This window comes from Macaca thibetana, chromosome 19, assembly GCF_024542745.1.
Source record: "Macaca thibetana thibetana isolate TM-01 chromosome 19, ASM2454274v1, whole genome shotgun sequence".
NCBI classification, from domain to species: Eukaryota; Metazoa; Chordata; class Mammalia; order Primates; family Cercopithecidae; genus Macaca; species Macaca thibetana.
In genome coordinates, this window is record NC_065596.1 from 38,923,891 (window position 1) to 38,994,876 (window position 70,986).

At 45.4% G+C, this 70,986-nt stretch overlaps 2 protein-coding genes across 2 annotated transcripts in view; both read left to right on the plus strand.

The window, feature by feature from the left end:
- The first annotated feature begins 7,445 nt into the window (after positions 1-7,445).
- UBA2 (ubiquitin like modifier activating enzyme 2) lies at positions 7,446-49,898 on the plus strand. The gene is made up of 17 exons (XM_050768742.1): positions 7,446-7,651; positions 9,639-9,722; positions 10,916-10,986; positions 12,412-12,476; positions 13,947-14,047; positions 18,496-18,617; positions 24,052-24,119; positions 25,181-25,302; positions 30,400-30,499; positions 32,111-32,277; positions 34,361-34,454; positions 34,543-34,655; positions 39,179-39,334; positions 40,896-40,992; positions 44,423-44,528; positions 46,879-47,015; positions 49,047-49,898. The coding sequence occupies exons 1-17, from the start codon at positions 7,514-7,516 to the stop codon at positions 49,226-49,228; spliced, it is 1,923 nt and encodes a 640-aa protein (XP_050624699.1). The 5' UTR covers positions 7,446-7,513; the 3' UTR covers positions 49,229-49,898.
- Positions 49,899-62,136: 12,238 nt separating this feature from the next.
- WTIP (WT1 interacting protein) overlaps positions 62,137-70,986 on the plus strand; it is a 20,044-nt gene continuing 11,194 nt past the window's right edge. The window contains exon 1 of the mRNA XM_050768786.1: positions 62,137-62,803. Coding sequence (XP_050624743.1) covers positions 62,137-62,803 — 667 coding nt within the window. The remainder of the gene's footprint in view (positions 62,804-70,986) is intronic.

Sequence of the window (70,986 nt, forward strand, 5' to 3'; positions counted from 1 at the left end):
TCCTAGGTATTCCTGGAGTGGAGAGCCACTCTTTCTGACCTGCCCTACATCAGAAGTCACCGAGCTTCCAGCCTGCAGCCAGTGTGGAGGCCGAAGGATATATGAGTTTCAGCTTATGCCAGCACTGGTCAGCATGCTCAAGAGTGCTAATTTAGGTGAGAAGCCTAAATTAATTTGAGTTTGTGGATTTCTGGCATTATTTTTAAATAAATGAAAAACCTTTTGTTTACTTATAAAATATCATAAGCAAATTATAGAAAATTTGGGAATTAAAAAATTATTTTAAGAAATTTAGGCCAGGTGTGGTGGCTCATGCCCGTAATCCCAGCACTTTGGGAGGCCCAGGTGGGCGGATCACGAGGTCAGGAGATCGGGGCCTTCTTGGCCAGTGTGGTGAAACCCTGTCTCTACTATAATATAAAAAATTAGCTGGGCATGGTGGCATGTGCCTGTAGTCCCAACTGCTTGGGAGGTTGAGGTGGGGAATCACTTGAACCCAGGAGGTGGAGGTTGCAGTGAGCCAAGATCATGCCAATGCACTCCAGCCTGGTGACAGAGCAAGACTCTGTCTCAAAAAACAGAAAAAGAAATTTGTAATCCAGCCAGTCTTTTTTATATATATATATATTTATTGATTTATTTATTTTTTGAGATGGAGTCTCTCTCCTGTTGCCTGGGCTGGAGGGCAGTGGTACGTTCTTGGCTCACTGCAGCCTCTAATTCCCCTCCCTCAGCCTCCCCAGTAGCTGGGATTACAGGTGTTCACCACCATGCCCGTCTAGTTTTTGTATTTTTAGTAGTCATGGGGTTTCACTGTGTTGGCCAGGCTGGAATTTGCATTTTTTGTAGAGACAAGGTTTCGCCATGTTGCCCAGGCTGGTCTCGAACTCCTAGACTCAAGCGATCCTCCTGCCTTGGCCTCCTAAAGTGATTACAAGCATGAACCATGCTTGGCCAGAAATTACAACTATTATCAATGTTAATAACCATTATTCCAATAATCATTTTTGACTTAAAGACAAACAGCAAGTTAGATGAATGTATGGATGGCTAGATGAAAATAATTTTCCTAAAATAGGGAAATTCACTAACATGGTAATTAAAAGTCTTAGAATAAATTTTTGTACAAATTAACAGAAGGAATGTTAAGTATAAGTGAAGCAGTTACTGGAATTTTTTTGAGACGGAGTCTCGCTCTGTTGCCCAGGCTAGAGTGCAGTGGCACGATCTCCACTCACCGCAAGCTCCGCCCACTGGGTTCACGCCATTCTCCTGCCTTAGCCTCCCTAGGAGCTGGGACTACAGGTGCCCACCACCACGTCCAGCTAATTTTTTTTTTTAATAGAGACAGGGTTTCACCATGTTAGCTAGGATGGTCTCGATCTCCTGATCTCGTGATTTGCCCGTCTTGGCCTCCCAAAGTGCTGGGATTACAGGCGTGAGCCACCGCGCCTGGCCTGGACTTTTGGTAATAGGTTCTTTACCCAAGAGGCCCAAGTTTCTGAAAGGTGCTTCTGTTGTTAACAGAAAATTCAGAAAATTACATTCTTCCTGTGTTTCAGTTTTAGATAGTATGCATCTGGCACCTTACCATAGTAGATAAGGAAATTCATACCCTATTCCTACCTTGAAATATTTCAGTATCTTTTTTTTTTTTTTTTTTTTTTTTTTGAGATGGAGTTTCGCCCAGGTTGGAGTGCAGTGGCGCAATCTCAGCTCACTGCAACCTCTGCCTCCCAGGTTCAAGTGATTCTCCTGCCTCAGCCTCATGAAGAGCTGGGATTAAAGGTGCCCACCACCACACCCAGCTAATTTTTTGTACTTTTAGTAGAAACAGGTTTCACTGTTGTTGACCAGGCTGGTCTCAAACTCCTGACCTGCCTCGGCATCCCAAAGTGCTTGGATTATAGGCATGAACCACACCACGCCCGGACCCAGTATCTTTTTTTTTCTTTTTGAGACGGAGCCTCAATCTGCAGCCAGGCTGGAGTGCAGTGGCACTGTCTCGACTCACTGCAACCTCTGCCTCCCAGGTTCAAGCGATTCTCCTGCCTCAGCCTCCCGAGTAGCTGGGATTATAGGCGCCCACCACCACACCCTGCTAATTTTGTATTTTTAATAGAGATGGGGTTTCGCCATCTTGGCTGGTCTCGAACTCCTGACCTCAAGTGATCTGTCCACCTTGACCTCCCAAAGTGCTGGGATTACAGGCATGAGCCACCGCGCCCAGCCAGTATCATAATTATCACAGCTGTTTGGATAGCCTTAATTCTATGTGTAAATGGATTCAGTGTTCATCACCACTCTTACAATGAGCTTTTTTATTCCTGTTTTATTTTGATTCTTTTTTCAGTAGCTGGATTTTCTCAAGTAATAGCTTTTAGGAGGGCTCAGAAGTGCCTTGCTTCAGATTGTGCACGGTAATGTGGCTTCATATTTGAGGGGCAACCCATGTATAACATTTTTAAATCCCACTTTCTCTTTTCAGAACCTTGTAGACCCCTGTGTTGTCTTCTGACAGTGAAAGCCCTGCCAGCCATTGCCCTGGTGCCTCCTGTCATCTGGTGGTTCAGTCTCACTGGGAAATATATTTTTCTGGAAGGGCTTATGGGCATTCTGATCTCTGAGATTTTTCACTTATATAGAAATGTCTTTTGCATGGAATGTAGCTTTGTAGAGGTATGAGGGTGGTCTGATTTTTCCCCCCTTTGTAACTAACATTTTTGCCACAATACTGTTAGCAGTGGCAAATCTGTAGGGGTCTGTAGCAACCTCAGTTCTTGCCTCCTTAGAAGAAAGAATTTGACTGAGGCACATAAGACAGAGGAGAGACGAAAGCAAATTTTAGAGCAGGAGTGAAAACTTATTAAAAAGTTTTAGAGCAGGAACGAAAGGAAGTAAATACGGTTGGAAGAGGGGGCCAAGCAGGCAACCTGAGAGATTGAAGTGTCCATTTTTGACCTTTGACTTGGGATTTTGTACTTCCCGGGTCTTGTGTTACTTCTCTTGTTTCTTCCCTTGGGATGGGCATAGTGGCCCGCCAGCACTTGGGAGAGGCCGCATGCGCAGTGTGTTTACTGGAGTTGTAGACATGCTCACTTGAGGCGATTTTCCCTTACCAGTCACATTCTCCTAGAAGAAGGTCATATACCAGTTAATAAACTCTGCCATTTTTTCATTTTTTTTTCTTTCGTTTTTTGAGACAGACTCTTGCTCCATTGCCCAGTGGCACCATCTCTCCTCTCTGCAACCTCCACCTCCCAGGTTCAAGCAATTCTCCTGCCTCAGCCTCCCAATGTGCTGGGATTATAGGCCTGAGCCAATATGCTGTGCCCAGCCAATGCATACATTTTTAAACAATGTATTTCTCCTTTGCTGCTGCAAATCATTGCCTACGTCATCCTTTTGACTCCTGCTTTTCTGTTCTAATATCATCGGGAGTTCTTATTGCTTATGTTTTCTTGGTATGCTTTTTTTATGGCTTTATTCATTGATAATTTTCTATAAACTCTTAGGGTTATTTTTTTTCTTTCTTTTTTTTTTTTTTTGCCTGAATCCTTATCCTTTTTTGGCAGTAGTGTGTTCTATGATATATATATTTCTCTTTTTTTTTTTTTTTTTTTTTTGAGACCGAGTCTAGCTCTGTTGCCCAGGCTGGAGTGCAGTGGCCGGATCTCAGCTCACTGCAAGCTCCGCCTCCCGGGTTCACGCCATTCTCCTGCCTCAGCCTCCCGAGTAGCTGGGACTATAGGCGCCCGCCACCTCGCCTGGCTAGTTTTTTGTATTTTTTTTTTTTTTTTTGAGATGGAGTCTGGCTCTGTCGCCCGGGCTGGAGTGCAGTGGCCGGATCTCAGCTCACTGCAAGCTCCGCCCCCCGGGTTTACGCCATTCTCCTGCCTCAGCCTCCCGAGTAGCTGGGACTACAGGCGCCCGCCGCCTCGCCCGGCTAGTTTTTTTGTATTTTTTTAGTAGAGACGGGGTTTCACCGTGTTCGCCAGGATGGTCTCGATCTCCTGACCTCGTGATCCGCCCGTCTCGGCCTCCCAAAGTGCTGGGATTACAGGCGTGAGCCACCGCGCCCGGCCATATATTTCTCTTTTATTTTTATTTTATTTTATTTATTAATTTTTAAAAGACAGGGTCTCCCTCTGTCACCCAGGCCAGAGTATGGTGGTACGATCATAGCTCATTGCAGCCTTTATCTCCTGGGCTCAAGTGATCCTCCTGCCTTAGTCTCCTAAGTAGCTGGGACTACAGGTGTGCACCATTACACCCAGTGAATTTTTTTTTTTTTAAGTAAAGTCTCACTATGTCAACCAGGCTATATGAGATATATATATATATATATATATATATATATTTTTTTTTTTTTTTTTTTTGTAGAGACAGGTGTCTCACTATGTTGCCTAGGCTGGGCTCCAGCTGTCCTTCCCCGTCGGCCTCCCAAAATGCAGGGAACTCAGGTGTGAGCCACCACACCTAGCCAAAGGCTCTGATATATTTTAATATAGATTTTCAACATCAGATAGCTAGACAGTTGTGATGAACACTTGTTGAAATTTTTGTTTATTTTTAAAGTACATTTTCCTTCCACTTTAAATTAATTCTGCTTTTTATCAATATTCACTTATTATAGGATAGACTGTGACTCTGTTATAGCTGAAAGCAGTAAGCACTGTTTTTGCTTTACCTAATTATTTTTTCAGCTTGTAAGGTAAAATCACTCCTTTTAGTAACATCAGTCTCATAACTCTCTTTGCTGGAAGCCTGAATACATTGTATTTTTCAGGTCTTTCTGTGGAATTTGGAACAATTCTAGTTTACACATGTGAGAAGAGTTGCTGGCCCCCAAATCATCAGATCCCCATGGAAGAATTTTGTATTATACAAGAAGACCCAGATGAATTATTGTTTAAGAGCACTTCCTTTTATTAATATAAATTAAAACAATTTTTATGTTCAAGTATGTGTGTATGTACCTTATTTTAACTTGCAAGTTATTAACCTCTGTTTTTCTGAGTTGCTTTTTGCCTTTGGGTGCTGGTGCCTGGGCTGGGGCTGGGCCAGGACCTCCTGACTGTGGGTTGGTCTGCCCTTCCAGGGTCCAGGGCCAGCTGTCACAGTGGCAGCTAGGAAGGTAGCTCCTCTCTAGTCCAGAGGGCTGGTGTTGCCGGCACAGCCATCCTGGTGGGCATTCTAGTGGGGAGGGAGAGCAGCAAAAGAGCCAAGAGCAGTGGTCTGCCTCTTGTTTACACCTCTGACACCTGCACTCCAGTGCGCCCTATGCTATTTTTGGCACCTGATCAAGCCGCTGAACCTGCTCTAGCTGCTGGAGGTTCTTGCTCTGTGACCCTGGCTGTTTAGACCTGCCCATGTTCATCAGCCCAGGTCCCCGCCCTCACCCACTCCCACCTTCTCCTCCTGTCACATCCCAGGAAGGGGTCTTTACTCCGTTCTGGAGACTGTCCCTTTATCCAGCTGCCTTCCAGTCTCCCTTTTCTTTATTTTTAACATGATCGACCCCTTCCCTTCTTCAGCCCTGTAACAGCAGTATAAAAACACTCCCAGCCATGTTCAGACATGCTCTGCCTGTGTAGATAAGGATAATGAGGCCCAGGTGATCATGGGGTGGGCTTGTCTCTTACATTTAACATATTTGGAGCATTTTCCCATTAATATTTTTCCCACAACATAATTTATAATTGCTGTATTTTAAAAATATACATCAAAAGCTTTACACAATTTTTAGTCACTTGTTTTTTCCAAATTTTATTCCCATGATGGCCATCCCTATAGCTTAATTTATTTATTTATTTATTAAATCAATGATAACTGCTACAGGACAGTTTTCTATAATTGGAATGAATGAGTCGAAAGTTGTGCACAATTTTAGGGTTTTTCTTTTTTTTTTTTTTGAGACAGGGTCTTGCTCTGTCTCTCAGGCTGAAGGGCAGTGGTAAAGTCATAGCTCACTGCAGCCTCAACCTCTCAGGCTTGAGTGATCCTCCTGCCTCAGCCTCCTGAGTAACCGGGATTACAAGTACAAGCCACCATACCTTCTAGAGAAGCTTTGCTTTGGAATCCTTACCTGGAGTGTGTGAGAGTGCTTGTTTCCCAATACCTTGTTAAGTGTTACTTGTTTTTTCTTTCTACCAGTTTAGTAGGTGAAAAACTTTTTTTTTTTTTTTTTAAGACAGAGTCTTGCTCTATCGCCCAGGCTGGAGTGCAGTAGTGCAACCTCCGCCTCCTGGGTTCAAGCAATTCTCCTGCCTCAGCCTCCTGAGTAACAGGCTTGTGCCACCACGCGCAGCTGGGTTTTTTTTTTTTTTTAAGACAGAGTCTGTTGCCCAGGCTGGAGTGCAGTGGCATGATCTCAGCTCACTGCAACCTCCGCCTCCTGGGTTCAAACAATTCACCTGCCTCTGCCTCAGCCTCCCCCTCCCGAGTAACTGGGATTACAGGCCCACGCCACCACGCCTGGCTAATTTTTGTATTTTTAATAGAGACTAGCTGGTTTTGAACTCCTGACCTCGTGATCCGCCCGCCTCAGCCTCCCAAAGTGCTGGGATTACAGGCGTGAGCCACCGCGCCCGGCAGGTGAAAATCTTACCATTGTGCATGGTTTACATTTTGTTTTGTTTTGTTTTTTGAGACGGAGTCTTGCTCTGTTACCCAGGCTGGAGTGCAGTGGCACGATCTTGGTTCACTGCAACCTCCACCTCCAGGGTTCAAGCAATTCTTTTGTGGTTTACATTTTAATATGCTTATTGATCATATTGTCCAATTTTTTGTGAGTTTCCTGTTCACATCCTTTGCCTGTATTTTTTGGGGGGTGACCCTTGTTAATTTGTAAGAGCCCCTTACATATAGGGACATCACTTTTCTTTTTTTTTTTTTTTTTGAGACGGAGTCTCGCTGTGTCTCCCGGGCTGGAGTGCAGTGGCGTGATCTCGGCTCACTGCAAGCTCCGCCTCCCGGGTTCACGCCATTCTCCGGCCTCAGCCTCCCAAGTAGCTGAGACTACAGGCGCCCGCCACCACGCCCGGCTAGTTTTTTTTGTATTTTTAGTAGAGACGGGGTTTCACCGTGTTAGCCAGGATAGTCTCGATCTCCTGACCTCGTGATCCACCCGCCTCGGCCTCCCAAAGTGCTGGGATTACAGGCTTGAGCCACCGCGCCCGGCCGGGACATCACTTTTCTAACCTGTAAGGAAGTCTTGGCTGGGAGTTGAAACCCCAGGCTAGAAGGCGACCCCTGGACTTCTTAGGTCTCATGGCAGGCCTATGCTGGTGTGGGAATAACACCACCGGTCTCAGCGGGAGGTCGCCAGCCCTTAGCAAGTGCCGGCTCGCCCCCGCGGGCTGCCGCACATCCCCGCGCACTGGGCCCCGCCTGTCTGCTGGGAGGCCGTAGTGCGCAGGAGCGGAAACCGGGACACCCTTCCCCCACCCGCTTCCGGCCGCGGCTTGGTTCTCCCGCCTCCGCCTCCGCCGCGGCTCGTGGTTGTCCCGCCATGGCACTGTCGCGGGGGCTGCCCCGGGAGCTGGCTGAGGCGGTGGCCGGGGGCCGAGTGCTGGTGGTGGGGGCGGGCGGCATCGGCTGCGAGCTCCTCAAGAACCTCGTGCTCACCGGTTTCTCCCACATCGACCTGGTGAGGGCCGGGCACGCGCGGGTGAATGGCGGGCTGTGGTGCGGGGGCTGGAGTTCGGGGGTTCCGGGGCTCGAGGGGCTCAGAGGCTCAGGGCCAGGAGCCCAGGACCGGAGTTGCGGGGCGGGGGCAGGCTGAGAGGCCCGGGTGGTGGCCCCCCGCGGGAGGGGACTGTTCTTTGGGCACGGGGTGGGCCTCTGCTCCCTGGGCCGGCTCCGGACGCAGAGGAGGCCGCGGGCCCCCGCCTCCCCGGCATCGCCAATGTGTGGCGCTTCGAGGGCGTGAAGCCGCCTCGTATCCTCCCTTCAAAACAAATCCATGGGTGTTAGGAGATGCGGGAGAGGACTGAGTCCCTCGCGGATGTTGTGACTTTAATTTGGAGGTCCCCTTCCTAACTCCGAAGTAACGACCCGGGGCAGAGGATGGCGATGATAGCGACCAACGCGTCCCAAGCGCTGGTCACGAGAAGGTTTACACACGGAACGCGCTCCATCTTCACACCACCCGAGGAGTGCAAACGCTATTTCCACCCTGCTTTATTTTTAACAGATGAGGAAAGGGAGACGCAATGGGGTTGAGTAACTTACCCTGGGTCTCGGAGCGAGTGGCAGGGCTCCCGCGGGCTGTGTGACTGTCATTGCTCTCACAGTAGACGGTACACTGGCTTGTTTCATTAAAGACATTAGAATTGTGCCCTTTGCATTGGTGTACAGTGACAAGCCAGTGCTATTTTGAATCAAGTTATTTCTGCTAATGCAAACTTTTTAAGAGTTTGGAGATGTTACTGGCCCTTGGGTGTGTTAAAGTGTCTTAAGGGCTAGTAGAAACATGGAATGAACAAAAAAGTACAGATGCCGACTGAATCATTGTTTCTTTCCTTTATGTATTATGTATTTAACCAAAAATAAAACTTATGACACTTTTTTAACCATGTGGAAAAGTTTCCTTTCACATTTCTTAGGTTAATTAATAGTAAATGAAATTGTGTATGGAGGAAGGCTTGAATCAAGGGAGGGAGCAAAAATTCAATAAACGTTTGCCATGTGTCATTTAAGAGAAAGAACACAACCTGGGCAACATAGAGAAACGCTGTCTCTACAAGAAAAAATTAGCGGGGTGTGGTGGTGTGCGCCTGTGGTTCCAGCTCCCCAGGAGGCTGTGTCAGGAGGATCGCTTGAGCCTGGGAGATCGAGGCTGCAGTGAGCTGTGTTTGCACCACTGCACTCCAGCCTGGGCAACAGAGCGAGACCCTGTCTCAAAAAACAAAAAGAACAGGACACAGTTAAATTTAATATTTTGTATTTGAAAGAGTAATTCGATTGAAAGAAATACTTGAATGTTTTTTGTTTTTTGAGACACGGTCTTGCCCTGTCCCCCAGGCTGGAGTGCAGTGGCCTGATCTCGGCTTACTGCAACCTCCGCCTCCCAGGCTCCAGTGATCCTCCCACCTCAGCCTCCGAGTAGCTGTGACTATAGGCATGCCCAGCTAATTTTAATTCGTCTATTTCTTGTAGCCACCAGGGTCTTACTATTTTGCTTAGGCTGATCTTGAACGCCTGGGCTCAAGCGATTCTCTCACTTCATCCTACCAAAGTGTTGGGATTACAGGTGTGAGCCACCACTCCCGGCATAGAGAAATATTTTAATATATTTAGTGTTTACCTCGACAGCACATATAGTTTTAATAAATTCACATATTTTTATGGCATCCAAGGAATTTCCTGAAATATTTGCCAGGATGATTAAACAAACAAAATATGCCATTCTTTCAAAGTATTTTTGAAAGTTATCTCTGACATTAAATCTAGATTCTTACATGCATTAAATTATTCTTTATCAGTTTAACAGTTTTAGTATGGCGGATTCGTAAAACGTTTTCTCCACTGATGTAGCAAATATCAAAAGTTCTGGATTATAGGTGCAGAGAGTAGTGCTACAGCTCAAACATACCTAAACATTTGTCATTTATCTGAGGTTTATGCGTTTGTAGATTGATCTGGATACTATTGATGTCAGCAACCTCAACAGACAGTTTTTGTTTCAAAAGAAACATGTTGGAAGATCAAAGGCACAGGTAACTATATTTCGCATACCATTTCTATAATTATTTGATGGAACATCTATTTGTGATACCAGATTAATCCTGCCTGTCCTATAGAAGGGAAAAAATGGGTGAAGCTCTCATTTCAGCTGAGAGATTGTGAAGGATAAAGATATATCAAGTAAAGGACTAAAGATTAAGCCCTCCTTTTTTGTTCTAAAAAGGAAATAATCCTGTGAATGGTGTAACTTTCATGGCCTCTTTATATTTAAGTTTCTGATGGTTTACTTAGGATGCACCTTGTGTTCCTGCACCCCCTAGAGGTTGACTACTGCTATGTTTGGGGGCTAGAGTAACCTTACGCTGCTGTCCTAGTTGAAACAAGACAGTTCCCCCGACCTTTGTTTAGTTTTTTTTTTAAAATATTCCTTGGTGATTCAGAGTCTTAAAACATCTTTTCCCTTTGCCTGTCTCCCAACCTGTTTGGCAAACCCCCACTCGTTTCTCTTTTTCTTCTTTCATATTTTGGCTTCCTTCTTCAGGAGTACTTTCCTAAACCTTTTAGACTAAGTCGGGTTGGTTTTTCTCTCATAACAACCTTTACTTTTCCTATCATTTTCTTTTCTTTTTCTTTGAGATAGAGTCTCACTCTGTCGCCCCGAGCTGGAGTACAGTGATGCGGTCATGGCTCACTGCATCCTAGAATTCCTGGCTTCAAGGGATCCTCCCACATTGGCCTCCCAAGTGCTAGGATTACAGGCGTGAGCCACCATGCCTGGCCTTTTCCTATCATTTTCATGGCATTTATCAGAGTTTGTAGTTGAACTTAATCTGGATTACTATATGATTAATGTCTCTCTTGCTTAACATGTACTTTGTATAGTTCCTGGTACATGCAGGATGCTCAGTAAATACTTGTTAAGTGAATGAATGAATGACACTTGGGTACGTCATGTTGTATTTCCGCTGAAGCTTGTCATTCATGTAGAAATGTGTTTGGTGGTACATGGGTCGGCGGGGGGCTCTCCGGTTATTTTAGAAGTATAAAAGTATAATTTTATAAGTGTAGCTTAACCCTAATGCAATTTGCTCACAATTTTGGATTTCTTTGGTGTTTAATATAAGTAAGGTACTATGTAAGTAGAAAACAGCATTGTGGCTTCCAGAAGCAGATTTCAGATAGGAGCAGAAATATTGTAGTAATTCAGTGTTGTTTGTTTTTCCAGGTTGCCAAGGAAAGTGTACTACAGTTTTACCCGAAAGCTAATATCGTTGCCTACCATGACAGCATCATGAAGTATGCTTTAATGATTACATTGCAGAGTTGTGTAAAGAATAAGGGTTTTGTAAGCCAAATACATAGCTCAAAGTCATTCAACTTTTTTTAAAAAAATGATTTTTCTAGAATTATTAATCAGTGGTAGTTTCCGCTCACAAAGTGGCATTCTTTTTACCAGTTCATAAATACATGGTTTGAATGATGTAGATAAGTGGTGAGATATTTTAATACTTTTAATAAGTAAGTTACTTGGAAATTTATGAAGACCTTATATGCGTGCCTTAAGTAAGAAGATATTTTAAACTATGAAATATTCTTATTTATGGTGACTCAGACTTTTCTAAAGCATTTGCCTTTTTCTGTTTAAAAGGTTCCCTCCCAAAATCTGTTTATTATGACTGTGACTTCTGTAATATAACACTTGGAATTGTGGTAGGGCAGTAGTATTGACAGTACGTAAATATATTTATCTCAGTAAAGATAGAGTAAACATATAATTTTGGAGGTATTGGAGTAAAGGAACTGTGGGCTGAAATTGTCCTTTATCTGTGGTTGTTTAGCTCACAAGTAAATAGTATTAAAAATAGTCCTTGTTTAAGGTACTAGAATTGAGGTACTTAACACTTTCTCAGGGCAGTTGTATCTCCGGATTTTTTGTGTGTGTGTGGGACGGAGTTTTGCTCTTATTGCCCAGGCTGGAGTATACTGGCATGATTTCGGCTCACTGTAACGTCCGGCTCCCAGGTTCAAGCGATTCTCCTGTCTCAGTCTCCTGAGTAGTTGGGATTACAGGCGCACGCCACCACACTCAGCTAATTTTTTGTATTTTTAGTCAGCAGGGTTTCACCATGTTGGCCAGGCTGGTCTCGAACTCCCAACCTCAGGTGATCCACTGACCTTAACCTCCCAAAGTGCAGGGATTACAGGCATGAGCCACTGCACCCAGCCTGTATCTGGCTTGTTTTTTAGTTTTTTACTCTGTGAACCTGCCTATAGCCCTATAACCTCCTTACCCTGTGTTGCTTTCCCAGTGCTGCTAAAAGCAGAGACCCTGGGGGCCTGAACCCTGCCTGATCCTGACCATGTGAGGTGAAGTCAGAGGCCAGGCGGATCCTGGGAATGTGGTCTTTATGTGTTCCCAGGCACTTGCTGCCCAAAGAAGGCCTAGTGGGACTAGTGAAGTCATGCCATCTTTCTGCCAGTTTGAGATCCTTCTCTTGTGCCCTAGGTAGCTGGCCAAAATGGATAGGAATTTGAGGGAAATAATTTCTTTAAAATCTGCTTATGTTTGGGAAGAGTCAAACTTTACTATCTATATGGCATATAATCCTAATATCAGTTTTGTTTACACTTACTATGTTTTTTTCAGAACTGTTTATTATACTGCAAAGATGATGTGGAAGGCTAGTTATTTTGGTGACATTTTTTTATTTTGTTTTGTAGTCCTGACTATAATGTGGAATTTTTTCGACAGTTTATACTGGTTATGAATGCTTTAGATAACAGAGGTGAGATTATGTTTATATATACTTTTAATTTCTCGGTATTTTCTCTCTCACATATCCAATTTGTTTACAAATTTAATATTTATTAGACTATTTACTTGTGATTTAGACCTTAAAAGACGTAAGAGAAATGATGGAGTTTAAAGCTTGCCCATTGATTGCAGTTTTATATAGAAATGACTTATTCCAGGTGGGAATTTACCTTTCATATTCTTTGCATTTCTACCAAAGGTATAAATAGAAGTGAAGTGACAAGCTCTCAAAAAGTGTGACTGGGGCTCGGCACAGTGGCTAATGCCTGTAATCACAGCACTTTGAGAGATCAAGTCAGGAGGGTCACTTGAGGTCAGGAGTTTGAAACCAACCTGGCCAACATGGTGAAACCCCGTCTCTACCAAAAAACACAAAAATTGGTGTGGTGGCATGTGCCTGTAGTCCCAGCTTCTCCGGAGGCTGAGGTGGGAGAATCGCTTGAACCCAGGAGGCAGAGGTTGCAGTGAGCCTACATCACACCACTGCGCTCCAGCCTTGGTGACAGAGTACAACCCTGTCTTAAAAAAAAAAAAAAGAACAAGTATGACTAGAGGGTGGGGTGTGGAATGCTTCGGTGATATTCTTTGCCTGCAGTTACTTCCACATGTAAAAGTATATCTATCAAGTGAGTTTGCAACAAATTGGGCCAGAAATACCTAAATAAAAAACAAGGAAAAGTCAAAATTATGTTTATATATTATTTAAGGCTTGGGGGTCTCACTGTTGCCCAGGCTAGAGTGCAGTGGTGTAATCATAACTCACTGAAGCCTTCAAATGGGCTCAAGTGATACTCTTACCTCAGTCTCTGCAGTAGCTACTCTGCAGGCATGTGCCACCACACCAGGCTAATTTTTTTTCTGTTTGTTTTTGTAGAGGTGAAGTCTTGCTTTGTTGCCTGGGCTGGCCTCGAAGTCCTGGCTTCAAGCAGTCCTCCCACTTCAGCCTCTCAAAATGCTGAGATTCTGGGCATGAGCCACTGCTCCTGGCCTGAAATTACTCTTTTAACCTGACTCATCTTTTTTTCCTAGCCTTAAACTACTTTAATAGTTCCAAGTTGATATTCCACATTCTGCTTTCATTTCTATCATTTATTATCTGATAATTATATTAGAATAGTGGTGAGTTAAGGAACACCTTGAAACAGTGTTTTGTGTAAGGTATAGCGATAGAAGAGAAAGATGGCAGTTTGGATTTTTAAAATTATGTGTTTCTGTGGGTACTTCTGGAAAAGATTTGTGATACAAATTCTGTTTGATATTTTGTTAAGTGAATGTCTCTTAAATGTCTGTAATTAACAGTTGTATTTTTCTGGCCATAGCTATAAGAAAATTGTACAAAAAATGAAGCCAGTAAGATAGTTTTAGGTCTGTGTCATCCTAATTAAAGATAACTAATTTGTTTTTTTTTCCCCAAAAACTCATACTGTTTTTTTACTTCCAGCTGCCCGAAACCATGTTAATAGAATGTGCCTGGCAGCTGATGTTCCTCTTATTGAAAGTGGAACTGCTGGGTATCTTGGACAAGTAACTACTATCAAAAAGGTAAAGAAAAGTTTTGTTTTTTTTAACTTCACAAATGTTTACTTGAGACCTTGGAGCAGTAGAAAATAAACTTCGTATTTATATAAAATGAGCAGGCGAACATCCAAAATGTAAGGGCTTTTATGCCCATGTAAAACTTAAAATGCAACCGGGTGCAGTGGCTCACGCCTGTAATCCCAGCACTTTGGGAGGCCAAGGTGGGTGGATCACCTGAGGTCAGGAGTTTGAGACCAGCTTGGCAAACATGGTGAAACCCCATCTCTACTAAAAACACAAAAATTAACAGGGCATGGTGGCAGGCGCCTGTAATCCCAGCTACTTGGGAGGCTGAGCCAGGTGAATCACTTGAACCTGAGAGGCGGAGGTTGCAGTGAGCTGAGATTGCACCACTGCCCTCCAGCTTGGGCTACAGATCAAGACTCTGTCTCAGAAAACAAACTTAAAATGCTATAAAGGTGCCCAAAAGACTATGGGTGAGGAAATCTTTCAGCTCTGCCATTTTGCTTCATTTAACTTGTGTATTAAAATCCTTAAACTGATAAGCATGATATACCAGGCATCAAAAATTTCTTTTTGTCGACTGGGTGTGGTGTCTTACGCCTGTAATCTCCGCCCTTTGGGAGGCTGAGGCAGGCAGATCACTTGAGGTCAGGAGCTCAAGACCAGCCTGGCCAATGTAGTGAAACCACGTCTCTACAAAAAATACAAAAATCGGCTGGGCGTGGTGGCGTGCACCTGTAATCCCAGCTACTTGGGAGGCTGAGGCAGGAGAATCACTTGAACCGAGGAGGCAGAGATTGCAGTGAGCCGTGATCACGCCATTGCACTCCAGCCCGGGCAACAAGAGCGAAACTCCATCTCAAAAAAAAAAAAAATTCTATTGTCTAAAAGAGTCTGGGCTTATAGAGTGGAAGGGAACTTTGAAAAGTTTTTAGTGGTGTATTTGTGAAGTATTTCAAACATTTAACTACAACTAGAGAATAGTAGAACAAAATACCTGTGTGCTCATACCTCAGTTTTGGTTCATTTATTTATTTATGGGTTTTTTTTGTTTGTTTGTTTGTTTGTTTGTTTTTGAGATGGAGTTTCACTCTTGTCGCCTAGGCTGGAGTGCAGTGGCGCAATCTTGGCTCACCACAACCTCCGTCTCCCAGGTTCAAGCGATTCTTCTGCTTCAGTTTCCCGAGTAGCTGGGATTACAGGCATGCACCACCACGCCTGGCTAATTTTGTATTTTTAGTAGAGATGGGGTTTCTCTATGTTGTTGAGGCTGCTCTTGAACTCCCGACCTCAGGTGATCTGCCCACCTCGGCCTCCCAAAGTGCTGGGTTTACAGGTGTGAGCCACCGTGCCCAGTGCATACCTCAGTTTTTAAAACCTCAACACAGCTTCATTTGCTGTCCAGATATTTTTTCTTTCAGTTCTTTTAAGAAATCAAATACTGTAGATACATTTGAAGGGTTGTTTTCCACATTTTGAAACTATAGAAAGAGAGTTATATACTTAACATTTGCTGGTTGTGTCTAATATTTTTTTGGCAGCTTATTCATGTTAGAAATTGTCTTTATTTGTTTTAACTGTTAAATGTTATCCTTGGAACCTTATTCAATACCATTTTACAAAAGACTTGTGTATGTCAGTGTGTATTAAGTTGTTGAATAAGTGGAGGCCTTCAATATTTGTTGACAGATCAAGACGGAAGTTCTCTGCATTGCAATATGAATCTCATGACTGCTTGCCATTTGGCTACCCTCAAGAAAGCATGTTGGAAGGCTGAGGGCATCAGAAATGGTGTTACGGAGAAAACTCTAAATCTGCTGCAGTTTATTTATTTATTTAATTTTTTTTTTTTTTGAGACGGAGTCTCGCTCTGTCGCCCAGGCTGGAGTGCAGTGGCCGGATCTCAATTCACTGCAAGCTCCGCCTCCCAGGTTTACGCCATTCTCCTGCCTCAGCCTCCCGAGTAGCTGGGACTACAGGTGCCCGCCACCTCGCCCGGCTAGTTTTTTCTATTTTTTAGTGGAGACAGGGTTTCACCGTGTTAGCCAGGATGATCTTGATCTCCTGACCTTGTGATCCGCCCGTCTCAGCCTCCCAAAGTGCTGGGATTACAGGCGTGAGCCACCGCGCCCAGCCGCAATTTATATTAAAACAGTGTTTGAGAGTTTTGGTTCTTGAACAGTTAGTCTGGCTGATTTTTGCATTTTTGGTAGAGATGACGTTTTGCCATGTTAGCCAGGCTGGTCTCAAACTCCTGACCTCAGGTGATCCTCTTGCCTTGGCCTCCCAAAGTGCTGGGACTACAGGTATGAGCCACCATGCCCGGCCAGACGTTGGTTTTTATATCCTTGTTACTGTGATTCCGACACACCACTATGTATTAAGACTGAAGATGGCTGGGCACGGTGGCTCATACCTGTAATCCCAGCACTTTGGAAGACAGAGGCAGGCGGATAACCTAAGGTCGGGAGTTCGAGACCAGCCTGACCAACATAGAGAAACCCCATCTCTACTAAAAATAGAAAGTTAGCCAGGCGTGGTGGCTCACACCTGTAATCCCAGCACTTTGGGAGGCCAAGACAGGTGGATCACCTGAGGTAAGGAGTTGGAGCCATCCTGGCTAACATGGTGAAACCTCATCTCTGCTAAAAATACAAAATTAGCCGGGTGTGGTGGCAGGCGCCTGTAATTCCAGCTGCTCGGGAGGCTGAGGCACGAGAATCACTTGAACCCAGGAGGCGGAGGTTGTGGTGAGCCAAGATCACGCCATTGCACTCCAGCCTGGGCAACAAGAGCGAAATTCCATCTCAAACAAAAAGAAAAAAAGAAAAGACTGAAGTTAGGAATATCTGAGATGATGAAAGATGATTCATTTGATAGTTATCTCAGGTGTCATGTACTTCTTGCAAGGCATAAATTCCTTAAATTGTAATTTTTTTTTTTTTTTTTTTGAGACAGAGTCTCGCTCTGTCGCCCAGGCTGGAGTGCAGTGGCCAGATCTCAGCTCACTGCAAGCTCCGACTCCCGGGTTTACACCATTCTCCTGCCTCAGCCTCCCGAGTAGCTGGGACTACAGGCGCCCACCACCTCGCCTGGCTAGTTTTTTGTATTTTTTAGTAGAGACGGGGTTTCACCGGGTTAGCCAGGGTGGTGTCGATCTCCTGACCTCGTGATCCTCCTGTCTCAGCCTCCCAAAGTGCTGGGATTACAGGCTTGAGCCACTGGGCCCGGCCCTTAAATTGTAATTTTAAACTTGAATGTATATCAATAAAATGGGCTGGACTCAGTGGTTCACGCCTGTAATCCCAGCACTTTGGGAGACCGAGGCGGGCGAATCACATGAAGTCAGGAGTTCAAGACCAACCTGGCCAACATGGAAAAACCCCGTCTCTACTAAAAATATGAAAATTAGCTGGGAGTGATGATAGATGCCTGTAATCCCAGCTCTTTGGGAGCCTAAGGCAGGAGAATTGCTTGAACCTGGGAGCTGGAGGTTGCAGTGAGCCTAGATTACGCTGCTGTACTCCAGCCTGGGTGACAGTGAGACTCCGTCTCCTCCTTATGTATATCAATAAAATGAAGAGTATTTGGTTTAGTAATACCTAAGATTTTTCTGTGTAGGTAGATATATCTTGAAATTAATACTTTTGTTTACTTAATTTACAGGAAATGATAAGGACATGGCTGTATTCCCCAGTCCCACTTAGTTTTGCTCAAAAAAAAAAAAAAAAGAAAAATATAAGGAAAATGGGTGCCGGGCACGGTGGCTCACGCCTGTAATCCCAGCACTTTGGGATGCGGAGGCGGGTGGATCACACGAGATCAGGAGATCGAGACTATCCTGACTAACACAGTGAAACCCCATCTCTACTAACAATACGAAAAAAATTAGCCGAGTGTGGCAGCGTGCGCCTGCTGTCCCAGCTGCTGGGGAGGCTGAGGCAGGAGAATGGCGTGAACCCGGAAGGCAGAGCTTGCAGTGAGCCTAGATCATGCCACTGCACTGCAGCCTGGGTGACAGAGCAAGGCTCCATCTCAAAAAAAAAAGAAATGGCTGCGAATAATATTGAAATAACATTTACAACTTTAAGAAACAATTTGTTGGAAAGCTGCTGTTTGTCTTTCCAGTAGTTTTTCTGTTTAGTGCGATCAAGGTAAACTCATATTTGACACTCAGGTGTAGTAATTTTTATTTTGGCTTGTAAGTCATGTTCACTGAGCCAGGAGTTGGGAGTCCAAGCACAGCCTTAGCTGTGACTGATAGATTCAGTTAGCTTTTGTGTTAGTTTATCATAAAGTAAGGGTTTTGGAGTCACTAATATTTCAAAATTTCCTTGACAAGATAAAACCTAGTTGGAATATAGATGAATGAAGTATTTATATTACCTTATAATGTTGAGAAACTGCTATCATGGAATAAAGATTTTTCTCATATCCTGACTTTGTAGGGTGTGACCGAGTGTTATGAATGTCATCCTAAGCCAACCCAGAGAACCTTTCCTGGCTGTACAATTCGTAACACACCTTCAGAACCTATACATTGCATCGTTTGGGCAAAGTACTTGTTCAAGTAAGAGTGTTATCTATTTCTTGGCATGCTTTTCGGTACTGAGGATGGAAAATGGAGTCATTTTTATTTAATTACCTTGAAGAGATTGAACTTAAAATGTTTAAATATGGTGAAGGGATGCTTTAGTAGCTTTCTTGCGGTATTTCTTAGGTAAAATTCAGCTGGCCGGGTGCGGTGGCACACACCTGCAATCCCAACACTTTGGGAGGCCGAGGTGATCGGATCACCTGAGCTCAGGAGTTCGAGACCAGCGTGGCCAACATGGCGAAACCCCATCTCTACTGAAAATACAAAAATTAGTTGGGCGTGATGGCGGGTGCCTGTAATCCAGCTGCTCAGGAGGCTGAGGCAGGAACCTTGCTTGAACCCGGGAGGTAGAGGTTGGAATGAGCCAAGATCACGCCACTGCACTCCAGCTTGGCAACAGAGTGAGAATTGGTCTCAAAAAAATTAAATTTGGCCATGCCTGTTCAGGAAGCTTAGTCTTGTCTTGTATTGGAGATAGCCATGTAACTAAGTGATAAAAATCTATGTATTTGGAAATGTGAACACATACTTAAAAATAACTCATTGGTTATAAAGGAAATCACGGCCGGGCACGGTGGCTCAAGCCTGTAATCTCAGCACTTTGGGAGGCCGAGACGGGCGGATCACGAGGTCAGGAGATCGAGACCATCCTGGCTAACACGGTGAAACCCCGTCTCTAGTAAAAAAAAATACAAAAAACTAGCCGGGCGAGGTGGCGGTCACCTGTAGTCCCAGCTACTCGGGAGGCTGAGGCAGGAGAATGGCGTAAACCCAGGAGGCGGAGCTTGCAGTGAGCTGAGATCCGGCCACTGCACTCCAGCCTGGGCCACAGAGCGAGACTCCGTCTCTAAATAAATAAATAAATAAATAAATAAATAAATAAATAAATGAAATCACAATGGAAGTTAAAAATACCCTGGGCCACAGAGCGAGACTCCGTCTCTAAATAAATAAATAAATAAATAAATAAATGAAATCACAATGGAAGTTAAAAATACCCTGTACTGATAATGATGAAAATGCTATACCTGAAACTTGTAGAACGTATTGAATGTGGTGGTTGGCAAAAAGTTACAGATTTACATACATGAAGAAAGGCTGAACGTTAATTAATAAATCTTTACTAAGAATCTTAAGTTGGAAAGTGAACCACAGAATACACTTTAAGAAATGAGAAGGATGCGGGCATGGTGGCTCATGCCTCTAATCCCAGCACTGTGGGAGGCCGAGGTAGGAGGATCAGTTGAGCCTGGGAGGTTAGGCTGCAGTGAGCCGAGATTGTGCCACTGCACTGCAGCCCAGGTTATAGTGAGATGCTGTCTTAAAATGAAAGAAAGATGAATGAGAAGGAAGAATATTAATTGAAGTAAGAGCCCATTCTTGATTACAACATAGAAGAGCAGTGAGTGAGAACTAAACGGGGAACATAGCACAGATTAAGTAAGTTATAAGAAAAAAAAGGGATTATAAGACGATGCTAGTACATAAAAAATTTAAATGGTCTGGGTAAATATATTTTTAGAAACGTACTAAGTGTGCGGTGCGGTGGCTCAGGCCTGCAATCCTAGCACTTTGGGAGGCTGAAGGTGGGTGGGTCACTTGAGGCCAGGAGTTCGAGAACAGCCTGGCCAACATGGTGAAATCCCGTCTTTACTATAAATACAAACGTTAGCCAGGCATGGTGGTGGGCGCCTGTAGTCCCAGCTACTTGGGAGGCTGAACCATGAGAACCACTTGAACCCAGTGGGTGGAAATTGGGTCACTGCACCCCAGTGTGGGGGACAGCGTGAGGCGATGTTTCAAAGAAAACAACTGGAAAGAAAATAGAATGCCTGAATTTAGCACTATACCTTAGAGAAACATAAATAGTTTAAATTCTTCTAAATAATGCACCAAACCTATGTTATTTTTACAGATTCATTTCACCAAACTTGCAAGGAATGCATTACAATATTAGCTAAACTCTCCTTGAGAAATCTTTAAAAGGGAATACTACTTAGCTCGTGTTATGAGGCTGGCAATGTCTTTGATAGCAAAACCTGTCAAGGCTATTATGGCATAAGAAAAAAATGTTAGTCTCACACATAAATAATAGATACAAAAACCCTATGTAAAATATTAGCATATCCTGGGGACGGGCACAGTGGATTATGCCTGTAATCCCAGCACTTGGAAGCTGAAGTGGGTGGATCACCTGAGGTCAGGAGTTCAAGACCAGCTTGGCCAGCATGGCGAAATGCCATCTCTATTAAAAATAGAAAATTAGCCGGGCGTGGTGGCAGGCACCTGTAATCCCAGCTGCTTGGGAGGCTGAATCGCTTGAAGCTGGGAGGTGGAGACTGCAGTGAGCCGAGATCGCCCCACTGCACTCCAGCCTGGGCAACAGAGCAAGACTCCATCTCAAAAAAAAAAAAAAAAAAAAGCATATGGATCTAGAATCATATAAAATAAAATGTATATCTTGACCAAATGTGTTTATTCAGGAATACAAGCATGGTTTCAATTAGAAAATCTGTAAATGTCATTCACTCATTAGGAAATTAAAGAGAAACTATGTAGTTTTCATAGATGTAGAAAAAACATTTGGTAAAATTTAGCAAACAGCCTTTCATGAGGAAAGTTTCTACTAAAACAGAAGTAAAACCTTCTTACTAAAATGAGAATGTCCTCAACCTGATAAAGGGGTATGTTTTAGAAACTTTCAGCAAACATTGTCTTTAATTTTTGCACTCAGAATAGTATACGTAACAGTGTCAGCTTGATGTGTGTTCACAAAAACCACACTTGGAAACTTGATTTATTTGGCAAACATTTTTTTTTCTTTGGGAGGCTGAGGTGGGTGGATCACTTGAGGCCAGGAGTTCGAGAACCACCTGGGCAACATGGCGAAACCCTGTCTGAGGTACAATAGGCCAGGCAAGGTGGCTCATGCCAGTAGTCCCAGCATTTTGGGAGGCTGAATCAGGTGGTCAGGAGTTCAAGACTAGCCTGGCCAACATGGCAAAACCCCGTCTCTACAAAAAATACAAAAATTAGCCGGGTGTGATGGTGTGGAACCAACAGACCCACACATCTGTAGTCCCAGCTACTCGGGAGGCTGAGCCGTGAGAGCCACTTGAACCCGGGAGGCGGAGGTTGAAGTGAGTGGAGATCGTGCTACTGCACTCCAGCCTGGGGGACAGAGGGAGATTGTGTCTCAGAAAAAGACAAAAAAAAAAAAAAGTGGCTGTGTGCAGTGACACACACCTGTAATCCCAGCCCTTTAGGAGGCCAAGGCAGGAGGATTGCTTGAGCCCAGTGTGTGGGCAACATAGTGAGACCCCATCACTACAAAAAATTTAAAAATTAGCCGTGCATGGCGGCACATGCCTGTGGTCCCAGCTACTTGGGAGGCTGAGGTGAGAGGATCACTTGAGCCTAGGGAGGTTGAGGCTGCAGTGAGCTGTAATCACACTACTACACTCTAGCCTTAAGGGACAGTGAGACTGTCACACACAAAAAAAGATAATCTGGCAAAATTAACATGAGCAGCATTTTTCACTCAAAGGGAAACCTAAATAGGCAATAAGCAAATTAAGTTATGTTTTAATCATAAGACTGACTTGGAAAATTAAGTATAAGGCTACAGTGAGATACAGGTGCTTCTCAGTGTACTTCCTGATAAACTCATAAATAAAAAATATCGTTAAGTCAAAAATGCATTTTTTTTTTTTGAGGTGGAGTTTCGCTCTTGTTGTCCAGACTGGAATGCAGTGCAACTGCAACCTCTGCATCCTGGGTTCAGGTGATTCTCCTGCTCAGCCTCTCGAATGGCTGGGATTACAGGCGACTGCCACCACGCCCAGCTAATATTTGTATTTTAGTAGATAACAGGGTTTCACCATGTTGGCCAGGCTGGTCTCGAACTCCTGACTTTGGGTGATCCACCTGCCTCGGCCTCCCAAGGTGTCGGTCATGTGTGAGCCTCCACGCCCAGACCAAAATGCATTTTAATATAACCTCAATAAACCTGTTGCAAAGTTGAAAAATCATAGGTGGAACCATTTTAAGTTAGGGGCTGTCTACTATTTTGCACTCACTAGTTGGCAAAGCATTAATTTTAGGAAGTGTTAACATGCCATTGTTGGGAGTGACTGTCAGAGCTTTGAAATTATAGTTGGGTGGGCGGTTTGTACAAAGAATTTCTGTAAGATAACTTTCATTAGTCATATATTTGAGGAAATACTGGAAACTTTTTTTTTTTTTTTTTTTTTTTTTTGAGATGGAGTCTCGCTCTGTCACCCAGGCTGGAGTGCAGTGGCGCAATCTCAGCTCACTGCAATCTCCACCTCCTGGGTTCACGCCGTTCTTCTGCCTCAGCCTCCCGAGTAGCTGGGACCACAGGCACCTGCCACCACGCCTGGCTAATTTTTTGTATTTTTAGTAGAGACAGGGTTTCACTGTGTCAGCCAGGATGGTCTCGATCTCCTGACCTCGTGATTCACCCACCTCGGCCTCCCAAAGTGCTGGGATTACAGGCGTGAGCTACCGCACCCGGCCTCACTGAAAACTTTTATACCCATGAGTTATTAAACAATTTTTAGGATAACTTTATTAATAAAAGAGAATCTCAGCTTAATACCTTCAAATTGTTTGTTAAGACTGTTCAGCAGTAAAGAGCCATTCTACCATGAAAAAAAGTTAATCTTGTTCATTGCTGAATTTCTATCCCCTAGATCAGGAATCTGCACCTGAAGGTATATAATAATGTTCGTTGAACAGGTAGTTGCAAATGTACTTCACAAACATTATTCTGGTGTTAGAATGTTATCCAAGTTGTAAGTGAAAACCACTCACCTGTTTCTTGAGCAGAGGTTTTAACATTGAAATGCGCAGAGCCTTGCTGATAGGAATGGATGTACATCTGCTAAAATTTAACCTTGCTTGCATTGCTGTTGAAATTGGGATGCAAGGTGTCCAAGCACATTGTGTTAAACTTTTAAGTTTATAGTCATTTATCAGTTGTTCACTCTTTTTTTTTTTTTTTTTGAGATGGAGTCTCGCTGTGTCGCCCAGGCTGGAGTGCAGTTGCGGGATCTCGGCTCACTGCAGTCTTCGCCTCCTGGGTTCAAGCGATTCTCTTGCCTCAGCTTCCCGAGTAGCTGCAATTACAGGCATGCACTACCATGCGTGGCTAATTTTTGTATTTTTAGTAGAGACGAGATTTCACCATGTTGGTCAAGCTGGTCTTGAACTCCTGACTTTGTGATCTGTCTGCCTCAGCCTCCCAAAGTGTTGGGATTAAAGGTGTGAGCCACTGCGCCCAACCAGTTGTTCAGTCTTTATGTCTGCTAAATATTTGAAATATTATAATTACATGTTCAGAATGCTTTGTTGTACATAAGTATTTACTATTCTTAAATTATAGCCAGTTGTTTGGGGAAGAAGATGCTGATCAAGAAGTATCTCCTGACAGAGCTGACCCTGAAGCTGCCTGTGAGTAAATTATTTGGCATATGTTTTATTAGAGACTATTATCTTTATTTTGTTGATTTAATTTTGGTAGCTTAAGGGAAAAAAATAATTGCTATATGTGCTAGGTAATGTGTGTTTAACATGTGTTATTTAATTTTTTTTTTTTCCTCAGAGATGGAGTTTCACTCTTATTGCCCAGGCTGGAGTACAGTAGTGTGATCTCTGCTCACTGCAACCTCCGCCTCCTGGGTTCAAGTGATTCTCCTGCCTCAGGCTCCTGAGTAGCTGGGATTACAGGCACCTGCCACTGCGCCCAGCTAATTTTTGTATCTTTAGTAGAGACAGGGTTTCACCATGTTGGCCAGGTTGGTCTCGAACTCCTGACCTCAGGTGACCCACCCACCTCGGCCTCCCAAAGTGCTGGGATTACAGGCGTAAGTAAGCTGCCATACTTGGCCAAAACAATGTTTTACCAAAAAATGTGATTCCATTTTACTGATGAGAAAATCAAGGTTAAGAGAAATTTCACAAGTCTAGTAAATAGAGCTGCAAGTTATTCCTAGATCTGATGATTGGGCTGCTTTTAACTGATTTGTGTAGCTTTCAGAAACTGAGGTACAATAGGCCAGGCAAGGTGGCTCATGCCAGTAGTCCCAGCATTTTGGGAGGCTGAAGCAGGTGGTCAGGAGTTCAAGACCAGCCTGGCCAACATGGCAAAACCCCGTCTCTACAAAAAATACAAAAATTAGCCGGGTGTGATGGTGTGCACCTGTAGTCCCAACTATTCGTGAGGCTAAGACGGGAAGATGGCTTGAGTCCAAGAGGTAGAAGCTGCAGTGAGCCGAGATCTTAATACTGCACTCCAACCTGGGTGACAGAGCGAGGCTTTGTCTCCAAAAACAAGAAAGAAAATTGGGATACAAAAAGATGCTGATGAATGTGTTGTTTTTCTTTTTCCTTGAATTCAGAATGTGTTGCATTTGGGGATTTCCATGAGTGACTCTTTTTATTCCCAAAGGTGAGTGAAAGAGTTCAGTTCTACATTTATTACAGCTGAAAATAAAATAATGATTGTTTTATAGGGGAACCAACAGAAGCTGAAGCCAGAGCTAGAGCATCTAATGAAGATGGTGACATTAAACGTATTTCTACTAAGGAATGGGCTAAATCAACTGGATATGATCCGGTTAAACTTTTTACGAAGGTTAGATTTACTTTCTGTATAATCATGGATAGATGTATTGTTGTGCATAGATGTATTCTAGTTCTGCTTGTTTTAAAATAGTCCATAAAATTGAATTAAGCTTCTATGTATATGCCTTATGATGTCCTAATAAAATGGTTGATGCAGTCAGGATATGCAGGTTTTAAAATGTTACCATCTACACTAAATTTATCTGTATAACATCTAAATAGGAGGTATAATTAGAGGCGGCTTGTATACCTTCTTGGTTGTCTTTCCTTCCCTCACTTTTTATAGAACTTCTTGGTTTTTCTGCTGCTTCTCATTTTCAGTTTTTTTTTTGTTTTGAGACGGAGTCTCGCTCTTGTTGCCCAGGCTGGAGTGCAATGGCACGATTCCAGCTCACTGTAACCTCCGCCTCCTGGGTTCAAGCAGTTCTCCTGCCTTAGCCTCCTGATAGCTGGGATTACAGGTGTGCACCATCATGCCTGGCTAATTTTGTATTTTTAGTAGAAGCGGGTTTTCACCATGTTGGCCAGGCTGGTCATGAACTCCTGACCTCAAGTGATCTGCCCACCTTGGCCTCCCAAAGTGCTGGGATTATAGGTGTGAGCCACCCCTCCTGGCTTCATGTTCACCTTTATTTCCTGCTCATGTATTTTATTAGCAATTTGACTGACATGTGTCCTAAATTACCCTTGAACCCTGTAGGCCCCTTGTTCTTGGTGAAATCCTTCTTCATCAGCATATATTATTTGCCTGTTGAATATTTCTAGAGAAATCTATGAGATTGTTTTTATTGGGTCTACATAATTATTGTTCATCTAGACCCTCAGGTCCATGTTTGGAAAGTTTTTTGTTCTGTCTTGACTCCCTAACAAGTTGTACATGTGTGGATTTTTTTGACTCTTTTTTCCCTCTTCGTGGAGAATGGGGTCTCACCATGTTACCCAGGCAGATCTCAAACTCCTGGTTTCAAGTCTCAAACTCCTGGGTTCAAGCTGTCCTCCAGCCTCTGCCTCCCTAAGTGCTAGGATTACAGGCATGAACCACTGAGCCTAGCCCCTGGCAAAGCTTATCACAGAGCTTAAAACTTTCTCAGCTCTTATGAAACTGAGTCAGTATTCTTGCAACTCTCACTAAGCAGATGACCTTAAGGATATAATAACAGGTTTGAAGCCATTGTACATGATTTACCTGTTGAGAGAATGATCCGCATCGCCGAAAACTCAACCTTTTTCTTTCTACTGGAGAGAAACCACTTTCAGTAAAGGTTAACTCTTGCGTGTGGCTTTTTACTTTTCTTTTGTACCATTATTCAGACAGGATTTTCATCTCTCCCCTGTGTCTTGCATCTTTTTTTTCTTGGTTTCTTTTTTCTGCTTTCCAGCATGCACAGGTTCTGCTGTCTTAAATGACATACTGCTCTCCCCAGCTTGTATTTCATCTCATTTCCCCAGTGGTAACAGAGGAAGAAAAGTCACATGTTGACTTTTTTTTTTTTTTTTTTTTTTTTTTTTGAGAGAGAATCCTGCTCTGTCGCCCAGGCTGGAGTGCAGTGGCACGATCTCAGCTTGCTGCAACCTCTGCCTCCCAGGTCAAGCTATTTTCCTGCCTCAGCCTCCTGAGTAGCTGGGATTACAGGTGCCCGCCACCATGCCTGGCTAATTTTTGTATTTTTAGTAGATACGGGGTTTCGCCATAGTGGCCAGACTGGCCTTGAACTCCTGACCTCAGGTGATCTGCCCGCCTCGACCTCCCAAAGTGCTGGGATTACAGGCGTGAGCCACCGTGCCCAGCCTACAGATTGACTTTCTTATCCCTATTGCATTTATTTTCTCACTACAGCCCTTTCTAAAACATGGTTATATTAGTCAGAGTTCTCTAGAGGGACAGAGCTAATAGGATAGATATATATAAAGGGGAGTTGATTAAGTATTAATTCACACGATCACAAGGCCCCACAATAGGGCCGTCTGCAAGCTGAGGAGCAAGGAGAGCCAGTCTGAGTCTCAAAACTGAAGAATTTGGAGTCCGATGTTTGAGGTCAGGAAGCATCCAACATGGGAGAAAGATGTAGCCTGGGAGGCTAGGCCAGTCTAGTCTTTTCATGTTTTGCTGCCTTCTGTGTATTCTAGCCTCAGTGGCAGCTGATTAGATGGTGCCCACCCAGATTAAGAGTGGGTTTGCGTTTTCCAGTCCACTGACTCAAATGTTAATCTCTTTTGGCAACACCCTCACAGACACACCCAGGACCAGTACTTTGCATCCTTCAAACCAATCAAGTTGACACTCAGTATTAAGCATCATAGTAGTTTGTATTTTTATTATACTTAAGATGCAGTAAACTTTGATATGGGCATCAGCAGTATCTTCCAAACTGGTATACTTATTTCCATTCCAATCTGAGCAACACTTGAATGCCAGAAAAATCTGAAGTGCATCCCTAATCTGTTGTTTAGCAGATAATTTTAAACATCTGTGTGCCAGACACTTACTTTAAGTACAGGGGATTTAGTTGTGAACAAGACAGAAGACAGAGTGCTTGCTCTTTAGAGGGAGTTCATAGTCAAGATGAGAAGTCAAACATTGAACAATAAATTTCAGCTTCAAAGTCTTAATGACATTAAGTTCAGAGACTTTGCAGCCCTTTAATAGTAATTTTCATCTAATGGACTCATCCCCTGGCCTGCGAACCCATTTCAGATGTTGCTAGGGAGAGGCTTCAGAAGAAGCTTTCTAGAGGAGGTAACATTTAAGCCCAAGGCTTGAAAGAATAAGAGTTGGAATATGGTACATTATGTGCAAGGAAACTCTCAGTTGGAAAACTGACTTAAATTCCATTAAGGGGGAGAGTGGAAAAAGATGACTGGAGAGATAAGTTGACGTCAGATCAGGCAGACTTTCTAGGCCTTGTTAAGGATGTTACAGCAAGACAGTGGCAGTCCATTGAAAGGTAGTCTTACAGGATCACTATAAGGGGATAGAAGGGATGCACACACTACCCTAGGATCTGGTATTTGTATCATAACCAATCTGGGACAGTGCCCCTGGAGTTGTGCAGTGCCGGAATAATCTGGAGTACAGCCATCTGTACTCCCAGTGGAGCATGGAGGAGTAGACTCAACAGGATTTTGGATGTATATGGTGAAGGTCAGTGGAATAAAAAAATGGTACCTGGCTGGGCACTGTGGCTTACACCTGTAATCCCAGCACTTTGGAAGGCCAAGGCAGGAGGATCACTTGAGGCTAGGAGCACAAGACCAGCCTGGGCAGTATAGCAAGACCCCATCACTAAAAAAAAAAAAAATAGCCAGGCTTGGTGGCCTGAGCCTGCGGTCCCTACCTACTTAGGAGGCTGGGACAGGAATATCACTTGAGCCCAAGAGGTTGCGACTTCAGTGAGCTATGGTGACACCACTGCACTTCAGCCTGGGCAGGTCAAAGAACAGAGGTGCTGTTCTCTGATGTAAGTGAGGTGGGAAGCAGATGTGTGTATAGGGGTTGGGGGAGGGTAGGAGAAGGTGATACAGCAACTTTGAACTCATTTGAAATTCTTTTGGAACATTAGAGAAGTGTTTTTGTAGATAAGTAGAGAGGTTTCAACTGGGGTTATATTTGGGATTCCTAGGTTTATAGATGTGGTTAACTACTGGAAATGGACATGATATACCATGGAGGATAGAATGAAAAGATGGTTCAGTACAGAAATCTGAGGGACTCCTAATATTTAGTAATAGTTGCATAAAAGAGAAAGAGGTGGAGCTTAGGCTTAGAAAACTGTTGGTTCAAGCCTTCACATCCTCTACAAATTGTTTCCAGCCACATTTGTTACCCAAGTCATAGTGGATTCATCTCCTTGCCTTTGTACCCATTTCACATGTTGCTGTCACAAGGAGACTCTTTCCTTATTTCTTAGATAAAATAGAAATATATATATATTTTTTTCTGAGATCGAGTCTCACTCTGTCGCCAGGCTGGAGTGCAGTGGTGCGATCTCAGCTCACTGCAATCTCCGCCTCCTGGGTTCAAGCAATTCTCCTGCCTCAGCCTCCCGAGTAGCTGGGCTTACAGGCATGTGGCACCACGCCCAGCTGATTTTTGTATTTTTAGTAGAGATGGTGTTTCACCATGTTGGCCAGGGTGGTCTCCATTTCTTGACTTCGTGATCCACCCACTTTGGCCTCCCAAAGTGCTGGGATTACAGGCGTGAGCCACCACACTCAGCCAGAAATCCTTATATTACTCAAGGCTTTGTGCTATTCGCACTAAATTGTATTCTGATTATTTGTATATTTGGCTTATTCTCTAAAGATTAAGGATGCTCAGTTAGTATTGATGGATTAAGTATATTTTGATAGAAATGGCTGTGATTTTTAAATATAGCCAAATTTCTGTTCTTGCCTGGTACCAGCAATAAATGTGTTGAATAAATTAACAATAGAAAATGCAGATAAGGAAAAAGAAAAAAATATTAAAATCACTTGAAGTTCTAGCACATCTTTTCATAGAATAGTTTTTCCGTCTACTTGTAATGTTTTTGTTTTTGTAATAATTGTGTGTTTGGGGGTTTTTTCATTTTATTTTTGCTCTTGTTTCTGTGGGTTATATTTCAAGGGGAGACCACATTTTAAAGATACCGCAGTTCAGAAGTTCTGTTGTGAAGCACTTTAGTTTAAAAATCTGTATACTTTATTGGCATGTCCCCATGAGCTTGGAGGCATTTCTGACTGGCATCCCTAGGCTCAGTGATTGTCTGTAGTTCCCGCAGAGCTGGTGTACATTTATTTGTATGATTGTGCTTCAGACTGATCTTTGGAGTTTTAGGGGAGCTTTTGGAGAGGTGACTTAGGAAGGCAGGGGCAGTCAGCATTTCAGGGCTCCTTTACTCTGCATTCCTCAGAGCACTTCTGCATTTCACTGTTTTCAATGTAGGGATTCTGTTAGAACTTCCTTTTACAAATGTTTTTTCTTTTGAAAATTGTTATGCTGCTGGTATATGACATGTATCTTTAAATCAGATTTCATAGTGTAATATAATAGATCAGCAATGGAATGTTCTTTTATCTTATCAATTAGGGATTGTAGGGTTCATGGGATCTATCTTTCTTTTTTAAGCTTTTTAAAGATGACATCAGGTATCTGTTGACAATGGACAAACTGTGGCGGAAAAGGAAACCTCCAGTTCCGTTGGACTGGGCTGAAGTACAAAGTCAAGGTAAAGAATACATTTTAGTCGTGGAACACCTAAGCTGGAAATGTCCTTGCCTAAAGTCTTTGTATAGCCCCGTTGTTGGTTGAAAATGGTATGTCTTCATACATTCAAACGATGCAAAAAAGTATGAAGAACAAAAGTCCCTGAAGTCCCACAGTTAGAGAAATAGCCACTAATAACATTTTCAGAAGTGTTCTGGTGGTCCGCCCTATGCACACAGATGCAGGCAATCGTGTATACACTGCGTAATGGAATCATACTATTGATAAACTCTAACTTGCTTTTGTCAGTCAGTGTAATTAACTAGTCTGTTATTGATTAACACATAGTGTTTTCATATTTTCCCTGAAATAAAGTTTTGAGATCACTATATATTTATGTACATCTTGGTGTTTCCTTTTGAGACTGAGTCTCACTCTGTTGCCCAGGCTGGAGTGCAGTGGCACGATCTCAGCTCACTGCAACCTGGGTTCAACCGATTCTCCTGCCTTGGCCTCCTGAGTAGCTGGGATAGCAGGCGTGAGCCACTGCACCTGGCCTATTTATGTACACCATTGTATCCTTGTGATTATCTCTTTAAGATTTAATCTAGAAACATATTTTTAATTTAAGGTTTTTTTTAATTTTTAGAAATGAAAAGTTTTTTTGAGGCGTAGTCTTGCTGTGTTGCCCAGATTCGAGTGCAATGGCCGTTCACAGGCTGTCATAGCGCAAGGCATCCCTGGACTCCTGGGCTCAAGCCATCCTCCTGCTTCAGCCTCCTGAGTAGCTGGGACTGTATGCCACTGTGCCCAGCACATTTTAAACTTTTAAATGCAGGAAAACAATTGTGGCTGCTTTCTCATCCCACTCCCCTTCAACACTTCTTGTCTCTCCTTTATCTGAACTATATTAGGATTAATTTATGCACAGCAATATAGCACGCATTGAAACTTAAAAGATCCTGGGAGACTTGGGATATCATTTTAGAGCAGTTCTCAACAATCTGGGGATAGTTATCAAACAGATTTAATTATGATTCTAGTAGTGTCCGCTTACTGAGTTCTCACTAGGTGCTGGGCATGATGCTTATTTATCATTTTATCTACATTATATCTTTGAATCTCCCAGTAATCCTGGGAGGTTCTGAGGTGGTCTTGTACCTTTCCTATCTCAGCTTTAACAGTTTTTTGTTTTGTTTTGTTTTTGAGAAGGAGTCTCGCTCTGTCGCCCAGGCTGGAGTGCAGTGGCGCCATCTCGGCTCACTGCAAGCTCCACCTCCTGGATTCACGCCATTCTCCTGCCTCAGCCTCCCGAGTAGCTGGGACTACAGGCTCCTGCCACCACGCCCAGCTAATTTTTAGTATTTTTAGTACAGACGGGGTTTCACTATATTAGCCAGGATGGTCTCGTTCTCCTGACCTCATGATCCACCTGCCTCAGCCTCCCAAAGTGCTGGGATTACAGGCGTGAGCCACCGTACCCGGTCCCATGATAATTATTTTAATGGAATTTATTTCATATTTGATTTCTTAATGGTTGGGGATTGAACTTGTTAAATAGAGCACAGTAGAGGAATGATGTTTATCAGTGAAATTTCTGATATTACATATACTTTTTTTTTTTTTTTTAAAGGAGAAGAAACGAATGCAACAGATCAACAGAATGAACCCCAGTTAGGCCTGAAAGACCAGCAGGTTCTAGATGTAAAGAGCTATGCACGCCTTTTTTCAAAGAGCATTGAGACTTTGAGAGTTCATTTAGCAGAAAAGGGGGATGGAGCTGAGCTCATATGGGATAAGGTTCGTTTTGACAATGTGTGGCAAGTAATTACATATCAAAAGTGTGTTTTAGTTCTTGAGGTTAGTTCTTGAGGTGTAATACAAGCTAGTCATTTTTTGAATATTTACTAGATTTTGAGGAAATATGTTAAATTTGGCTTGGATATTTTCAGCTTTAATTGCTGTATGGAGCTGAATTTTCTGTACATGAATTCAAGCAATATCATAAAACTTCATTTGGGATTCTAGTGATGTGTTCGGGGTTTATAATTATGTTGACTAGAAAAATAATGTGAATATATTAAAGTGAAATGTTTCTTGTGTAGTGTAGATGTGTTCATAGAAGTCATAAAATCATTTGGAGAAAACATCTCATTGGCCTGATTTGCCCTTGAAAGTAGTAGGATTGTCTTTGAATTGAAATAGTTGTGAGTGTTTCAGAAGTCTGAAGGAGCTCTTGATATAAAAATGAGATGTAATTATTCTTAGACGTTAAAATCATATTTAATAGTACTCTGCAGTTATGTCATATTTTGAGATTTGATATTATGAACTAATCTTACTTAATTGTGATCAGTATTATCTATGGCTAAAAGTGTTTTATCTCATAAAGTTTGTATGAGATAGGAATGGTGGTAAAGATGAGTCATGGGTCTTAAGGCATAAAGGCCAATTTTAGAAACCTGAGAAAAATTTGTGTGTACAGATTTTGAAACTGGTTGAATCAGACATCTAAATACACTAAAATGAAGCTAGTATATTTAGATTCTTGGGATTCTTATAAACATTAGTCTCTTGGGTTTTGTGATATTTAAAGAGTAACTTTTCATATTTTCATTGTTATTGTTATGCTAGTGATTTGGGAAGTTTTCATCAGTGCACAGAGGCTAAATAAAGAGCCCTCGGAACGGGAATTGTTATCCTCTTGAGTAAAGTCCACATGGAATGGGTGTGATGAGACAGCTGCCTAGGGAAGACACTGTGTTGAGTATTCAGTATTCTTAGTCCTCACCACACCTTATGAGATATGGATATAATTTCTCATATTTAATAGATTAGGGGATTTTGACTCAGGGAATTTGACTTGCCTGAGGATTCACAGCAAACCAATAAGTACGTAAAGAGCTATGCTATCAGTGTTTTTTCTTCTGTTCTGTGATGCCTCTGAATTTTAGACCAGGGTAGTATCTTCTCAGTTCAAAGCAGGAAGCCTTGCTGAAATCTAGAGACTAGGATATAGTCTCAGAAAAAATATAAATCGTTAACGGGAAAAACTTGTATTGCCTTATCTGAAGAAACAGCATATATGAGAGAGTGGCGCATATGAAGAAAGTTTGGCAAAGGGGAGCTAAAAAGAGTCACCCAGGTTTTTCTGAAGCGTTAATGAAACAGCTTTTTAAAATTGAGACAGGGTCTCACTCGGTCATCTAGGCTGGAGTGCTGTGACACTATCTTGGCTCACTGCAGCCTCTGCGTCCGGGGTTCAGGCGATCCCGCCACCTCAGGCTCCCATGTACCTGGGATGACTTTAGCTGTGCGCCACCATGCCTGGCTAATTTTTTGTATTTTTGGTGGAGATGGGGTTTTGCCATGTTGCCTGGGCTGGTCACAAATTCCTGAGCTCAGGCAATCTGCTTGCCTCAACCTACTAAATTGCTTGAGACTACAGGTGTTAGCCACCATGTCCAGCCTATAACAGTTTTCTTAAATGACCCATCTTTTGGCCCAGATTCTGTTTGTCCAGCAACCTTCTCATTACTAATGAATGGACCCAGGAAAGGGTTGCCATTGTCAGTGAGTAGAATTGAGGTTCTGGTGTACAACCTGAGTCTCTGGTGCCTTTGTTTAGGCTGTAGTGAGTTCCTAGAAGCTGGTGGTTTTTGGTGTTCTTATCAGAGTCATTACTGAACCAGAGGAGCTGATGATGAGACCCCACCCCCTACTTAGCCCACCTCCATGCTACTGTGAGGTCCTAGCTCAGCACCCTCTCCTTCTAGTTGAAAGCCTACAGTGTTACAAACACATGAAAGTATTGTTCTGAAAGTAATGGTTCAGAATAGTAAATTTGTGGAGAAACTTGTTAAATTGTTTAAATTATTGGCAGGATGACCCATCTGCAATGGATTTTGTCACCTCTGCTGCAAACCTCAGGATGCATATTTTCAGTATGAATATGAAGAGTAGATTTGATATCAAGTGTAAGTTATTTGTACTAAAGTTGTATCACTAAAACCTTGAAGTTGTTTTTTTAAGCAGCAAAACATACTCATCTTTTTTTTTTTCCAGCAATGGCAGGGAACATTATTCCTGCTATTGCTACTACTAATGCAGTGATTGCTGGGTTGATAGTACTGGAAGGATTGAAGATTTTATCAGGAAAAATAGACCAGTGCAGAACAGTGAGTATTTCTGTTTGCATTTATATTCAACCCCCTTTAAAAAATCATTAATAAAAAGTACATTAAACAGGTAATTTTTAAAATGAAAACAATAAAATTGGTTTAAAGCACTGGAAAATTAATTTTTCTAGTTACCAAGTGAGTGTGTTTAAGCTTCCTGGAAATTGCAACAAAAATGAAATAAGAAGTTGCGGCCGGGCGTGGTGGCTTACGCCTGTAATCCCAGCACTTTGGGAGGCTGAGGCGGGCAGATCACAAGGTCAGGAGATTGAGACCATCCTGGCTAACATGATGAAACCCCATCTCTACTAAAAATACAAAAAAATTAGCATTAGCCGGGTGTGGTGGCGAGTGCCTGTAGTCCCAGCTACTCAAGAGGCTGAGGCAGGAGAATGGCATGAACCTGGGAGGTGGAGCTTGTAGTGAGCCGAGATGGTGCCACTGCACTCCAGCCTGGGCGACAGAGTGAGACTCTGTCTCAAAAAAAAAAGTTGCTTTTGCTTCTAACATTTCCAATTTTGCTGAATTCTTGGAAGAATTCATTGTGCGGTCCTTATACAAAGAAGATGTTTCAGCTGTTTTTCAATTCTGAGAGTGCTATATGGGTTTTAAAATTTGCTTGGTCATTTTATTTTTTAAATTTTTATTTATTTATTTATTTATTTATTTGAGACGGAGTCTCGCTCTGTCGCGCAGGCTGGAGTGCAGTGGCGCGATCTCCACTGACGGCAAGCTCCACCTCCCGGGTTCACGCCGTTCCCCTGCCTCAGTCCCCCGAGTAGCTGGGACTACAGGCGCCCGCCACCACGCCCGCTAATTTTTTGTATTTTTAGTAGAGACGGGGTTTCACCGTGTTAGCCAGGATGGTCTCCATCTCCTGACCTCATGATCTGCCTGCCTTGGCCTCCCAAAGTGCTGGGATTACAGGCGTGAGCCACCACGCCTGGCCGCTTGGTCATTTTATAGTCCCCTCTTCAGTCATTCTGTTGAGTCATTCTTTTCAATTTTATTTTATAGTTTTTGATCATGTTAGTGTCTGAGATCTTTATGGGTGAATCTGCTGTCATTTCTGCTATTTCTCATAGTGCTTCGCTTGTATGGTTTATGATTTTTTAAAAACTGAATGTGTATTAGAATTGTGTCTGGTAATTCTTTAGGAACCCATTGTAGATGTATTTCTTCAAAAAGCATTTCTGGTTATTATATGTGGGTGCTTGGGGCACTGCCAATAGAGGACCACTTTTCAATTCTTAATTTTAGGATTTTCAATACTTATGTATTCAGACCACAAACCTGAACGAACCCTGTGTTATTGTCATGAATTATATGGGAAGATACTCCTCCCCCTCCACTAAGCACCAAGTTTAAGATAATTTTTATGGAGAAAGTATTTTTCTCCTGTCCTTTCAGCTCCTTGCTTTGTGTAAGGATCTCCTATTTTAAGAGTTCCTACCTTAGTGGTGGGTGGGGTAGGTGTATCTCTTAAAACTAACACTACTTGGATGTTCTCTTTGGATTCCTTCCTTCGATGTTGTGTCTGCAGACACTTCACTTTCTTACCAGCTCAAGAAGGCTTCCTAGGAAATATTAGCCAATACTTTTACTGTTGTTTAGGTTCCCCTTTTTGTTGAAATAAAATGACCCATTTACCTTCAGAAATTTCAGAAAATACCTAGTTTGCAATGGTACTCTTTACTTTGCAGTGTCATTGATACACACTTTTTTTTTTTTTTTTTTTGAGATGGAGTCTCGCTCTGTCGCCCAGGCTGGTGTGCAGTGGCGCGATCTCAGCTCACTGCAACCTCTGCCTCCCGGATTCAAGCAATTCTCCTGCCTCAGCCTCCTGAGTTGCTGGGATTACAGGCATACGCCACCATGCCTGGCTAAATTTTCTATTTTTAGTAGAGACGGGGTTTCACCATGTTGGTCAGGCTGGTCTCGACTCCTGACGTCCTGATCCTTCCACCTTGGCCTCCCAAAGTGCTGGGATTACAGGCATACAGGCGTGAGCCACTACGCCTGGCCGTTTTTTTTTTTTTTTTTAAGAGATGCGGTCTTGCTATGTTGTCCAGGTTGGTCCTGAACTCCCGAGCTCAAGCAGTCCTCCCAGCTTGGCCTCCCAAAGTGCTGGGATTACAGGTGTGAGCCGCTGCACCTGGCCTGATTCCCTCCCTCCCTCCCTCTCTCCCTCCCTCCCTTCTCTCCCTCCCTCCCTCCCTCCCTCCCTCCTTCCTTCCTTCCCTCCCTCCCTCCCTCCCTCCTTCCTTCCTTCCTGTTTTTTTTTTTTTTTTTTTTTTTTTTTTCTGAGACGGAACCTCACTGTCACTCAGACTGGAGTACAGTGGTGTGATCTTGGCTCACCGCAACCTCCACCTCCTGGGTTCCAGCGATTCTCCTGCCTCAGCCTCCCGAGTAGCTGGGATTACTGGCACATGCCACCACACATGGCTAAGTTTTGTATTTTAAGTAGAGACGGTGTTTCAGCGTGTTGCCCAGGTTGTTCTCAAACTCCTAGCCTCAAATGATCCGCGCTCCTTAGCCTCCCAAAGTGATGGGATTACAGGTGTGAGCTACTGCGCACAGCCTCGATGCACTCTTAAAATATTTTATTTTCATGAAATTTCAGTTTGAAGGAACAGAATCAAATTGCCCAGTCTGTCGTTTCTACTTAAACTTTTATTGTATATATTTTTAATTTCTAATAACTTTATTTTTGGGTATCTGTTTTTTTGAGATGGAGTCTTGCTCCGTCACCCAGGCTGGAGTGCAGTGGCGCAGTCTCAGCTCACTGCAACCTCCACCTCCCAACTTCAAGCGATTCTCCTGCCTTAGCCTCCCCAGTAGCTTGGACTACAGGCGGGTGCCACCATGCCTGGCTAATTTTTGTAGTTTTAGGAGAGACGGGGTTTTACCATGTTAGCCAGGCTGGTCTCGAACTCCTGACCTCAGGTGATCTGCCCGCATTGGCCTCCCAAAGTGCTAGAATTACAGGCGTGTACAAACTACTGAACTTATTAAAATGTATGTTATTTCCCATCACATCCTTCTGGTTTCTTTGCCTGCTTAGCTCCATGTCACTCTTGGACTACTAATATTGATATATCTGGCCAGGCACAATGGCTCACGTGAGCCTGTAATCCCAGCTCTTTGGGAGGCCAAGGTGGGCGGATCACCTGAGGTCGGAAGTTCGAGACCAGCCTGACTAATGTGGAGAAACCTGGTCTCTACTAAAATATATATATATATTTTTTATATATATATATATAATTTTATTTATATATATATATAAATAAAGTTAGCCGGGCATGGTGGCGCAAGTTTGTAATCCCAGCTCCTCGGGAGGCCGAGGCAGGAGAATCACTTGAACTCAGGAGGCGAAGTTGCAGTGAGCCGAGATCGCACCATTGCTCTCCAGCCCAGGCAACAAGAGTGAACATCTGTCTCAAAAGAAAAAATAGTAATATATATGGATTTCATTTGTTTACATTTGTAAATGAATTCCAGCATGGATTAATGTTAGCCCAGGTATTAATCGTGGTAGCAATTGCTTTTATTATTGTCAGTTTCCCTTAGCACACTTACCTTCCTAGTGAAGCCCAAAATCAAACAAATCTTTCTGCCTCTGTAGCCTGCTTGGCCTGGGCAGTTTGCTTCTAGCCCTTCTACCTGCCAGTATTCATTGTAGGGAGAAGCTGTTTTACAGAGGAGGGCTTTAGTGTCTCTTGAGGGATTTAGTTCTGTGTGCTCGGGGGAATCCATAGAGTACTCCTTTAGAATTCATTCCTCTTAGCAGACTTAACACTACATTGTAGTCACAAGATAAAGGTTCGTGTCTCAACTTCTTGTCTTCTGACATTTGTTGTTTGTGTTGGATCTTGCTAGTGTTTTCCAAACTTTCGTAGTAGCAGGAACTTGGAGCTTTTCTTAATTTCAATGTAATTTTTATATCTGCCTTGGTTCTTAATTATTTTTTTGTTTAGTATTAGAGGAATGGTAAATAGGTACATATACTGCCAGAAATACGTTATTTTTTTCCCTCATTATATAAATGTTGTTATAATCAGAAAATTTGGGAAGGCAGTGACGTTGATTCTAGACATCTGTGAAAGGCATTATTGTTAACTGGAGAAATGAATGTGTTGGTCTTGTCATGAGATTACTTGGTTGATAAGAATAGCCTCAGGGAGGGACACCAGCAGCTGATACAATGAAGGCACCACAGATGAGCATGCCTCTGCCCTTACTCTTGCTAAATTAGGTTGCAGAAGAACACGGAGTGTTATATAATACAAGGAGATGTCTTTTCAGCAAGGCTAGCAAGCCTGGCCTTTAGCTGATTAGAAAAGAAGGTTGAAAAACTAGACTCTTAAAAAGCTCATGATTTTCCTGATGCATTTTGCCATCTGGAAGGGAATTTTTAAGTCATTTTTTATTGGATATCTGGTAAACGCAATTTTAGATTGTATGGTATATAAAATTATAGCACACGTTTCTGATTTCTGCCTGTTATTTCTCCTCCAAAGATTTTTTTGAATAAACAACCAAACCCAAGAAAGAAGCTTCTTGTGCCTTGTGCACTGGATCCTCCCAACCCCAATTGTTACGTATGTGCCAGCAAGCCAGAGGTGACTGTGCGGCTGAATGTCCATAAAGTGACTGTTCTCACCTTACAAGACAAGGTCAGTGCAAGGCCTGGGTCTCTTTTCCTTTTGCTTTTACAGTATTACTGTGATAACAAGCAAACACAAGCTAGTGACTCTGAAAAGGTCCGACTGCAGAGATGTGTTGCTGTGATTTCCTGGGTTATTTTGCCTTCTGCATACCTGCAGGCTTTTCTGTCTGTGGTTCCAGAGTAAGTGCCTCACATCCCAGAACGGAGTGGGAGTATTTGACTGGAATCTGCAGCACAGTGGTGGCACAGTATCACTGCAAGCAGAGGACATCTTTGCTCTTTGCTTCCCAGACAGTGGGTAAATTCTGTATTTTTTGACAAATAACAGGTATCCTTGAATGGTCCTCACTGTGGCAGTGAGCAGATAAGTATTTGCATGCAATGCAAAGTTTGCATTTCTAGTAGAGCAAAGCCCCAGTTACCAGCTTTGTATTAAAGGGTATAAGTCATTTGCAGAGTTTTGGGTTCTGTGCATGTTGGACAGTGCCCACTCCCAGCAAATTAGGGGGCTTTTGTTATTTCTGAGGTCTGAGTTGAGACTTGGTGGTGGTACACACTTAACTAATATGACCTGATTCTGGTGTGGTAAGTTAGTCCCTGAGGACGGTAGAGCATTTGCACACCTGGGTTCACCTCTGGAGCTGAAGTGAGGGAAGAAATGGGGATTTAGGACATGGTCTGGTCCTTAAGTTCCTGTTAAATTGGCTATATTTGTGTATTAGGGAGGTTTTCTTTTTTTATGACCCAAAAGTGTCACTTTCCACTTTGAGATCACTTCATGTTGTTCTCTGGTTGTGACCATCATAATGCTACATATTTACATGCCTCTTGAGAGAGGAGGAAGCAGCCCTTCTCAAATAGCAGTGCTGCCTGATAGGGAATGGCCTTTCTTCCAGAAACTGGTTACGCAGGACGGATTGATTTGAGCTTATGTTTTGGTCAGGGAAGTGGCAGGTACAACAGAGGGTGGTTGCCCCAGTTTCTTTTCTAGAAAATAATTATCTTTGGTATCTCCTGATTCTTGAGCTTAAAGGTAATTCCTCTGTTTGTAGGATACTTAGACCTATAGAGAGTTCCTCCTTTTTTCCTTCTTTTTTAGGAGCTGGTAGGATTTAACAGAATATTATCACTTCTCTAAATGCATGGAATGGGGAGGCTTATCTGAGAGTCAGGTTAATGAGAAATGATTCCATCTATCAAACCCCTGCCATTACAGAGTTGGCACAGAGACTGAAATGAAATATGTCAAGTGTGTGTAGCTCACTACCTAATCTGCAGGGAAAGACAAAGTAGCAGGAGCGGGCCAGGGAGTTCCTAGTCCCCTGTTGGGATGAAGTTGGATCTGATCCGCATCAGTGGTCAGATGCGGGGATGGGACTCAGGTGAATCCTCACGGCTTTCCTGCTTGCTCTAAGGGATCTTGAAGAGTGACTTGGCCGGTTTCCAATAAATCGAAGGGGAAAGTAAGAGCCTTTATAGAAGTCTAGGATTTCTTATGATCTTTAATTACCTACGTTAATATTTTGAATCCGTTTTTTTTTTGTTTGTTTTTTTGTGTTTTTTTGTAGATAGTGAAAGAAAAATTTGCTATGGTAGCACCAGATGTCCAAATTGAAGATGGGAAAGGAACAATCCTAATATCTTCCGAAGAGGGAGAGACGGAAGGTATCATACATTGCATTTATTCACTCCTCTCATTGAAGAGACTGCTTAAAGGAAGGAGTGCACATTAGTTGATTCATTTACTGTATATGATACTCAGTATTACAGAGAGTGGCAGTGTTTGGTCATGGAGGTGCTCTTTCAAGGTGACATTGCTGGGGGTCATCACACTTCCATGTTTGGGAGCTCCATGTCAGACATTTGCAGTGACTGCAGTGCTCTTGTCCACTTCCAAGGAACCTCCTTGCCGGTATCATGGATCCTGGGAGCTAACCTTGTGATGAGAAGACTGTTCTTTCCGTCAAATCACAATGGGGAGGGTTCTAAGGCATTTGGAGATTTTTCTCCAAGAGTGGGCAAGCCTTGGTAGCCTGTTCCTTCTATATAGCAGAAAGATTATTGAAATTCAGTGCCCAGTTTTGGCTTTCTGATCTTTCCTTTGAAAAGTTCAAGCAGGTCATCCCTTTTGCTGATGCATTTGCTATACAAGGTACAATATATTTGATTCTGTTGAAGCTTTCATAGTAAGAATTGCGTCGTAGTTATTCCTCCTTCAGACTGTACTCGTTGATCCCGTACCTCCTCGGTCACTTTTGCAGCTCATTTGGGTTGCTGTTCCCGTTTTTTCATGTCCCGGTTTTTGCCAGTGTACTGTTATTTTCAAAGGTTCTAGGCCCTGTGTTTTCCCCATATATTGAGTTAATTCATACCTATTTGTCCATTGGTCATTTATTCATACTTTGGGATCCAGATGTTAAGGCTTTAAATGCAGGTTTAGTGTCAGGGTTCTTCTTGGTTGTAGTTGCTTGTTGAGAAATTGTTTGGGCTATTAGGTCATGTGTAATTGGAGGCCATGTTTTGGCTGTGTGGTGCTCTATTTTAGGAGTCTACTTGAGTATTCAAGCCTTATTCTAGCCAGCTGACTTTTAAAAAAAAGTCTGTCTGTGATTATATGCTGTCCCTTAGTTGTAGCCAGCACTTTCAAATGCTGGCTTAAAAATGGAAACTGGTCAGGAATCTCAGTGGCTTCTCAGTGTGACCGTTCTGTACAGAAATACATGTGGTTTGGAGGGTGAGACAGCACTTATCAGAATATGTGTGGAGTCCTGTATGACAGGCATAGTTTTGGGTATTCATAAGTGAAGGATGAATAAGACAACCGACCTTGGCTTGAAGTGCCTTGCGGCCTGGAAGGAGAAGGGAGGTTGTCAACAGCTGAATTCAGCATAGTCCAAGGAAAGCTGTAGAAAGAGTGTGTACACAGTACAAATCTAAGGAAAGTATACTCAGCTTTGTGAAAGGGAGGGGGAGTAATAGGAGAGGGAGGGCCCTTGGGTCAGTTTTTGAAGAAATAGTTGGGACTCACTGGACAAAGAAGAGAGCATTTAGACAGAATGAACATCTGTCTGCAAAGGTGTGAGCTTGTGAAACAACCTAAACGGCCTTGGGGGAGTGGCCCATTATTTGGTTTCACTGGAAGCTGGGGTGCTGAGGGGTTGGCAGCAGTGGTGAGGTTGGAGTCTCTCTTGTCATACGTGCACTGTGTGTCTTCCTCCTCTCCCTTGACCCCTACCCTCCAGAGGAAGGGGCAGTATTTCACTGCCACCTGCCACCAGGGTTTAAACAGGGGAGTAGCAGGGAGCTAGTTAGGGAGGAGGGGATTGAGGGATTTTTACTAAGGCAGAGGCAGGTGATAGATTTGAGATTCGCAGAGTCAGAACTTGGAGCCCAGTTGAGGAATAGCCTTACAATGTTAGCAGCGTTGTTAGGCCAGCACAAGATTTCACAGGTGATGCTAAATCACCAAAATAAGAACCCATATTAATTGGTTTTCCTTTTGAATGTGATGGTTCCAAGAGGTTTGCAGTCAGTGGAGATGTGTGAAAGGGCTTGGAGGTGGAAATCTGGGTAAGAATGCCCAGGGCATTCCTGGTGATAAAAATGGTAAAGCAAGCAACAGATCTGGAAAAGAACTAGGAGAAACCGTTAGTATGTTCTGGGTGTCAGTGTAGGGAAAACCTTTCTAAACGTTTTCCTTATAAACGATGAAATAAATGTTAAAAAAAAAAAAAAAAGACAAAAAAGAAGGGGATTGAAAATTGAGGTTATATAGAAAATTGGGCTTGGTGCGGTGGCTCACACCTCTAATCCTAGCACTTTGAGGGGCTGAAGCGGGCAGATCACTTGAGGCCAGAAGTTTGAGACCAGCCTGGCCAACATGGCAAAACCTTATCTCTTGTAAAAATGCAAAAATTAGGCCGGGCATTGTGGCTGTAATCCCAGCACTTTGGGAGGCTGAGGTGGGTGGGTCACACCTGAGATCAGGAGTTTGAGACCAGCTTGGCCAATATCGCAAAACCCCGTCTCTACTAACAATACAAAAATTAGCCAGGCATGGTGGTGGGTGCGTGTAATCCCAGCTACTCGGGAGGCTAAGGTGGGAGAATTGCTTGAACCTGGGAGGTGGAGGTTGCAGTGAGCCAAGATGGTGCCACTGCACTCCAGCTTGGGTAACAGAGCAAGACTCTGTCTCCCAAAAAAAAAAAAAAAATTTAGCTAGGCATGGTGGTGCACACCTGTAGTCCCAGCTACTCTGGAGGCTGAGGTAGGAAGACCGCTCAAGCCTGGGATGCACTCCGGCTTGCGTAACACAGTGAGACCCTGTCTTAAAAAAAAAAATTGATTTGAATGGGGAAAAGTTTTCAGAATTTCTCAGTCTGGTCCCCTTGAAGTAGTTTCAGTAGTTAAGTGTTTTAAGACTGAATTCCCAGTGTTTTAATGTTTTAGGGTGCTAGGGCCTCCATAACAAATACCACAGCCCAGGTTGCTTAAACAATACATTCTCACAGTTCTGGAGGCTGGAAGACCAAGATGAAGGTGCTGGCAGGTTTGGTTTATTTTAAAGCCTCTCTCCTTTGCTTGCAGATAGCTGCCTTTCTGTTGTGTCACATAGCCTTTCCTCTGGGGGTGCACATCCCTGATGTCTCTGTCCAAATTTCGCGATTGATTGATTGATTGGAGACAGAGTCTTAAAAAAAAAATTTTGTTGCTCTGTTGCCCAGCAGGCTGGAGTGCAGTGGTGCAATCACTGCAACTCTTGGGCTTCAGGAATCAATCCTGCTTTGGCCTCCCAAAGTGCTGAGATTATAGGTGTGAGCCACTGTGCCTGCCTTCCTCCTTCTATAAGGACATCAGTCAGATCAGATTACAGCCCACCCTACTGGCCCCATTTAAATTTAATCATTCCTTTAAAAAGTCCTGTCTCCAAATACAATCACATTCTGAGATACTAGGGATTAGGGTTTCAAGCTTTGGATTTTGGTGGATGGGACACAATTCAGCCCCATAACAGAGGTTTAGCTTTTTAAAAAACAAACCTGACTGCTCTATGAAGATGTAACTGAACTATCTAAATTATTTTCACATTTCCTAGCTAATAATCACAAGAAGTTGTCAGAATTTGGAATTAGAAATGGCAGCCGGCTTCAAGCAGATGACTTCCTCCAGGACTATACTTTATTGATCAACATCCTTCATAGGTAAGAGCTACTAATATTTTAATTGTAAGAAATTATTTGAATATATAAACTTTAGAGGAAATGGAGGAAAAGTGTTTTCTTATCCTTAAACCCTGCTGTTCATTTGAAACTGTATCGTATATTTGGTCGAGTTGGTCACTGAGTTCCGTGATGTTTGACCAACAGGAAAATTTGGGGAATCAGAAATTGGCAGGGCGTGGTGGCTTACGCCTGTAATCCCAGCACTTTGGTAGGCTGAGGCAGGTGGATCACCTGAGCTCAGGAGTTCAAGGCCAACGTGGTGAAACCCCGTCTCTGCTAAAAATGCGAAAATTAACCAGGCATAGTGGCAGGCGCCTGTAGTCCCAGCTACTTGGGAGGCTAAGGTAGGAGAATCCCTTGAACCCGGGAGGTGGAGGTTGCAGTGAACCGGGATTGTGCCATTGCACTCCAACCTGGGCAACAGAGTGCGACTCCAACTTAAAAAAAAAAACAAACCCAGAAATAAAAGAAATAAGCAAAAAATGTTTAAGAGTAACTGTCATCAGTGGTGGCTGATCAGGAAGAGCTAGAGTCCAGGTGTTTGAACAGTTTAAACAGAGGCGAATTCATTATAGTAATTAAACTAGAATAAAATTATTAATTGTTTTTCAAGTTTCTCTAGAAAAAAGAAGTATTTCTCCCATAAAACAAATCATTTCGTTTGTGATTTTGTGACAATAGCAAAAGAATATTGGGAATTGTCTGTACTGGCCGGGCACGGTGGCTCACACCTGTAATCCCAGTACTTTGGGAGGTCAAGGTGGGCGGGTCACCTGAGGTCAGGAGTTTGAGACCAGCCTGCCCAGAGGCTGGTGGTGGCGCACGCCTGTAATCCCAAAAACTTAGGCTGAGGCAGGAGAATCACTTGAACCTGGGAGGCAGAGGTTGCAGTGAGCCAAGATTGCGCCATTGCACTCCAGGCTGGGTGACAAGAGCAAAACTCCATCTCAAAAAAAAAAAAAATTGTACAGATTCCTGAGTCTATAGCACAGTTAAGAGAGACAAGGTATCTTACCATGTCTGCTTATATATTCATGTGTTGACCAGGTTGCATTTTTGTTCATGCTCACTGACATGGTGGAACTGCGCCTGACTTGGGGTTTTTGGGTAGCATCTAACAAACAAAGGGTTTAGTGGTGCTGCCACCTGTGTCCAGTTATTTTGTCAGTATTTTCATGAGTATACAAACATGCATAGTGTTTGTGTGGCTATTTGGAGAGAACTGCATTTCATACTTTGTTTATAAAAAGCATAAAATGACAGGAAGGAGGCCAGGTGTGATGGCTCATGTCTGTGATCCCAGCACTTTGGGAGGCTGAGGTGGCGGATCATGAGGTCAGGAGTTTGAGACTATCCTGAACAACATGGTGAAACCCCGTCTCTACTAAAAATACAAAAATTAGCTGGGTGTGGTGGCGTGTGCCTGTAATCCCAGCTACCCAGGAGGCTGAGGCAGGAGAATCGTTGGAACCTGGGAGCCGAGGTTGCAGTGAGCCAAGATTGCGCCATTGCACTCCAGCCTGGGCAACAGAGCGAGACTCCGTCTCAAAAAAAAAAAATGACAGGAAGGACTGAATGAGAGTTATTAGTAAGTAGTGTATTTCACAGTTGTATAATGGAGTCAAAGCGGTCCTGCTTCAGTTGGACACTAGTTAGATGTAAGTGGCATGCTTGTTTTCACTTGTGAAAGAAAAGACAGTGGAAGGACATGTACAATGAAGTGGAAATACCACATGGTATCTAAAAGCTGCCTGTAATCCCAGCTGCTCGGGAGGCTGAGGCAGAAGAATAGCTTGAACCTGGGAGGCAGAGGTTGCGGTGAGCCGAGATCTCGCTGCTGCATGCCATAGTGGCTGAAGAAATCATGTCTAAGAGTTACCACTTTAGGCCACTGAGTTTTGGACTCAGTTTTCTGCTTTAGCAATAAAAGTTAATTTACTGTTTTAAAGAAACAAAAAACCAAAACCTTGCCCTGATTTGAAAGTGCATGTAGATTATCACAGAAATTGTTGTGTACCGTCTTTCTTATTGTAAGTTTAGCTCTTTGAAAATTACAATCCAAGGTGGGTATGGTTGGCTCATGCCTGTAATCCCAGCACTTTAGGAGACCAAGGTGGGAGGATGGCTTGAGCCCAGGATTTCAAGACCAGCCTGGGCAACATTACGAGACCCTATCTCTAATTTTTTTTTAAATAAAAATTTAAAAAAAAAATTAGGATCCACATATTTGGTGTGTACATAGTGTATGCTTTGAGGAACAACAGGATTTCTCTGGTGCTCCTTTGCTTTGTAAATAGTCATAGCAGTGACCTGTGTGATTCTCCTACAGTGAAGACCTAGGAAAGGATGTTGAATTTGAGGTTGTTGGTGATGCCCCGGAAAAAGTGGGACCCAAACAAGCTGAAGATGTTGCTAAAAGCATAACCAATGGCAGTGATGATGGAGCTCAGCCCTCTACCTCCACAGGTAAGTATGGCCCCAGCCAGCAGGTTGTTAAACACCCACCAAGCAAGAATAAAAGCAAACTGATTATTAGGAACATTGACCATAAATCCATAAAACTACTAGAGGTGTGTATTGGTTTGGTATTGATTGTTGTAATGGAGCTTTGAATTTATGAACCATGAAGACATTTAAGGGCTGGGTGTGGTGGCTCACACCTGTAATCCCAGCGCTTTGAGAGGCCAAGATGGGAGTATTACTTGAGGCCAGGAGTTGGAGAACAGCCTAGGCAACACAGTGAGACCCCCATCTGTACCAAAAAAAAAAAAAAATTAGCCAGGCATGGTAGCGCATACCTGTAGTCTCAGCTACTCAGGAGGCTAGAGTGGTTCACTTGAACCCAGGAGCTCAACACTGCAGTGAGCCATGATCGCACCACTGCACTCCAGCCTGGGCAACAGCAAGACCATGTCTCCAAAAAAAAAAAGTCATTTAAGGCGGGGCACAGTGGTTCATGCCTGTAATCCCAACACTTTGGGAGGCTGAGGCGGGCAGATTGCCTGAGCCCAGGAGTTCGACACCAACCTGGGCAACACGGTGAAACCCCATCTGTACTAAAAATACAAAAAATTAGCCAGGCATGGCAGCATACTCCTGTAGCCCCAGCTACTTGGGAAGCCGAGGCAGGAGAATCGCTTGAACCCGGGAGGCGGAGGTTGCAGTGAGCCAGGATTGTGCCACTGCACTCCAGCCTGGTTTACAGAGTGAGACTTCCACCTCAAAACAAAAAGTCATTTAAGACTGGGGGAAATTCTTACGGAAATTTCTTACAGAAAATAGGAACACTTTGTTATTTTTTGTTAATTGGTTTTTACAGTTTGAAATGATAGTTTACTAGTGCGCAGTCAGCCTATGTAGTAGCAGGTTGGGGTTTTGTATGCTTGTTTTATTTAGGAGCAATAAATCCATGCATCTGACTATTTTGAGTGAACAAATGCTTGGTAAGTATGGAATTTAGGCATGTTACAGTTTCCTCGTCACTAGTATGCCTTGGGTATAGTCCTTTCCCCTGGATTTCCAGTGCTGGTGCTTGGTATTTTTCCAAATAGCTGATTCTTTACTGTGTTCTGATTTGAATATTTACTCTGCTCCCTCTCTTCCTTTAGTTAGGAAACAAAAAGTTAACAAATTTTTACTTGTTTTCATTTCTTTGACCCTGTCTGTGGCATTCTTTGGAATATGTTTACTCTTGGCTCTAATGTTCTCTTGAGATTTTTGAAGATGAACATTCAGATAATGGCCTGGGTCATTGGTTCATAACCTGTTTTTTTCCCCCCTCACTGAAATTAGAAAGGTCCATCATCCTCCTTTGAGGAAGAGACTATATGGTAGATTTTCCAAAATCATAATTTGAAATGTACATTTATTGATCCTCTACTGTGGGTAGGTTTCCAGGGTTACAGCCATGAGTAAGGTAGGTATTCTGCCTTTGATTTTGTTGGACGAGGAGATAAAACCACCTTTAGTATCATTTTTGCATTGGGGATGGTTCCTGGCTTCATCCTCTGCTACTGTGTAAGCTTGGGAAGTCATTCACTGAGTTTCCTTTCCTGGAAAGCGGATAATCATGTGATCTTCTTTATAGGGTTGTGATGATTAAATGAGTTGTCATATGCACAGTGCTCAGAACAGTTCCTGGCACATTGTAAGTGCTGTATTGTTGTTGTTATTGTTACCACTACTACCATTTTTAGAATATGTTCCCTCTGCTCTTCTGTTGGAGAAGGTAGAGGTAGAATCAAGGATGTGTAATGGGTCCTTTGAGTTACATAATGCTTGTCACAATTTTTTGTTTTGATTAGAAAATAAATAGGTGCTTATTATATAAAAGATTTAAAACAGTATGGAAATACATGATGTGTAAAGTGAAAATGCAGCCATTCTTAAGTTTGGTGTATATTAGAAGAGTCAGCTTTCAATTACAGAAAATACTGGTGAGCACAAGTAACTCCCACGCTTTTACCCATTTTCTTTTTTCCTTTTTTCTGAAATAAGCTCAAGAGCAAGATGACGTTCTCATAGTTGATTCGGATGAAGAAGATTCTTCAAATAATGCTGACGTCAGTGAAGAAGAGAGAAGCCGCAAGAGGAAATTAGATGAGAAAGAGAATCTCAGTGCAAAGAGGTCACGTCTAGAACAGAAGGAAGAGCTTGATGATGTCATAGCATTAGATTGAACAGAAATGCCTCTAAACAGAACCCTCTTACTGTTTAGTTTATCTGGGCAGAACCAGATTGTTATGTCCTTTGTTCCAAAGGGAAAAAATTGACACCAGTGACTTGAAAATTATTCTGCTCCCTTTGAAAGCATTCTTTTTGCTAGAACTGTTAGACACATTGCAGTATGCTGTATTGAAAGTAGGAATATAGTTTTAAAAACCCTTTGAACAAAGTGTATGTATAACCAGTCATGAGATAAAACAACACAATGCATGTTGCCTTTTTAATGTAAATACCCTTAGGTATCATTAATAGTTTCAAAATATTGTGGTTTAGTAAAGTTGATACCTGGTTATAAATATTATGCCTTTATTTTTGGCTAGAAGAAGAATTATTTTTAGCCTAGATCTAACCATTTTCATACTCTTAACTGATTGAAACAGATTCAAAGAAGTATCAAGTGCTATGCATTGAAACTTGTTTTTAAATGTTAAATGGCACTATGTATATTAATGTAAAACAATGTTAATTTACTCAAGTTTTCAGTTTGTACTGCCTGGTATGTCTGTGTAAGAAGCCAATTTTTGTGTATTGTTACAGTTTCAGGTTATTTATATTCGATGTTTTGTAAAACTCAAATAACGACTATACTTATGGACCAAATAAATGGCATCTGCATTCTTGTTACACATGCCTGCACAGTTTCTGTTTCTGCTGCCTTTTATCTACTGCAGGAATGCCAAATTCTTTCCATTAAAAAAAGAACTCGGCCGGGCACAGTGGCTCACGCTTGTAATCCCAGCACTTTGGAAGGCTGAGGCAGGTGGATCACCTGAGGTCAGTAGTTCAAGACCAACCTGGCCAACATGGTGAAACCCCATCTCTACTTAAAAAAAAATTAGCCGGGTGTGGTGGCAGGCACCTGTAATTCCAGCTACTCAGGAGGCTGAGGCAGGAGAATTGCTTGAACCCGGGAGGCAGAGGTTGCAGTGAACCAAGATTGTGCCATTGCACTCCAGCCTGGGCGATGAGCGAAACTCCATCTCAAAAAAGGTTCAGAAGATCACTGTTTGCCATAGATGAGTACTTTGTTTTCTTTTTTCTTGGAGACTTTGTAAAATAAAGCTCTTCCTGTGTGTGGTGGTGGTGCACATACGTGTTCCAGCCACTCAGGAGGCTGAGGCAGGAGGATGGCTTGAGCACAGAAGTTCAAGGCCAGCCTGGGTAACATATCAAGAGCCTGTCTCCAAAAAATAAGTAAATAAAAGAAAGCTGCTAATGGCAGTGGGTGTTTTTTTATTTTATTTTATTTTTTTGAGACGGAGTCTCCCTCTGTGGCCCAGGCTGGAGTGCAGTGGTGCAGTCTCGGCTCACTGCAAGCTCCGCCTCCCAGGTTCATGCCATTCTCCTGCCTCAGCCTCCTGAGTAGCTGGGACTACAGGCACCCGCCACCATGCCCAGCTAATTTTTTTGTATTTTTAGTAGAGACGGGGTTTCACCATGTTAGCCAGGATGGTCTCGATCTCCTGATCTTGTGATCCTCCCGCCTTGGCCTCCCAAAGTATTGGGATTACAGGTGTGAGCCACCGCGCCCAGCCTCGGCTGTGGGTGTTTTGTTTGTTTTTGATATGAAGCCTCTCACGTTCGCCTGGCTGGAGTGCAATGACACAATCCCAGCTCACTGCAACCTCTGCCTCCCGGGTTCAAGCAATTCTCCTGCCTCAGCCTCCCCCATAGCTGGGATTACAGGCGCCCACTACCATGCTCGGCTAATTTTTTGTATTTTTAGTAGAGAGGGGGTTTCACTATGTTGGCCAGGCTAGTCTCGAACTCCTGACCTCGTGATCTGCCTGCCTCAGCCTCCCAAAGTGCTGGGATTACAGGCGTGAGCCACTGTGCCTGGCCTAATGGCAGTATTTTTTACATTTGGATTGTCAGCAGATGGCCTGTGTTGAGAAAGTATGTGACTTTTTCCCAAGCCTGGCAACTTGGAGCCTTGGATTTGAGATGCTGGAGAGGGAGTCCTTCCTCCTTTCTGCAGTGTTTGTCTGCGTCGTCCCCTAGTTTACCAAAGTCCATTTTGAATGTATCATCCCCATCCCAACTCCAGCCTACAGATAGTGCCAGACTGGCAGTAGGTAGAGTAGCACTGTCCTTCTGGTTCTGGACCTCAGAGGGCTTTGCCTCTTAGGGTACTCTTATCACTCAGAGATGTGCCTTGGGTTTTCAGAGAACAGAAACCCATTAAGCTGTTTCCCCTTTTGTGTTCATCTGTGCTTTGTGTTTCTGGCAATATTTCTTTTATATTTCAACTAAATTTTAAATTTCTAATTCATATATTGTTCTACTTTGTGTAATTCTTACTGTACCATTCAGCTTATTAACCATTACTCCTTGTTTTCCACCATTTGTAAATTCAGCATGTAATCAGAGCTTTCAGAAAAGCCATGTTGAACACGGTGTGGTGGCTCATACCCATAAGCCTAGCACTTTGAGAGGCTGAGGCAGGAGGATTGCTTGAGCCCAGGAGTTTGTGGAGACAGCCTAGCAACATGGCAAAACCTCGTCTCTACAAAAAATACAAAATTTAGCTGAGCATGGTGGCACTTGCCTATAGCCCCAGCTACTCGGGAGGCTGATGGAGGAGGATCGCTTGAGCCTGGGAGGCGGGTTTTGCAGTGAGTCAAGATTGTGCCACTGTACTTCAACCTGGGTGACAGAATGAGACCCTGTCTCTGAAAAGAAAAAAGAAAAATAATGTTGACTAAGACTCAGCCTTCTGGAGCTCCAGAGTGGAGTGACTTTTCACCTGTGAGCTTCATCTGCCTTTAGGTTTTTAGAAGGTGTTTAATTTTCCTCCAGAAAATAATTTGAAACTTAACAGACCTACGTATTATAAAATGAAATATCTTAGGATGCCATCTCACTTTTGAAACTTTTTATTCTGAAAAGCTCTCTAGAAATTTGCATTTTTAAATTCTGTCCATTCTTTACACATCATCCTGCCTGCCTTTATTTTTGCAATGGTGCCCTCACAGGTCACTGCAGCCTTGACCTCCTGGGTTCAAGCAGTTCTCCCGCCCCAGCCTCCTACGTCCCTGGAACTACAGGAGCTCACCACCATGCACAGCTAAGTTTTAAAACTTTTTTTGTGGAGACAGGGTCTCATGTTGCCCAGCTTGTCTCCAACTCCTGGCCTCAAGTGATCCTCCCACCTTGGCCTTGCCAAGTACTGGGATTACAGGCCCTGAGCCACATGCCCTGTCCTCACCCTGCCTTGTAGACACAGTTATCAACAATGTGTTTCTGATATTTTGTGTACATTCTTTTGTTCTTTCCCATTTGAATGTATAGTACCTGGTGATAAGTGCCAGTTAGGTCTGCGGAGGTGTTTCTAATTTGGCAGACCTGTGGTTTTCATCTTTGCATTAACTATTACTACCTTTTTCAGCAGGTTTGTTAGGAAGGCAGGTCTGACTACTAGTTGCCGGGATCCTATTTGGATAGTGAACCAAAGCCTATCCAAGCTTCTCCCAGGTTCCTAGAGGGTGGAGACACTTCAGATCTTGTGTTGTATTCATGGTTTTTCCATGTAAATTGTCTCACCAGCTGGGAGCTGGGAGTAGGGCTTGCAAAGGGAATTTCCTCAACAGCTTCTTTTCACCTCCAGCCTGAAATAACGGTGTTGACAAACCGTCTTCCAGCCTCACTGGGAACAGTGTGGTGACAAGATTACCTGGAGAATCCATTGTCCTAAAGACTACTGGCTACTCAGCATGTGCCATGAGAGGCTCCAACATTTTAACATAGAGCCCAGCCCATTAATGAGATAACTGATGAGGCAAAGATCACTGGATGCCAAAACCTTTCAGGTAAAAGGCTGCTGAGGAACAGAATTTTAGCACAATGCTCAAATGTTGCTGCACAGGTCACTTGCAAAAGGAAAACATCAGTCTTTATTTATTTTAGAGACGGGGTCTTGCTCTATCCCACAGGCCGGAGTGCAGTGATGTGATCACAGTTCACTGCAGCCTCGACTTCTTAGGCTCAAGTGATCTTCCCATCTCACCCCCACCGAGTGGCTGGGACTACCGGTGTGAGCCACCACGCCTGGCTAATTTGAAAAACACCAATCTTCACAATGGACAGATCTGACTGCTGCCACCATAATCAAGTGATCAAACCTAGTGTCACTTACGGGGTGGCTTGATGTTACTGTGCTTCCTAAGATGATATCAAGAACACAGCAGTATCTCACCAAGAAATTGTTGACTGGAATCTAACCAAGCATCTAGACCTCCAGCTGACAGGAAATGGAGAGGGGGTAGAGGAACAAGTTAACGTTCAGAAACAATCAGGTGAGCAGAATATGTGTGATATTCCATCACTGCCAGGGCTCTTCGGTAAGTCACTGTCATTTCAAAAAAGGAAGGAGTAGGTATTCTGGGTTAAAAGGCATTTAAGAGAGAACCCAATACAATCTATGAATCACTTTTTTGCATCCTAGTTCAACAAAATAAATGATTATAACAATTCTTGTGACAATTGGAAATTTGAAAATGGAATGAATATAGGTAATATAGAATTGTTTTTTTCAGTACGATAATGTGACTGTAATTACGTTCTTCTTTTTAGTGTATTATGGGCAAAGCTTCAATACTAGCAACTTTTTTTTTTTTTGAGATGGACTCGCTCTGGTGCCCAGGCTGGAGTAGAGTGGTATAATCATAGCTCAGTGCAGCCTCAAACTCCTGGGCTCATGCGATCTCCCTCTCTCACCCTCCCACGTAGCTGGGACTGCAGGTGTTATGCCACCATGCCTGGCTAATTTTTTCAATTTTTTGTAGAGGGAGTTTTGCTGTGTTGCCCAGGCTGGTCTCAAAGTCCTGGGCTCAAGCGATCTTCCCTCCTTGGCCTCCCCCAAAGTGCTGGGATTACAGCTGAGAGCCACTGCACCTGGCTCAAACTATATGGAGAGGAAAACAGCAAAATTAACATTGATTGAACCTAGGTACTCTGTGTGTGTGTGTGTGTGTGTGTGTGTGTGTGTGTGTGTGTGTGTGTGTGTGACTGTACCATTCAGCTTTGAAAACTTTCATAATAAAAGTGAATATATACATACACAGGCAGTCTATTTTCCTTTTGTGCCTGTTTGACTTTTCCAAGTTTTATATTGAGTATGTCCTATGATTAAAGTCAGAAAGGCAATAAAGGTTATTAAACATGTAAGGTGGAAAGAGAAAGTCCTAGTGGGATTCCGCATTCAACACTGTTGAAGTCAGCTTTACCCATCCTTCTTGTTGCTAGGCTGTGACTTAGGAAGGATTCTCTTTCATTTGAGCCTCCAGAGAACTAAGCCAGGTGGTTCCCACTAGATGAATGGTCCACTCAGAGGCTGCCAGAGAGCATTTGGTTGATAATAGATGTTCCTGAAAATTGTCCATTAGTGGCATACATGTCTGACGTGGACTTGGCCTATGCCCAAGGAACATGGGCAAATGTAAGCCATTTACCAGCCTTTTGTAATATACAAAAAACAAAAATGTGGGCCAGGTGAGGTGGCCCATATCTGTAATCCCAGCACTTCAGGAGGCCGAGGCAGATAAACACTTAAGGCCAGGAGTTCGAGACCAGCCTGGCCAACATGGTGAAACCCCATCTAAATTAGCTGGGCGTGGTGGTGCACACCTGTAATCCCAGCTACTTGGGAGGCTGAGGCATGTGAGTTGCTTGAACCCAGGAGGCAGAGGTTGCAGTGAGCTGAGATGGTGTCCTTGCGCCCCAGCCTGGGTGACAAAGTGAGACTGTCTCAAAAAAAATAAATACATGAATAAATAAATAAACAATAAAAATGTCAAAAGTAAAGAAAACCCAAAAAGATCAGAGAAGAAAAAACGTCAGCAGATGTTTCTAGTCATTGTGATGTGTAGAGGTAAGGAGGACCTCCCGTTTCTTTGCATTTCACAGCAGTATTCCTGAGGTCCATTGACCGTTTTGAGGGAGGATATATTTAGAGGAGTATTTTTATTCCGCGCTGGGAACACATTATTTGCATTCTGCTCACAGAAGGAACATTTTCCTGCATCCAATTCAAAACACATTCCACCCAAAAGCTTATTTGAGAAATTTCAGAACTCAAACTAAAAACATAAAAAATCAACAGTGGAAACACAGGGCTACAACGTCACTGTGTAGTTTGGCTATGTTTTGAAGACAATTATCTCCTGGTCAAGTCACATTTTAGGAAGTTTTGCTAAATGTCTCTGACTCATGCCGGTTTAAAAAAGTTTAAGTCTAGCAACAAGTGATGACTCACAGATCGGGGAAGATTCCGAACAAAAGCTTTACCAGAACGTACAGCGTCTGAGAAGGTCCTCAGCCTTTGCACTTTAGATCTTTCAATGGTTTACTTTGATTCTTAGATCAACCAATCTCAGGAAATGTAGGCACTGTGCACACGATGTCATTCAGCCATTCTGTCAACACGAATTGCATCCCTGCCCTGTGCAGTGCTGCACTCGGTGGAAAACGTTACCGCTGTTGCCAGCCTGGGTAGAAACCTTTGAAAGCACAATGAACAAAGGACTGGTGTGCATGAAAACCCAACTCCTCATGTCATTTTGACAGCAATAGGTGGTGAGTTGGGGATCTGAGTACCCGTACACCCTGTGTGCTGCCACACTGAGAGGCAGATGTCCCAGTTGGTTACAGCAGCAGCTTCTAGGAGGTCTGGAAGTCATAAACAACAACCTCATACTGAAAAGCCTAATGCCAGGTTGGGCATGGTGATTCACGCCTGTAATCCTAGCACCTTGGGAGGCTGAGGCAGGAGGATCATGAGCCCGAGTTCAAGACCAGCCTGGGCAACATAGGGAGACCCTATCACTACAAAAAATAAAAACCACAGATACATGGTGGCATGTGTCTGTGGTCCCAGCTACTTGACAGGCTCAGGTGGGAGGATCACTTGAGCCAGGAAGTTGAGGCTGAGGTATGATCACAGCACTGCAGCCTGGCCAAGAGAGTGAGACCCTGTCTCAAAAAATAATAATACCAAAAGCTAATAGGTCCTTCCCATTGAGCTGTAGATTGGCTGGGGTTTTTACCATGGTACAAAGTTTGGGCAGAAATTCGCATTCCTGCGTGCATGGTAAGGTTTCCAGACAAGAAAAGAGGGTCTTTGCCAGATGCAGTGGTTTGCACCTGTAATCCCAGCACTTGGGGAGGTCAAGGCAGGAGGATTGCTTGAGTCCGGGAATTTGGGCAACATGGTGAAACCTCACCTTTACAAAAAAAAAAAAAAAATTAGTTTGGCATGGTGGCATGCGCCTGGAGTCCCAGCTAACCTGGAGGCTGAGGTGGGAGGCTCACTGGAAACCAGGAGGTCGAAGCTGCAGTGAGCTGAGCCATGATCGCATCACTGCACTCCAGCCTGGATGACAGAGTGGGACCATGTTATAGACACACACACACACACACACACACACAACAACAACAACAAACAAAAACCCCCACGGAAACAAGAAGGAAGCAAGCTGCAAGTATCATGTCTTAGCCTTCTTAGATTAGGGAACCAATCTTTCCATGGTTTCAGCGGTCAATGCTTTGAATCTTCTTGAGTCCTCAGAGAGGCCTAAAAGGGATAACAGGACCAGGAGAGATTGAAGTTAACTCAATCTGGTAGAGAAGAAGGGATGAAAAACTCCCCTTGGGTGCCCAGCCTGATATTACATTTTTTAGTATGAGGTTGGTTTCTATGACTCTTAGAGCTCCTGGAAGCTGCCTCGCAGCGTGGCAGCACACAGGGTGGGTGCTCAGAGAAGACGGGATGGAAAAACCCTCCCAGTGGATAGGATAGAACGTGCACCTTGAGCCTGGTGCTGTGTGTGGGAGGAGTGGCCCCCAGGAGCTGAGCAGGAAAGCTGTGTGTGCTTCGGGTGAGAGACTGGTGCTGGAAATTAGACAAGGGTAAAAACTGTCATAGGCTAACGAGAAAGAAGTGTGGGTCCCAGAAACTTCATGTGGAGTTTGGCTGCCATCCCCCTTCCCTTATAACCCGTTATCCAGTCACAGCTGATTGACAAGTGGCCCAGGACTCCATAGGAAAACCCCTGAATTCTGTCAATACCTGGGGTCCATACAGTACAGACAATTAAGGAGGTCTGATGGAAGCTACATTACAAGGAGGGGCATGGGGGGCTCCTTAAAACATCACCATGGTAGGCCAGGCAGGGTGGCTCACGCCTGTAATCCCAGCACTCTGGGAGGCCAATGTGGGTGGATCACCTGAGGTCAGGAGTTCAAGATCAGCCTGGCCAACATGGTGAAACCCCATCTCTACTAAAAAAAAAAAAAAAAAAAAAATATATATATATATATATATATATATATATATATATACACACACACACACACACACACACACACACACACACACACACAAGTTAGCCAGGGTTGTGGTGGATGCCTGTAATTCCAGCTACTTGGGAGGCTGAGATATATACACACACACATACACACACACACACACGTTAGCCAGGTGTGGTGGTGGATGCCTGTAATTCCAGCTACTCGGGAGGCTGAGGCAGGAGAATTGCTTGAATCTGGGAGGCATAGGTTGCGGTGGTTGTGTAGCCTCCTGTGGAGGTTGTGGTGGTGAGCTGAGATCATGCCATTGCACTCCAGCCTGGGCAACAAGAGTGAAACTGTCTCAAAAAAAAAAAAAAAAAAAAATCACCATGATGTGGACAGAGTCCGGGTAGGGTAAGCTCCTGGGTTCTGGGAAGATGATGATGATGGTGGTTCAGGACATGGTACAAGACTAGATTGAACATGTCCTGTTCCGGCCTCCAAGTGTGTCTCTGCTTAAACAAAGGGAAGACCAGGTAACTTGAGAGGATGATAAACTAGAAGCCACAGCGTAGTGAAACCCCTCCTTTGGAACAGTGGGACTCAGACAGTGGTGTGTAGAGCCGGCTTATCCCAGCTTGCAAGAACTGGTTATACCCATTTCTTTCCAGCTCAGTTCAGTGGCCCCATATTTATAGCTTGAAATTGGCCAGGCTGGGAGAATTTATACCATGGTAACTGACAAATGCTACACATCAGGGCTCTTGATTTATACCAATTCCTCCCCAGAGAACTGGTTAGACATTTACCAGCACACCACTGGACTCAGGAGGAAAATGCCCAGAGAGAGGTGAACACAACGAACATTCCTGCAACAGGGGAGGACAGAGGGGGCATCAGTGGGGGCTGGACATTGAGTCCATGGACAGTGCTTTAAATCCCTTGAGAGAGCCCCATCCCCTTCCTTCTCCCAGACTGTGCATCTCAGTCAGAAGGAGCCAGTCTGTTGAGATCACTCAATACCCCTGGAGTGAGAAGACAGAAGATGGGGTCAGGGGGACATTTAGGTAATGTAGAGATGAGACCCCACAATTCTGTAGACTACTTCAAACTCACCTAACATCGCAATAGTCTGATTCCCAAGTCATTCATTAAATCTTTTGAATATAACTAACTGCTTAATGTATTTCCCACTTCAAGGAAGTACTTAAACTATTCTAATGGTGAATATCGAACATTTTAGGTTGTTTCTGGGTTTTGTTGTTGTCATTAATTACTAGTAGAGCAAGTAACAGGTTTTAGCTGACCCTGGATGTGAATATAGTTTAAATCTTGAAAGCTCTAAGTGGGCAGGTGGGGAAAGAACAGTTACTTATTATTATTATTATTATTTTGGAGCAGGGTATTGCTCTGTTGCTCAGGCTGGAGTGCAGTGGTGTGATCTTGGCTCACTGCAACCTCTGCCTCCTGGGTTCAAGCGATTCTTGTGCCTCAGCCTCCCAAGTTGCTAGGATTACAGGTGTGCACCACTACACCCAGCTAATTTTTGTATTTTTATTTTAATAGAGACAGGGTTTCGTTATGTTGGCCAGGCTGGTCTCGAACTCCTGAGATCAAGTGATCCGCCCGTCCCAGCCTCCCAGTGTGCTGGGATTATAGGAGTGAGCCACCGTGCCCAGCCAGAACAGTTTAATTAAACTGCCTTTGTTTACTGTTTTTGTAGAGACCGGGTCTTGCTCTGTCACTCAGGCCGGAGTGTGGTGGCACAGTTATAGCTAACTGTAACCTCAGACTCCTGGTTTCAAGTAATCCTCCCGCCTGTCTCCCGAATAGCTGAACTACAAGTGCCCATCACCGCACCAGTTTAATTTTTTATTTTTTATTGTAGAGATGAATCTTGTGCTGTCATCTAGGCTGAAGTGCAGTGATGCCATCACTGCTCACTGTAGCCTTGACCTCCTGGGCTCAAGCATCCTCTCACTTCAGCCTCCCAAACTACCTGGGACTACAGGCATGTGCCACCATTAGCAGCTAATTTTTAATGTTTTGTAGAGATGGAATATCATTACGTTGCCCAGGCTGGTCTTGAACTCTTGGCCTTAAGTGATCCTCCTATACTGGCCTCTCAAAGCACTGGGATTACATCACACTCAGCTCAACAGCTGCCTTTAAATGCAGAGAGCTCCCTTTGAGCGTCTTTTCAGAAGGCTGGAGATCCTAGGACAGAATAGATCAGGGGCCCAATCCCTGGGCCACAGACTGGTATACCACGGCCTGTTAGGAACTGGGCCACACAGCAGGAGGTGAGCAGAGGGCGAGGGAGCATTACCACCTGGGTTTCACCTCTATTCTCACAGGAGCACGAAGCCTATTGTGAACTTCGCATGCGGGGGATCTAGGCTGTGCACTCCTTATGAGAATCTAATGCCTGATGATTTGTCACTGTCTTCCATCACCCCCATCTAGTTGCAGGAAAACAAGCTCAGGGCTCCCACTGTTCCTATGGTATGGTGAGTTGTATAATTATTTCATTATATATTACAATGTAATAATAATAGAAATAAAGTGCACAATAAATACAATGCCCTTGAATCATCCTGAAACCATTCCCACCCTACCCATCTCTGTCTGTGGAAAAATTGTCTTCCACAAAACCAGTCCTTGGTGCCAAAAAGGTTGGGGAGCTCTGTAGATTACCTAAATGATGTTGGGATTATACGACACGGTTGTGATTGGATTATTGTCTGCATTTTGGATAACTTCCCTTGAACAGATTTTTAGAAGCAGTATTACTGCTTCTAAGTGTTCGTGTTCGTTTGTGCGGGTGTTGACACCACCAAACTGCTCTCCCCAAAAGGATATACCAATTTGCACTCATACCAGTAGCATATGTGCAACTGTTTCACCACAGTCCTGCCAATATTGTCCTTTTTAAATAGTAGATAATGCAATCTGTGAAATGCGATATGAACTGGCTTTTCCTTTCTCATTAGAAAGGTAGACCATTTTTCATGCCGTGGCTTCCCTGGGTATTTACTCTCCCAAATGCTGGCTTCTAGACCCCGCATGGAGGCTCATGCCTGTAATCTCAGCATTTTGTGTGGTGGTGTGCGCCTGTACTCCTAAGTACTCAGGAGGCTGAGGTGGGAGGATTGCTTGAGCCCAGGAGGTCGAAACTCGGGGGTGTGTGGCATCACTGTGAGCTGTGATCACACCACTGTACTCCAGCCTGGGGGACAGAGCGACAGGCTATGGTAAGGTGCTGGGGTCAGCGGCCCAGCAGGTGCTCAGTTGTGTTGAGGCCACACTGCCCTGGGCCATCTGGCTGGGACAGTTCCCGATGCGGGCTCCCTGCGCGCTGAGCCACTGTAGGCGCCTTCCCGAAAATCTCTGAGCAGAGGCCTGGAAACAGTACTCTTTCACGCAACACTTTTCCTGGATCCATCAGGCCCTGACAGATAACGGTTTGGTTTTCTTCCCTATAGCCGTGTGACTTGTACAAGGGATATTAGCTGTGTCCTTGGGCATGAAGCCCTAGTCACCTCTCAATTCCCCACCTATGTGGCCCCCATGGCTCCGCCGGTTCCAGGACCTCCCCTCGAAGCCTCACCCACCACAGTAGGTGCAGGTGCTGGAAAAGGGAGGAGTCCCCACATTTCACGGGGACTGCCTGTGATGACCACAGGGGAGGTTCGCCGCCGACCGGCTCTGAGCTTGAGGCCTGCTTCTGGCCTGGCCTTGGGGACCTGGGCAAAGCGACCCAGCGCGAGGACCAGTCCGCAACCAACCCGCTCCTAGCTCTGGGCGCCTTCCCCAGCAGTCAGACGGGGGCTCCAGAGGCCCGTGCGCGGACACATGGCCCCGGGCCAGGCAGGGGGTCGTGGGGACGCATCTGCGCGAGGCGCACAGTGTTCCCGGGCGTGGGACAGGCGCAGCGCCTTGGGCTCCAAGCTGAGCTGGGTCGGCCCTGCAGCGCCAGAGAGCGAGGCGGCGCAGGGAAAGGAGATGGGGCGGGATGTGGGGAACGCTGTCGACTGCTTGGATCTCTCCAGGCCGGATGGCGCCAGCTGCCTCCAGCTCAGCCTGCGGAAATCCGAGCTTTTCCAAACGGCCCGACGGCCCGGGCGCCCCGCGGACCCTGGGCTCTCCCCGCGGCGCCTCCGCCGCCCGCCCCTGCGTCCTGGCTCGGCCTCCACGCCCCTCCGAGATCCCGGCGCAGCACGGCCGCCGCCACTCCCCCCACATTCCAGAGGCCGCAGCGCCGTCTCCTTCCTCGCATTCCTGCCCCCGCAAAGGAGTCCCTCCGCCCCCCGCGAGGCCGCGGCGAGGAGGGGGCGCGGCCCGGCGTCTGGGAGCGCACATTCCTCCGCCGCGCGCGCCGCCGAGTAGGGCGCAGCGTCCCCCGGCCCACGCGTGGCCGCCGGAGCGACCCCGGCCCGGCGCCGGCCCCGCCCCGCCCCGCGCCCAGGGGTCCCGGGGCGGGCTCCGGGCTTCGGGCGGACGATGCGGCGGCCCGGCCGGAGCGGCGGCGGGAAGCGGAGGCGGAGGTGACGCGCCAGGGCCGGCGGGCCGGGCCATGCAGCGCTCCCGGGCGGCCGCGGACGAGGCGGCCCTGCTCCTGGCCGGGCTGGCCCTGCGGGAGCTGGAGCCCGGGGGCTGCTCTCCGGGTCGGGGGCGGCGGGGACCGCGGCCTGGGCCTGGAGACGAGGCGGCGCCCGCGCTGGGCCGCAGAGGGAAGGGCGGCGGCGGCCCCGAGGCCGGGGCGGACGGACTGAGCCGCGGGGAGCGGGGTCCCCGGCGCGCGGCGGCCCCGGAGGTCAGCGCGCAGCCTGCGGGCAGCCCACGGGCCAGCCTGGCGGGGTCCGACGGCGGCGGCGGCGGCGGCAGCGCCCGTTCCAGCGGCATCAGCCTGGGCTACGACCAGCGCCACGGCAGCCCGCGCTCCGGCCGCTCGGACCCGCGCCCCGGCCCCGGGCCGCCGTCCGTGGGTAGCGCCCGCTCCAGCGTGTCCAGCCTCGGCTCCCGGGGCTCGGCCGGCGCCTATGCTGACCTCCTCCCGCCCGGCGCCTGCCCCGCGCCCGCTCGCTCCCCGGAGCCTGCGGGGCCAGCCCCCTTCCCGCTGCCTGCGCTCCCGCTGCCCCCGGGCCGGGAGGGCGGCCCAAGCGCGGCCGAGCGGCGGCTGGAGGCGCTTACCCGGGAGCTGGAGCGGGCGCTCGAGGCGCGCACGGCACGGGACTACTTCGGTGAGCGAGCTCGGCCGGGCAGTTCCCTGCGCGCGCGGCTTGGGTCCGGGGTTCCGGGATGGCCTCGAGTAGGCGGCCAGATCAGCGGAGGAGATCACGGGACTGGCTGGGGGTGCGGCGGTACACGGGGTTGGGACGAGGAAGGTGCGTCTCCCGGGCACTGGGGAGCGCAGAAGGTGAGTGCGCCTGGATCCCCAGCAACGGCTTCGCTACTGCTTCTGGGTGCTCCACCACACGAGGGGTTCTGGCCGAGTGAGTTGATGCGCGGTGCCTAAATTAACCGGCAAGTCAGGTTCATGGGCACACTGAGCCATTTTCTGATACTTTTTTCTTCTCCCTTTTTTTTTATCTTATTCTTTCTTTCTTTCTTTATTATTATTATTTATTAATTTATTTATTTTGAGAGAGGGTCTTCCTCTGTCGCCCAGACTGAAGTGCAGCGGCGCGATCTCGGCTCACTGTAGCCTCCGCCTCTCAGGCTCAAGGGATCCTCTCGCTTCAGCCTCCCGAGATGCTGGGACTCAGGTGCACACCACCACGCCCAGCTTTTTTTTTTTTTTTTTCTTTTCTTTTTTTTTTTTTTTTTTTTTTTTTGTTTTGTTTTAAGAGACGAAGTCTCCCTATGTTGCCCAGGCTGGTCTTAAACTCCTGGGCTCAAGCAATCCGCCCTCCTCGGCCTCCCAAGGTGCTGGGATTATAGGCTTGAGCCAGTGCTCCCGGCCTGATCTTTTCTTTACACTTGGCGCTCTCATCCTGTCTGATCCTTTCATGCTTCGTGATCAGCAGAAAGGGGTGCTTCCTCGTCTGCCCCGCCACGGTATGGGTGTGGACAGCAACCGGGAAGTGGAGTGGCCCAGGTACCACCGGACACCTCCTGACCCAGGCTTTGGTGATGGTAGCGGCGGGAGAGGGCGACTGTGTGAGGGAAGAAAAGCCCACTTTGGGGGAGAGGGAAATCATGCCAGTCACACGTGGCTGCCCTCGCCCGGACTGTGCTGTGGACATAGGATGTTTCCTAAAGGAATCCTGCTGTAGGTGCGTCTGCAAAGCCCAGCAGCCTGACAGCCTCCACTTCCCAGTGTGGCCCAGGCCCCCTGATCTCTAGTTCTTGGGACAGCTCTTCAGGTGAGATTGTGAGCGGGGCAGAGGTATACTGTGGGGCCTGGGGAGAGAACTTCCCAACCTGCCTTCTGTATTAAGCATCTGGCTTGGTGGATGGATGGTCAGCATGCCTGGGACTGCAGCTGTCCTGGGGTTTGTGTCTTTGAGCATTCGATGGTGTCAGTAGCTCATGGCTGCCCTAAACTGGATATTTATTTATTTATTTATTTATTTATTTATTTTTTGAGATGGAATCTCGCTCTTTCACCAGGCTGGAGTGCAGTGGTGAGATCTTGGCTCACTGCAACCTCCGACTCCCTGGTTCAAGCGATTCTCCCACCTCAGCCTCCCCAGTGGCTGGGATTACAGGCATACGCCACCACGCCCAGCTAATTTTTGTATTTTTTGTAGAGACGGGGTTTCACCATGTTGACCAGGATGGTCTTGATCTCCTGACCTCATGATCCGCCTGCCTCATCCTCCCAAAATGTTGGGATTACAGGCGTGAGCCATTGCACCCGGCCCTGAACTGGATCTTGAGGGGTGAGGAGGCTGTCAGTGAGGGGCCAGGTGGGGGCATTCCAGAGAGAAGGAAGAATGAACAGCGGAGGCCAGGTGGGATGAGGGATTGCCCTGCGCTTCCCCCAGGGGTTGCAGCCCAAAGGGCTCAGGTGGTCGAGTGCATGTGTGGGCTAAGAGGAGGTGCTCCTGCTTTGGGACGGAGAGCGCCTCCCATCTGTGAGGTCATGGTGAGACTTTGTGGCGGGGCAGGTCTTGTGGCGGCTGTTGGATGGCCTGGGAGCAGGGAGATGTGCCAGGAGCTGTCGTCTCACGAGCCAGACAGGTGCCAGGAACAGAGGCTGGGGCTGACTTTTTGAAGGGCATGCTTCCCAGTGCCCTCTGCAGGGGAGAGTACCCATTTCCCAGCCCCTATGTACTGAAGAACCCAAGTGGGGGTGTGTTCTGTAGACACCCCTGAATCTTTGCATGATATAGGGGTGGCTGAGGTCCCTGGCAGGCAATGTGGAGATGGTACAAGACGATAGGGTGTGGTAGCACATTTGTTTTCTAAGGAGGAGCTGCTAGGCCGGGTGTGGTGGCTCACACCTGTAATCCCAGCACTTTGAGAGGCTGCGATGGGAGGATTGCTTGAGCCCAGTAGTTTAAGACCGTGTGGGCCACATAGTGAGACCTTGTCTCTACAAAAAATTTTAAAAATCAGCTGGGCATGGTGGCACCCACCTGTGTTCTCAACTACTTGGGAGGCTGAGGTGGGAGGATCACTTGGACCCAGGAGTTCCAGGCTGCAATAAGCTATGATCGTGCCACTGCACTCTGACCTGGGTGACAGAGAGAGATCCTGTCTTTAAAAAAAAAAAAAAGGGGGCCAGGCATGGTGGCTCACACCTGTAATCCCAGCACTTCGGGAGACCGAGGCGGGCGGATCACAAGGTCAGGAGATTGAGACCATCCTGGCTGACATAGTGAAACCCTGTGTCTACTAAAAATACAAAAAATTAGCTGGGCATGGTAGCGGGCACCTGTAGTCCCAGCTACTTGGGAGGCTAAGGCAGGAGAATGGCGTGAACCTGGGAGGTGGAGCTTGCAGTGAGCCAAGATCGTGCCACTGCACTCCAGCCTGGGTGACAGAGTGAGACTCTGTCTCCAAAAAAAAAAAAAAAAAAAAAAAAAAGAGCTGCTCAGATCAGGCTGTTGTAGCGCTGTGAGAGGGTTAGAGGAGTGATGATAGACCTTTTTTATTTTGTTTTCAAGAAAAGCTAGAAATTGAGATTTGGTAATACTTTCCTGATTTTGTTTATTTTATTTTTTTAAACTTTTTTGAGACGGAGTCTCGGTTTGTCACCCAGGCTGGAATGCACTGGTGCGATCTCAGCTCACTGCAACCTCCACCTCCCGGGTTCAAGTGATTGTCCTGGCTTCACCTCCCCAGTAGCTGGGATTACAGGTACTGTGTACCTCCATGCCCGGCTAATTTTTGTACTTTTAGTAGAGATGAGGTTTCACCATGTTGGCCAGGCTTGTCTTGAGTTCCTGACCTCAGGGGATCCATCCATCTTGGCCTCTCAAAGTGCTGGGATTACAGGCATGAGCCACTATGCCCGGCCCACTTTCCTGATTTTAAAAAATATGGGCAACTATTTGTTTGAACTATATGGTTCTGATGATATTTGACTTTGTTGAGCTACAAATGTGGCAGTTTCATAGAGTTCAACCAGAATAATATAGCAGTTTACAAAAGGAAATCTGCAGGTAGCATAAGCTCAAGTGATCTCTGATAAACCTTGTCGTCAGAGTGTGGCTTTTTTGTTTTAAATTAAATTATTTATTTATTGATTTATTTTTAGAGACTGGGTCTTACCCTGTCACCCAGGCTGGAGTGCAGTGGTGAGACCAGCGCTCATTGCAGCCTTGAACTCCTGGGCTCAAGCGATCCTCCTGCTTCAGCCTCCTGAGTAGCTGAGACCACAGGTGCGCATCACCATGCTCGGCTAAATTTTTTTATTTTTATGTAGAGATGAGATCTTGCTTTGTTGCCCAGGCTGGTCTTGAACTTCTGGATTCAAGCGACCCTCCCTCTTTGGCTTCCCAGTGTTGGGATTATAGGCGGGAGCCACTACGCCTGGCCAGAGCATTTTTTTTTTTTCTCTGTCCAACCCCTCATCCCTTCCTGTCCTTGGCCCTGGTACCAGCTGACCTCTTGGTTGCTCTTTGCCATTCACTGATGTCTTTGGAACTTTCCCCTCTCCCCTCCCCAAGTTCCGCTGCCACTAGCCAGCCAACAGCCTCGGGCTTCCGGAACCTCTTCAACTTTGGTGACCTCCCTGCCTTCTCTTCAGCCACCCACTCTCAGGGCCACACCCTGTTTCCCCTTCACTCCAGCAGTCCTTAGTGGTAACCCCAGCCTGCTTCTCAGCAGTTCCTCTCATTCCTGTAATCGCCGTCTGCCCAGCAGAACCCCGACTCTGGGCCCATGCTTCGACCCCCTCTGCGGCCAGTATACCAGGCTGGGAAGGGCTCTGAGGAAGCCCTCAGGACCGTGAGAGGTTTGTTGTCCTCACCACACAGGTCTTCCTGGCACCACTGACACCCTAAGTCTTTGTCAGTTTTTTTTTTTTTTTTTTTTTTTTTTTTGAGACAGAGTTTTGCTCTTGTTGTCCAGGCTAGAGCGCAATGGCGAGATCTCAGCTCGCGGCAACCTCCGCCTCCCGGGTTCAAGCGATTCTCCTGGCTCAGCCTTCCAAGTAGCTGGGATTACAGGCACCCGCCACCACGCCTGGCTAATTTTTTGTATTTTTAATAGAGACGGGGGTTTCACCATATTGGCCAGTCTGGTCTTGAGCTCCCGACCTCAGGTGATCCATCTGCCTCGACCTCCCAAAGAGCTGGAATTACAGGCGTGAGCCACCGTGCCCAGCCGCCTTTGTCGGTTTCCTCTCTTATTCTCTCAACAACCTTCCTCCCTCCTTGGACCCCTATGTTTGCTTCCAACTTCGCTTGGAATCTTGAGGTCACCAGTTGCAGTCTGTCTCCACCAGCATCCTGCCACTCCCCTGTAGGTACTCCAGTCCATGTGGGTCTCACTCTCCTGCCGTCTGAGAGGACAAGGATCCTTCCATCACCAACCTACACCTCCTGCACCTTCAGTTCTCCTCTTTTCATTGGCCCTTTCCCTTTGTTTCTTTCTTTTTTTTTTTTTTTTTTTTTAGAGACAGGATCTAGCTCTGTTGCCCAGGCTGGAGTGCAGTGGTGCGATCACAGCTCACTGCAGCCTGAACTCCTGACCTCAAGTGATCCTCCTGTCTCAGACTCCCAAAGTGCTGAGATTGCAGGCATGAGCCACCAAGCCTGGTCCCTGCCTGCTTTTTTTTTTTTTTTTGAGACGGAGTCTTGCTCTGTCACCCAGGCTGGAGTGCAGTGGTATGATCTCACTGCAACCTCCGCCTCCCAGATTCAAGCCATTCTCCCACCTCAGCCTCCCAGGCAGCTGGGATTACGGTGTGCACCACCACGCCCGGCTAATTTTTATATTTTTAGTAGAGACGAGGTTTCACCACGTTGGCCAGGCTGGTCTCAAACTCCTGGCCTCAAGTGGTCGACCCACCTCAGCCTCCCAAAATGCTGGGATTACAGATGTGAGCCACTGTGCCCGGCCCCTGCCTGGTCCTGAAGGCATCTGGACTGGTCTTCTCTCTGCCCAGTGAGAGTGAGGCGTGGGAGGCCCTGGGCAGAGCAGGGGGTACCCAGGAAAGCAGGGAAGGGAGATGAAGACCTGGAAAGCTGGGTGCAGGCTGAATCCTGGACACCAGAGAGGAGGGGGTGTCACCCACTAGCAAGATCAGAATGGAAAGTCCATAGATGGGCACGGCTAGGAGGTGACCAAGTGTGGGCCATGCTCTCTTTGTTGACTGAGGGAAGGTAGGGAATGGGGCGGCTGGTGGAGGAGGGAGAGGAGGTTATGTAAGGAAAGAGATGTAAGGAGAAAGCAAGAGGGTTGGGGGAGGGCAGCATGGTCTGGAGCTGGCAGAAGATTTATGGTCCAGAGGGCAGGTGGAGGGCCATCTTCATGTGCTGTGTGGCATGGGAGACCCTGGGTGACCCTGTAAAGGGGACATGAGATGAGTGGGCTGCCTGCTTACTGTCTGGGTTTCCAGGAGGGCTGGCCAGGGAGTGCCCTGAGGCTGGAGCCAGGCTGGGCCCTGGGGTTGCTGGTCACCCCTCTGCTTTCCACCTTCCCCGCTGCATGCTGAGTACACAGGTGTGGTCCCTGATTCCATCCACTGATCGCAGGCACCTGCACAGCAGCCCTCATGTCTGTCTGCTTTTTTTTTTTTTTTTGAGGCGGAGTTTCACTCTGTCACCCAGGCTGGAGTGCAGTGGCACGATCTCAGCTCACTACAACCTCCGCCCCCCAGGTTCAAGTGATTCTCCTGCCTCAGCCTCCTGAGTAGCTGGGATTACAGGTGCCTGCCACCACGCCCGGCTAATTTTTGTATTTTTAGTAGACGGGGTTTCACCATCTTGGCCAGGCTGGTCTTGAGCTCCTGACCTCGTGATCCACCCGTCTCGGCCTCCCAAAGTGCTGGGATTACAGGCATGAGCCACTGCGTCGGCTTCTTTTTTTGGAGACATCTCACTCTGTCACCCAGGCTGGAGTGCAGTGGCATGATCATAGCTCACTGCAGCCTCAAACTCCCAGGCTCAAGCCATCCTCCTGCCTCAGACTCCTGAGTAACTGGGACCACAGGTGCACGCCACCATGCCTGGATATTTTAAAAATTTTTTGTAGAAATAAAGGTCTTACTGTGTTACCCAGGCTGGTCTGGAACTCTTAGGCTCAAGTGATCCTCCCGCTTCGGCCTCCCAAAGTGCTGGGATTACAGGTGTGAGCCACTGCACCCAGCCCACTTCCTTATTTCCTTCAGGCCTTTGCTCAAATATCACCTTGTGAGTGAGGCTTCTGTGAATCCCCGGTTTAAAAATCACACATCCTTGGCCGGACATAGCAGTATTTGCCTGTGGTCTCAGCTTCTTGGTAGGCCGAGGTGGGAGGATTGCTTGAGCCCAGGATGTCAAGGCTGCAGTGAGCCATGATTGCACCACTGCACTCCAGCCTGGGCAACAGAGTGAGACTCTGTCTTTAAAAAAAAAAAAAAAAAAAAAGGCTGGGAGCAGTGGCTCACACCCATAATCCCAGCACTTTGGGAGGCCAAAGCGGGTGAGTCACCTGAGGTCAGGAGTTCATGACCAGCCTGGCCAACATGGTAAAACCCTGTCTCTACTAAAAGTAAAAAAAAATTAGCCAGGTGTGGTGGCGGGCGCCTGTAATCTCAGCTACTCGGGAGACTGAGGCAGGAGAATCGCTTGAACCCGGGAGGTGGAGGTTGCAGTGAGCCGAGATTGTGCCACTGCATTCCAGCCTGGGTGACAGAGTGAGACTCCATCTTAAAAAAAAAAAAAAAAAGAAATCTTGCATCCAAGCATTTTGTTGATCAGCCTTATTTTTTGCTGTAGCACTCGTCTCTGCCTGATGTTATTTGCCCTCCTCCACTCGATGCAGGATTCTTGAGGGTAGGGACCGGGTGCATTGCAGACTGAGTGGTGCCTGACCTTAGGGGCATGTGACTCATCTGTGTGCTGACTGACCAAGAGAATAAGTGGACCGTGGGGTACAGAGAAGGAGAGAGTGGCTGCAGAGGGGTGGTGACTGCCCCGGAGTGCCCGTGTGGTCTTCATTATTGTGTCTGGGTCACAAAACATGTTGAAGAACAGGATTTGGTTCACAAACAGTAGGAAGGATTCTCCCTCAGTCCAAGAGCAGGCCATAGGTGAAAGGGCTAACAACTGTCTAGGTATAAAGATACCATGATAGGCTGGGTGTGGTGGCCCACGCTTGTAATTGCAGCACTTTGGGAAGTCCAGGCAGGAGGATCGCTTGAGCCCAGGAATTGCTTGAGCGCACCCTGGGCAACTGGGCAACATAGCAAGACCCTGTCTCCACAAAAGAAAAAGAAAATTAGCCGTGTGTGATGGCATGTGCTGGAAGTCCCACCTACTTGGGAGGCTGAGGCCGGAGGACTGCTTGAGCCTAGGAGGTTGAGGCTGCAGTGAGCTGTGATTGCACCACTGCACTCCAGCCTGTTGGACAGATCGAACTCCTGTCTCCCTCCCCCGCCAAAACATTTAAAAGGCCTAAAACTGTTTGGGTGCAGTGGTTCATGCCTGTAATCCCAGCACGTTTGGAGGCCAAGGCAGGAGGATCGCTTTAACCCAGGAGTTTGAGACCAGCCTGGGCAACATAGTGAGACTCTGTCCCTATTTATAAATCAAAAACCAAAAGAATCTATTAGAACAGTTGTGATGGACAGTTTTGATTAGCTCCGACTCTGCACTAGGTGCTTGGCCAAGCCCTTGAATCCTCAGACAGCAGCAGCGGCAATCCCTGGGTCGTGGCCACTCTGATGGTGCCCATGTCAGTCATCAGTAATCGAGTGATGTTGGCCTAGGAAAGTTAGCATCCCCAAGGTCAGGCGGGTGGGCGGTGTCAAGACAGGGAGTCCGTT

Coding starts and splice junctions, on each gene's coding strand:
- UBA2 (XM_050768742.1), top strand. CDS start 7,514: ATGGCACTGTCGCGGGGGCTGCCCCGGGAGCTGGCTGAGGCGGTGGCC. Junction 39,335..40,895: donor TTCTCACCTTACAAGACAAG/GTCAGTGCAAGG, acceptor GTTTTTTTGTAG/ATAGTGAAAGAAAAATTTGC. Junction 47,016..49,046: donor TCAGCCCTCTACCTCCACAG/GTAAGTATGGCC, acceptor TTCTGAAATAAG/CTCAAGAGCAAGATGACGTT.